Genomic DNA, 70041 nt, shown 5'->3' on the forward strand with positions numbered 1-70041 from the left:
AATATACAACTGACCCCAGCAGTATGTATATATCTGTGTATATATATCTTACTGTACTTAGAGAGCTGCCTTACATACGTCTGTCTCTCTTAGATATCAGAATTATTTCTCTGGGATAAATATCATTGTTACTGATGGGAGCAGCGAGCGCCGCCCATCCCGTGCAGCAGCCCCGGTGCCGCCTGTCTCTCCGACAGTGGGTGGCACTGTGCAATCAAAATAGCTTTGCTTTCCCTTTATTCCACTGCCTTCATCTTCCTGCCCGCTGGAGTTTGAGCCCTGCGGTTCTGGAGGGACAAGGGAGGTCAGTACCGACAGCATCTCTAAGCTGAGGTTCATAGGATGGGAACTGGAGGACGCTTCCTTGTGAAAACAGAAATGGTAGAGCTACTCCGAAAGGGTGAGCTTGGTTTGAGCTATGCTCTTCTTTACTTCTATTATTTAAGCAACAGTAAGTATTTATTAGGATAAATCAAGTAAGATTGCTGCTTTTTCCCATTTGTTTCTTGAAAAATGCAGAGAATCGTTTCTAGTCTACTTTTCCAGGATGATGTTATTTTGTGACACTCCCTCTCTTATGTACAACTTCAAAATATTGAGACTCAGAGTTGTGACTTGCTCCTGGTAAGAAGAGATGTGGAACTTGGTTGGCATCTGTTGAAATAATTTTTATTTGTGTTTCACTTGTGTTAAAGATGAAAGCAAGGTACTTGAGCCTGACTTTCATCTGCCTTAGTATTTTCTCATCAGCAACCTCACCCTAATCAACTCCCATTACAAAAATTCTGCCAAATTGAATGGATCTCAGGTGAACAACAGTAAGACAGTGTGGTCTGTGAGTCCCTGAGCAATGGCACAGTCAGGTTTATCATGAGGGAAAAGGACACAGAAATGTTTGCCCAGATTGCTGGGCTCACCAGCTGGGCTGGCCATGTATGAAAAATATTGTTCTCAAAAATATTAAGAAAATTTCCGCAATATTAGCAAACACTGATCTGTATGGAAAATTGTATTTAAAAGCTGAATGGATTTTTTTTTAAGCTAAACCACAACCTTGGCAGGAAAACCATGAGTTGATAAAGAAACAATGAGAAAACCACCATGTATTCATGACAAAAACACAGAATCTCCTGACACCTCAAAGCAAGACCAGGTTCCAAGGTGGCCCATGCAGCAGGGTAAAACCCAGTGTGTCGTGTTGGGTATACCCCAAAGCAGAGTTCCCCAGGAAATGGCTGGTGAGTCATTTCCCATATATATTATTATATTCTACATTATATAAATATTATAGTGATGCACTATACCCAGAGGTGTCAGTGGCTCCTGCCTCTGCTCTGTGTGCTTGCAGGGGGTTCATGGTAAGAGCTGCTCAGAGTTTGCAATTGGGACTCTGGGATCTGTTCAATGGAAAGCTGCCCTTGCCTTAAGCAGAGGAGCAGGACCAGCTTTCCACAGCAGCATAGTCCACAGAGAAAAGCTGCAGAGTTTATAGGGGTCAGTAGGGGAATTAAAACTTGTGTTTGGTTCTTCAAATAGAACAGGGGGATACCCACCAGAGCGGATGCAAGTCCTGGGCTCACCCTGGTAAAATTATCCCTAAAGAGGAGCAAAACACTTTAGTCAGGCAGCCCAAGTTAATGTGGTACCCTGGTGAAGGAGGGTTTGTAAAACAACAATGCATCACCTCCCTGTGGGTATTTTACCCAAGGGCTCTTCTACTCTGTCAGTCCTGGCCAGTTCAACTTCCCTGAGGCAGATGAGGACCCAGGTGAGGAAACTGCAACACAAACATCTTCTGAGCCAAAAATGTGTGGCACCAGGAGCTGCTGGTTGTGCCTGCAGCACATCAGGCTCAGTTTAGAGGACACACTGTGCCCAGCCTGGCACACTGACTGTGGACACATCCAGCAGCAAGGATATAAGTCATGCCTGAGCAATAAAATGCAAACAAAGTGAGGCTGCTGAACTAGAAATGCTCAGTGCCATGAAATGGGGCTCGTGCTGGTGCTGGCAGACGGAGGGGCTTAGGGTAACCCTGCTTCTGGTGGTGACAGGGGATCAAGATTCTTTTCCCAAAGAGAGTACCCCCAGGACCTCAGAAAGCTATAGCTTTCTTCAGAGCTGTGCAGCAGCTAAAGATTCTCTTTGGAGGAAGCTTTTGGAAGAATAGCAATGCTTCTTTTGAGGGCCCAGACTAGAGAAAAGACTTTCACAGCACTCAGAAACCCAGCCCCTACATGCAGGGAGAGTAGCAGATGGTCATCAAATCCCTCTGAAGTGCAATGAGAGACTGGGCAAGAATAGACAGGATTGGTGCCACATGGTGGACACTCACTGCAGACCCCAAAAGAGCTACACCACCAAAAAGACATGACTGTGCTGCTTTTTCCACTTCCAGAAGATACCTTTTGGCAACTGCAAAGCACCCTCCGCTTTTGCAGGCTAGAGCAGGTGACTGCTGTCTCTAGGTACCACTGTGTCCACCTCAGGGGATGACAGCTGCTATGATGCTGGCCTGTGACCAATCCCAAACCCTTTGTGCACACAGTGTGTCACTCCTTTCACAACCATACCCTGATCTACTTTATTTTAAAGTAGGTGACTCTGTGGGCCTTGTGCCAGCACTTCAGGTTCTACAGTGTCTATGCATCAGTCATGTCTAGATCCTGACGTAGTGTAGCTCCAGCAAGGTTCATCTTATTTGGACTGAAGAGGAAAACAAGAGGCTCTTGCCCCAGGGGAGATGCCTGAGTGTGAGAAAATGCCAGTTTTCCCCAAGGCACCCTGACTTTGTACATTGCAGGGTCTCAACTGGCTAAGACCTCAACACAATGTCAGCCCCACTGCTGCCTCTTGCAGAGGACCTGGGGCTCAGGGGTATGAACCACATGGGCCAGACCTTCACTCTCTCCTTCACAGCATCTTCTGTGCTTGGGTGGGCAGAGCAATAGCAGGGAGCACTGAGTGACATCTGCTGCTGTGGTTACTGTCCATTTTGTATATGCTGCTGGAAAAGCCAAAATCTGCACTGGTAGTGAAATCTGCAAGGTTTTATGGAAAATCAGGCAACTATGGCCCTGTCATCTATGTCAGAGCTGGAGATGTCTTGTAATTTTCTAGAGTTTCTAGAGTTTACCCTGAGATTCCTCCCCACCAGCCTCCCATCTTTCTTACTCCAAAGGGAGCAGAAGCTCATTGCCCAAGATCTGTCCCCACCGTCCCCTTCCCATACAAAGTGTGCCTCAGTTCCTCAGGCCTTGAGTGGCAAAATTGAATTCTGCCTCTGCAGCTGGGAAATGTCAGGCTTTGCCTAGACCTGTGCCTGTCCAGTGCCCACACAGGCTGCAATGCTCGGAAAAGACCAAGGCTCAAGTGCTTGGCTCAGACTTGTTCTCTTGGCTTTGCTCACCATCACTCCTCATCATGCCAAGTGTGGACATTGTGGTTGGTGTGGTGGAGTCACAGCCCTGGCCTGAAGTCCTTGCTATCAACAAGGTACCCTTTATGAAATTATTTCTGCCAGGGTCATTTAATGAGAAGTGTTTTGCCCTGTTTTATCTCAGTCGGATGCCCTGGTGGGACTGGTGAGAGGTTTGCTCCAGCAGGACCAGTGTCTCATCCTGGAGCCAGAGGCTCTCAGAAGTGGCTTTTCTGAAATTAGTCTGCTTGTGACTCACAAACTTGTGTCTTGCTTTCAGATGAGAGTGAGAGATAGAGGAAGGATGGGTAAATAGACAGACTGGTGCAAGTTTCATTCCAGGCTCTGCAAATTGCTTTAGCTACATTAGAGGTGTTGTTGGTGGGCTTTAGACAAGCAACTCCTGCCTGCTCCTTCCCTCTGAGCAGAAAATGAGAGGATTTCACTTCCTCACCAGGACCAAAGAACAGTGCTAGGAAGGGGAAATGGCTCCTCACGCTTGTGTGCTGTGGTGGCCTGAGAAGCAGCACAGCTGTGAGAACTGTACAGGGCTCCATCACCGGGGCTGCTGGGTTTGCCTGGGAAACCTTCACCAAAATCTGTTGCATTTCCCACCAGCCTTCCCACATGCCTGAGATCTGGAGAAGGAAACTCTGCATGATGTAAGCAGCTGCAAGGAGGAGTAAGGAAGGAGCCAGCAACAAGAAGCTGGGTAAAACTTCATGTGTCCCATGTCTCTTCGTGGTGGATACCTGCTTCACACATGGTGGGTGAGAAAGCTCCCAGGAAATGATTTCAGAATATGCACAAGGTTAAAAGAGAATTGTTGTTTTCCTGCTGGCTACAAGAGAACCAAGAGTACAGCTACACACCTGGCTGCAACCGTTTAATTACTGGAAATTTGAATTACTGGAAATTTGAATTACTGGAAATTTGAATTTCACTGGATGCATTTAAAAATAATAGCTGTATTTGCTAGTGAGGCTTCTGATACAGTGACAAGAGGAGCTCCTAAGATATTTGTGGGATTTTCACTTCTGGAATTGGTCTATCTGGTGTTAATGAAAATCTAGGCTATATTTACAAGTTCCTTCCATTGCCAGTCAGAATTGTTTTCCATAGATTACAGGTCCTGGGGAAGGGCCCAGAGTAATGAATATGGCATTTCCTGTCTGGGAGTTGGACTTGTGTACCCTAAGTATGTGTGCATGTACCCTCACACAGACTAACACATCCCTTCTTGTTTATCTAGTTCAGCCTCTTGTGAAATACTTCTACCAGATTCTGTGCATTTTCAGCCCAATTGCTCTGAATTTAATTACCCAATCTTGCTAAAACTGTTTAAATGCAATTAGCCAATACAATTATCCAATAATAAAATAAGTCCAAAAATTAAAAGCAGCAGAAAGAAAAAAGAGGGGAGGACAAAAGAAAACAGAAGCATTTCCATCAGATTTTTTAAAATTAATTTTCCTATTTGGCAGTATGGAGGGAACAACCCTCTGTAGGTAGAAAAAGATTGGTTTCAAAGTGGGGAAAAAAACAACTCTGCCTTATCACTAGAATTCACTCTTTGAAAACAGCTTTCTGTCTGAAAATGCTAATGCAGGGGAGACTTTGTGCCATTTTCCCTGAGGTCCTCTTCAGGCCCCTGGAGACATGAGAGACGGTGTTGTCTTGTTCCACATGAGCAGGAACAACAGTGGTCAATGTCCCATGAAGAAAAATGCATCCAGAACCTGCTGGAGCTGGCTGGTGATGGTCTCCTGTGAAAGATGCTGAGTTTTGCAGGAACCTTTTGGGGATGAAGTGGGAACTTTGCTCCAGATGTGCAGGCACATGCTGTGTCATGCACAGCAGCAGCATCTCAAAAGTTTGCATCCCCCTTCAGCCAAAATGGCCCTTTCCAAGGACATCATATGGTCAGTGACTCAGCCTTCACTGAGAGGCCCTGAGGTTGAGGGCTCCTGATCAGCTCAGTCCCTTTCTTTGCTGATTCCTCACCTTTTTCTGCACCATGTGAAAAACCGCATTAAACATCCAGACGCCAAATGAACACAGCTCTTCCAGCTCAGTAATGGAGGTTATAAGCCAGATTAACAAGTCAAGACTTAATTCTATGTATTCACTTTTCATTCTTTAATTCTTAATTAAGCAAGAAACCTTGGCCATAAATTAGTATGATTAAAGCAAATTAAGCACTGTAGAGTACACCCTTAACTGTACAGCTCACGTAACTGTGCAAATCATAGGTTGCTCCATCTGTACTTGTTTGCTTAGCCCACTCTGGACAAAGTCCTAGTAGATTTTCAGCATTTAATTGTCAACTCTTCTTTTTTTATGGTTCACTGCTTGCAAGCCCACAGATGGGACAGACACCAAGAGACAAAGGGCCAAATCCTGCCCCATCCTGTCCCACTAGGAATGAACTGAATCAACAAGACAACTGTGCTGCCAAGGGTGGGACACGGCAGTGCCTGGCCACTCATGCTGCACTTTGGATTGAGCAGAAGTAGGAGGAAGTAGTGTTTTACCTGGAGGAATTTCCTACCTCCTACCTACCTTGCAAGACCCACCACAGTGACCTCCTGTCCCCATTAGCTTCACCTTCTCAGCTCTGGCTGCATCTCAACATTTTTCCTGAACATTTTCTCTGTTTCCAGCTAGGAGCAAGGGGTGGCCAGTCTCCCATCACAGAACTCACAGTGATAATTCATCCTTGTGCACATCCTGGAGAGCCCTTGCTGCTCCCCTGCCTCTCTGCTCAGTAACAGATCATTCAGGGACCAAGTACTACCTGGCCACCACTTGCATAAATGTGCTGCAGCACTGGGGGGTATCTGAACCTTTCCTGGCAGTGCATACAGTCTCCTGGAGAAGAAATTATAAGAACACCATCATTCAGTTCTGGGGAGGAAAACCAGAGAGATGAAAGTGACTTGTACTTCCATCTCAGCCATTCATCTCCAGGTTGCACTGGGCTGAAAATGCCATGAGGATTTTGCAGGCAGATCTCTGATCCTTCATTAGCTGAGCCTAGCTGAACATCTCCCTTCCTGCCTTGTTAGGAGCTGTGGCCCCTGCAAAGGTAAATCAGGATTCAGGATGGATGCAGGGAAGAAAGGGCAAATCTCCAAACACCAGTATTTTTCTGAGCCCCAAGGGTATAGGTGAAGAAGTGCATCTGCTGGCTTGAAGTGGATATTGTTACTGGAATTTGGGATGCCTTTTGGATTAAGCATCATGCAGCACTCAGAATGCTCCACTTAACTGACATGTCTGAGCTCTGCCTGAAAATCTGATCTCCCTGTCATTACTCCTAAAGCTGTATTTGCCTCTCCTTCTTTCTTTTCTGATTCTTTTCATCCTGGCCAGTTGTAACATGCACCTCCCTGTTATGTTCTTCAGATGCGCTGCTCTGTTTTTACTTGAACTAAATAATACTCTGTTCTCTTTTCTCCCCCTTTCCCAGCATTGGCCCTTCCCCCAAATTCCTGGTGCAGGCAGTTGTTTTCTATGGTTTTGCTTCAGCTGAGTTTGGTTATTAAATGTGCTTTCTTCTTTCCAGGGAGACTCCTGGTCCAGCTTCTGAGCTGCTTTTTCAACACATTAAGTGTTTCCATGTCTTTCCTCCACCCCAAGAAGATTTTGTTGTATCCTTAAAAAGGTAGCAGTAACCTTGGACATCTCTATTTCTGTCCCATTTTCTAAGGACACGAGGTTTAGTTAAGGGTACTATGTGTGAACATAGTTGCTGGTTCCCTCACAACTTGAACCCATCAACCAAATTTAATGAAGGTGGACAGAGGGTCAGAGGGTTCAAAGACTTCAGTTTCTGAAAAGGAAGGTGTCTGCCTAACCAAAAGGCAGAATAAACACTAATTGTTTGGCTAAAAACTCAAAAATATGATCTAAGGGTTACAGTACCAAAGGCAAATTAAGAGAATGCATTTGTTTTTCTTTCAAACCTCATGCTTTGGAAACTATAAAGTCTCATGGAGGGACCTGGCTCTTGACTTTTAAACCCTTGGGTATGGAAGTGGTCATGTTGGAGTCTCCTTGCAGCCAGGAGTAGTTAATAGACCATCTCAACCCCCGGAGGGTAGAGCCTCCTCCTTCCTGCTGGTTCCCTGCCATGCCATTCCCAGAGACAGGAAAATGCTCCCAGCCTGGAGCTGTGCTATTGTGTCCAAATATGTGATACAGGAGCCAGGGGGGACAGCATGGAACAAAGCAGATGAAAGAGCTGGGTGAACCAGGTAATCCTGGCCATGTCTCTTTACCTACCTCTGTCTCCACTTCTTTACTCATTCCGCAGAAATCCTTGATGGGGCGGGGGTTTCCCTGATATGTTTGTACAGCACCTACTACTACAGGCAACAGCCTGAGTGTGCAGGGAGGGAGTGCACCAGACCCTAAAACAAAATAGTTATGGGCACAGCAATCTCACAGGATCAGCTTGGAGAGCAAAGGGGACAGCCTGTCTTGGAGGAGTCATTGCTCCAGGGCTTTGTTCCTTGGATGGGTTCACCTTGGCTAGGGTTTGTCTCATAGGCACTCATCCCGAACAACACCAAGGAGATAAAAAGCTAAGGTGGGGTAAGAGAAAGAAACGTAAGAGCAGGCAGGAAAGGAAGGCAGAAAATGGGACAGAGAAAACAGGAGACAGCTCTCAGGTAGCTGCTGATTCAGGGCAAGATATTCCTACTGGAAGACAAAAAGGCTTCCTAGGCCCAGCTTCCCTGGGCTGTGTGCAGCCAGCCTGGAGAGGGCCAGCACTGCTCTCTGCTGAGGAGCACAGCTGAGAACAGCCACATTTGCTACCTACAGTTCCCACACGAAAAACCCCCTCAGCTGTAACCCAGCTTCTGCCTCCATGCAGACAGCTATTTACAGGATTTCAATGGGTAGGGCCGAAACCACTCCATGTCCAGAATTGCTACTGCCAAAGGAAGGAGACGGGGGTCTGTGCAAAGGGCTTTAATAACCTCTCTGTTGCTCTGGCTGGCAGTTTTCGGCATGCATCCCACATTCTTAAGCAGCCCTTTCCTTAGCAATGAATAGGCTTTTAGCACTCTCATAATGGTTTCTTTTCCTGTGGTACTCCAAAAAAACGTTCAGTCTGCTCCAGCAGCAGCCTCTGCTGCCTCTCCTTATCCACCAGAAAGATGTGGTGGCTCTGCTCAGCATATCCTCTGGTGCCAATAGAACCACTCTGTCACCTCTGAAAAAAGGTGGCGTGTGAACAAGGGGTAGAGGGTGCCTCTCTTCACTTTTCTCAAAGCTCCTTTGCAAGCTGGGGGTGACGAGGCTGAGTTAGGACCTCTTCACCCACCCCCAAGAAGCACACGTGCCACAGATCAGCAGCCCTGGTGCAGGATCAGGGGCTTCACCCTGGGGCTGACTCCCTGCCCTGTGGCTGCACTGTGCCAGAGGTGAATTGCACTCCCTGATGCAGGAGGTCTTGGCTGTGATCTCAGGCAGGTGGAAAGTTCACACTCCTCCTGCCTTGTTTTTCTCATCTTAATTCCCAGCTGGGCTATTACTCCAAAACCTGCAGTAACAGGACTGTTACACAGCCACAGTGGTGTGTAATCTACTCTGCACAGGTATGTTGTTTGTTTGTTTTGTTTCGCCTGGTTTTAATAATGATGCTGCTTCATTAGGGAGCTAAAATTGCTTCAGTTCAGGGGAGTAAAAGGGCCTTTGGAGCTCCCAGCAGGGAGGTATCTCACATACCTACAGTGGCCTAGGCAGCTTTGAAAATTGTACAATAGATAAAGTATGCTGAGATTCTCAAAGGCTTTGAGATCACTGAGAGCTACAAGCCCCAGAAAAACATCAGGTACCTATGTATTTTCCTAGGTCCAGCTAAGAAATGTGTCTGAAACTGTGGACTTCAGCAGCAAAAACCTCATGATGAAAAACGTGTTGGGAGGAAAGGGAAAGAGTAGCAACGCAACACCCTGTTGTGACTTTGAAGACTTTGAGGTTATTTTCATACTAACCTGCAGACTCATCACACACATTTCTGTGTTTCTCCTTTGAGTATGCATTTACCATTTTCCTTAGATATATGTGACTGCCCTGTATTTCCACATATTTTAATGACTCTTTTCAAGATTAAAGAGCAAAGCTGCATCAGCCCTTTCTCCCATATCAGGAGAACTACTTTGTGAATTGCACAGAGAGACGGAACAGTAAACATAAAGGTAAATTTTAGCTGGGTACATTGGCACATGCATTGGGAGATGTGTCTCTACTTGACTCCATCCACCCATCCCTCATTAACAGCACTTGATTCCAACATGCAATTCCACTGAATGCTTTGCTGAAGGGTGGAAATCTCACAGGAAGTGTATTTCTGTGATTTTCACAAAAATAGGCAGGTTGGCTGAAGAGAAACTCCACTGGGGAGCTGCCTGAGATTACCTCTGAGCAGAAATTCAAGGACTGACAGCCTTGGAGACCTACAGCCTATTAGACTTGTGAGCCTAATAACATCTCCTGAGTGAGAATGCCAAATTGCCTTCCTCATGAAGGAGGGAATTGCCCTTGGTGGCTGAATAGCAGCCTTGGAGAATAGAGGCAAAAGGCTGTAACACTTTCTTAAATATGTATCTCAGAGATTGTAGCAAACATGGAGATTTTTAGTGGATGCAGTCCTGGTAGCTACCTTTCTCCACCAGGAGAGGTGCAGAGGGTGACAGAAGCATGCAGTGAGCTCTGCAGAGGACTAACCACTTCTCTGAGAAAGACTTGGGGTTGAAAAACACAGCAGACAAATTTCCAGGTGGAAAATTAATGCAAGGCTTTTAAATCAATGGACCACCTGGAAATATCTGAGTTGCAGATTGTTGGATACTTGGAAAGCGTTCTCTGAAAATATCACATTCTTGCTTTGCTTTCCCTTATGTTCTTTTCCAGTTTCTTCTCAGAGATGTGTTTGGTCCCCACATTGGCTCCCACAGCTCCTTGGTGTGGCCACTGTCACATCCTGCAGCAAGCTGGGGGCATGGGAAGACAGTCTCACAGTGGGCAAAGGGCAGCTGCCGGTTCCCCTGTGTTCCTTGGCTGAAGCTTTGTTATTCCTGTTCACTGTCATCCCAATTTACTGTCACCCATAATCAGGGATACAGTATTCATTGTCATACCGTAATCAGGGATAAAATATGTAAGGATAGAGATTCCCCTTGTTGCTTCTAGCCACTGAATCACAATCAACATTCAGAAATTGCTCACGCATTTTTTTTCCCCCCAATGTAGTTTTTTATAGCCTATTCCATATAACTAAATCAATGCATGCTTTGCTTGTGTATGGATCCTTGAACACCAGGCAAGCCCTCAGATGTCCAACTTACCCACCTCCTGCCAGTGACAAGGCACTTTATCAACCCACTACCATGGGAGAAATCAGCAGGCACTTGGAGCATTTTCAAGCTCTTCATTCAAGCATGCTTCCCATGGCTGAGACACTCCGGTTGCTTCCCTCGCTTCTTCAGTAGCAAAGCTTCACTGCGAGGGGAGATCACACAGCTTGTTTTCAGATCAGCCCAGCTTGTTTTGAAAAGCCTGACCCTGAATTTCACCCACCAGCTAGAGACAATGTCCCCTGCTAGGACAGGTTGTCACATATCCAAGATCTTGAATGTCTGTGTTTGTTCTTGCCCTTTTTTCCTACTTTCCCCTGCTTTTCCTTCTTTAAACTCAAAGAAAAATCTCAGGGATAACTTATGACAGAGAAGATTCTACTATTCTTGGAGGGGGGGCGGGGTGATTGGTTTTTCTTCAGGTTTCTATATTATGTTGGTTTTTAAAAAGAGAACAACACACACAGCTTTAAAATTACTCCTGCCTCAGTATAACTTTGTTTCCAGAGCCATCAAAGGATCCTTAGAGTAAACAAGGTATGTGTGTGGGTATTATTCTATATTTTTCATCTTCTTTCTGGTAAAACTACATGTGTGTTTGAAGGATAAAGTTAAATATTTACCCTAGGTCAACCATCCCTGTCTGCAGAGTTTATATTTTGTTGGAGTTTGGGCAAGCAATTGGTATTTGCAAAATTCCTTGCCTGCCACTGCTATTAGAAAATGCATTTACAGATGAATATTTTTTTTTCCTACTCAGAATAGTTTTGATCAGGTGTGAGCACTTACCCAGCCTGGAGGAACGCTGAATCAACATGTGACACTGTGGTAGGATTGTGTTTGGGACTGTGTTATTTCAGTTGCTGGCCATGAAGCTAAATGAAGCAGGACCAGAGCGATATTCTTTGGCTCTGTCATTACAGGAGGCCAGTTGGTTTTCTTTCTGTGTTTACAAATGTCTTGAAATCTGGCTCATTCTGCTAAATCCAGGTAATTATGCCAGCGTGGCTCATCCTGCATCCAGCTTGCAATGAGGTGAGCAGGCCAGGGGCACTGGGAAGAGCCAAGGAACACATCTCATGTTCCTCCCAGATGCAGGGAGAGGGGATTTCTGCAATGGGCCTGGAGTCTGTCCAAAGTGCTTGGCATCCCAGGCCCAACAAAGTCTTCTTGCCAAACTAAAGTCTGCATACCAAGAAAATGCTCTAGGCCTTCCTGCCTCAGTTTACATGCTGTGGCTCTTCTGAGGACTTCATTTTGCTCACTTGAAAACAGGATCTCTCCCATGTGCTCCTCATGAACCCTCCTCATAAAAAGGCCACACTGTAATAAAGCCCCTTAGGGCACTGCAGGCTGCCCAACACATCTCCATTGGGACGTTTGGGAGCACCTTTATTCAAGCTTCTCTTGAAAAACATGACTATGAAATGCAACCCCTTCCTGCCCTCTTCCCTTTTATCTTGTTCCATCCTCCCCACCATGCCTTTGAGGCATCAGTCTTCAAACTACTTCAAATCAAAGCAGTTGCAGCAGATGACTGATGGATGACATCTCAAAGCCTGCTGATGTTTCTATTGGGTCTCCGAAGAACAGAGAGCAAACAGCAGCCAGACCCAAGGAAAAAAGCAGCAGATGACCTTGCCAGGCTTAGGAAGAGGGAAACAGCAGCAGGAAGAGGGGGAAGCAGAGGTGGGACAATGAGTGCTCTCTGCACTCCTGCTGCTATGCAGGTTTGTAGGAAATGTGGCCTCAGGGTGACTCTAACCTGTGCCAAGTGCTGAGACTTGTATGTATCAGGCATGAGACTCAGGGAGCTGCAAACAGTTCTTTGAAGGCCTTCCTCTCCTCCCCTAGCAAAGAAATTCAAATCTGATTTCTTCCAGTCTTTGTGTTGACCTTCCACAGGTGTGGAAAACAATCACATCTCTTTCCTAGGGGCATTGAAATCCTGCATTTCCAGGAGGCAACAGCTAAGTTACATAGATCCTACTATAAGTGTCCATCTGCACTGATGCAGATGAACAGGTGAAGGTGAAGCATAGAAGGGAAGGACCTGGCTCCCTTACAGCCATTAAGATTTTTTCATCCCTTCCATTGAGGCTGGAATTTCAAATACCTACCATCAAATAGTGTTTTCAAGTTGAATTTGACTGGAAAACAGAATGACATCTTCCTTCCTGGGCCAGTGGTAAAAACTATATTGGCTGTTTTTTCACTGAAAGCAAAAGGATTTTTGAAAAATTTATATAAAAGTGGATTTTTTTTTCTGGTTGTTTTGTTGTTGTCTGTTCGTAATCCCTCTGCTGATTTCTGGAGGAAGCACCCTAGCCGTAAGCAGCTGAAAGCCACTTAAGCCAAAAAAAGCATCTTCAAATTCCGATAGGGCAAGTCAAAATCCCTAATTTAGAAGCATCAGCGGGGTGGACATTGGAAACATGCAGACTCACTCACTGGAAAGCTCCCAAGATCTACAAGCACTGAAATGAAAACATGACACAATGGATCAGTCAACGATTACTACTGAATAAGCCAGCGGGCTTCAGGGTTAATCACTGCAGCCATCCATGAACTCTCACAGGGTAGAAAACCAGTTAGCTTTGCCTAGAAGGTCTTTGGGATGATGCCCATTTGTATGGTGGGAGGTTCATGTGCTCTGTTGTCTTCTTGATGGCAAAAGAGATCATCTTTTGTCATCTGGAGATATGTCAAGAGAGGAAGGATAACTGTTTGGATCAAAAAAATCAAGAGGGGGGGAAAAAGGAAGGGGGAACTGGAGGGGATTCTCAGGGTGTCATTGACCAGGAAGTTTAACACCAGCATCCCTGTCACTGTTGGACATGAAATGATTTACATAGACACTGCTCGATGTATGGTAAAGGAAGAAGAAGCTTTATTCTGTCGTTTCAGTATTTATAGATTCTTGACAACGACCAGGGATTGGACAGTCAGGTTACCACCTTCCCAACCACACTGGTCGTAAGAAACGTCCGTCAAAAGACATATCTTTAATGGAATGTATAAACATCCATGTTTATAGTTACTTTCCTGGGAAAGTGTTTAGAAGCTATGAGAACAATGTCAGAAAGCTTGATTTACAGGGCGACACATCCCTATGTCAAAGTGTTCTTTTTGAAGGGTTGGCTGTCACCAAACAGCCTCAGCATGGGTTAAAGAACTTTGACTGGGATCTAAATTTCTAGAGGTGTGTGTTCCCGCAGGTGAGCCGGCTGTTCTCATGGCACTGCTTCTGAGCAAGGTCAGTCCCACAAGGACATGGGGGGGATACTCCAAAAGAAAAGGAATCTACTGTCATATGGTGGGAAAGGTTCTGTGTTAGTTCTTGCTCTGGTTTCATACATGTGCTGCTGTCAATGACTTTTCTAATTTAATGCATTCTTGTTTTTGACACTTTCCTGAATTTCTCCCCTTGCTTTCAGTTTGCACAAGGGAACAGTATTTATGTTTGTTGTTTGGTTTTAGAATCGTTTCTCAACTGAAACAAGGAATGGATTTCTGTATTTTTATATTTATTTTATAATTTTCTGTTGTAATTTCTGCTTTTGTCTTCCCCTTTTCATGGGTAAATGGAAAGAAAAAGGGGTGAGATCAGGAGAGAATTTCAAGGAAAAATGCAAGGAAAAAATGGAGCATGACACAAGGACACATTTTTACAAGGAATGCTCTGAAAATATTAATAAAAAACTATTTTAGAAATGCTTCTGACGGAGAAAAAAACAATTACATTGGACAATAACTTGTTTATTATACACATCTGCAGAAAAATACTCAAACCTGGTTTTAAAAGATTGACATAATTTTTTATTCCTTTTGAGGTTTGTGGAATTATATGTCTTTAAAAGTGTTTGCAGACTTGTTTTCCTGTTTAGTCTTTGTTTCCTATCTCTGCTGATTTGATGGGACATTGATTCACAAACTTCCACAAACCAAGTGTTACTCAAAAGGAAAGTTATCAGGAAAAAAATACGAAATCAATAAGAACGTGCTGGTATCATGAGTCTAATTTCAGTGTGAGAGTGAATCATGAATTTTCATCAATCTCTAAAGTGGATGGTGGTGGATACAACTGCTTGTTAGTGGTGTTGTTACCTATTTACACACAGACAATTCCCAGGAGCTCCAGCCGTAGTATAACGATCTTCAGGTCTATCCACGAGATTAGAAAACAGAAAAGTCTTATTAAATCAGGATTATTGTCCCATTGCACCCTGTCAGTCTCTTTAATTAGCACAGTCTACTCGAAAAGCAGATGTATGGCTGGTTGTTTTCACAGCATGTTTTCTGCTAGGCTGTGCTTTGCTGATGTCAAGGGAATGAACTGAAACGGAGCCCCTGACTGAGTCCAAACACCAGCTGGAGCTCTTGGAAGTGCCCTTGTGAGCAAACATGACAGTAGCGCACCCACGGAGCTCTTGTGGGTTTGAAAGCCCCAAGTGCCCTTTATCAGCCCCATGTATTGTCACAGACATCATCTGTTCTGCAGAAAACCAGCTTGTGTGGTCAGACACGGGTTTCCTCAAGGAAGGGTGCTCAGAGTCCCTGTGTCCATGTCACCCTGCCCCTGATGAACCCACGGACCTGCTGAATGGCTTCGACCATGCAGACAAGGGACACAGACACAACTTGTCCTGGTGCAGAGGAGGGCTCCTGCCACCGTGAGAGGTTCCTGGCAAGGAGAGTGGGACACTGAGGGCACATGTGTCCCACTGATGGGGACAGCGTGTGAGTTGTGAAGACATTGAGGGGGTCTCTGAACGGACATGTGAGCTGTGGGAACACTGAGGGGGGTGTGTGCAAACCACGGGGACACTGAGAGGGACATGTGTGAGCCTTGGGCACACTGAGGGGACGTGACTGAACAACGAGAACATGGAAGGGGGCATGTGTGAGATGTAGGGACACTGAATGGGCAGGTGCGAACTGTGGGGACACTGCAGGGGTGTGTACGATCCATGGTGATACTGAGGGGGGACAGTGAGGGGACATGTGTGACCCCGGGGACACTGAGAGGACGTGATTGAGGGGACACGTGTTAACTATGGGGACACTACGGCGGTGTGCATGAACAGTGGGGATATTGAGGGGGGACAATAGAGGGACAAGCGTGACCCACAGGAACACGAAGGTGGGCGCTATGGGGACACTTGTGAGCTCTGTGACACCGATGGGGACGTGTGTAAATAGTGGGGAGACACGCGTGATCTGCGGGACACCACGAGGACACGGCGAGGCCTCTCCGGCACTGCAGGGCCTGACGGCGCCCAGGCGCGGGCCGCGGGGGCGGTGCGGGCCCTGAGGGCGGTGATGGCGCGGAGCCAACCCGGGCCCGCCGGCGGGGAATGGAGGCGGGCCGGGGGCACGGTGCTCCCTCCCCCGGGCGGGGCCGGCACCGCTCCCGGGCCGGGGCGGGGCGGGGCGGCCGCTCAGTCCGTGCCTGGAGCGCCGCACGATAGCGGCACACGCGGAGCCGCCGTTCAGCGCAGCATGGAGGAGGCGGCGGCGGGTGAGGGCAAGGCGGGCCACGGCCGGAACGGCCATGCCGAGGGCCCGGCGGCGGAGGAGCGGCAGGGCGGCGGGGCCCGGCTGCGGGGCTGCCGTGGGTTCCTGCGGCGGAACGCGCTGGTGCTGCTGACGGTGTCGGGGGTGGTGGCCGGCGTGGCGCTGGGGGCCGCCGTGCGCGGCGCGGCGCTGAGCCCCGCGCAGATCTCCTACCTGGCCTTCCCCGGGGAGCTGCTGCTGCGGATGCTGCGCATGGTGATCCTGCCGCTCGTCTTCTGCAGCCTGGTGTCGGGCGCCGCCAGCCTGGACACCCGCTCGCTCGGCCGCCTGGGTGGCATCGCGCTCGCCTATTTCCTGGGCACCACGCTGCTCGCCTCCGGCCTCGCCGTAGCCCTCGGCTTCATCATCCGTCCCGGCGCCGGTGCCTCCGCGCTCAACACCCAGCTGGGGCTGTCGGGCGCGCTGCCCCCCAGCAAGGAGACGGTGGACTCCTTCCTCGACCTCATCAGGTGAGGCCGCCCCGCTCCCCTCCTTCCCCCGCCCTCCCGCTGCTGGAGGATGATGACAGACCCGGCAGTGTTGCACGCTGCGGCCGGGAAGCCCTCCTCCCTCTTCTCAGCCTCCTTCATCTTCTTATCCTCCTGCATCTTCTCATCCTCCTGCACCTTCCCCTCATTTTTCTCCTTCTCCTCAATATCCTTCTTTATCTCCTTTATCTTGCTATCCTTCTCATCCTAATCCTGGCTTCTCCAGAAGCACGGCTCTCTGCCCAAGTACCCGCAGCCCGGTCAGGTGTAGGGCTGCATGGTGATCTGCTTCTCCCCGTTTTGTTTTTCAATTGCCTCGGTGGCTGCAAGGATGAGTCGAGGCTTGCTCAGAATTCTGGGTGCCCAGGCCCGTTTTTGGTTCCGCCTGGAGGGAGAGCGGCTCCTGGGCGCTGGCTGCAGGGCAGGCTTTGCCTGGCTCCTTCCCCTGCCCTGCTACCTGTTGTTGCCTGTCTCCTGCAGGCAGGGCAGGGTTGGGCAGCTCTTCTCATCCCTCACACACACCTTTTTCTTTAATTCTCCAACATTTTACCCAGTCTCCTCACCCAAATGCCTTCCTGCCCCTTTGAGTGCCCTCCCATAGATGTGGGAATGGAAACACAGCCCTGTAATTCCATGGAGGAATCGTCCAGTGTGAGGATGCTCTGTAGGTTTGTGAGCTTCCCATCCTACCTCTGCATCTTGCAAAGACAAGACTTGCATTATCGAAATCTATCAAACAAGACTTCCACTTCTAATCAGATGATAGTGTTTTTGTGTGTCTTTACTCCTCCTTGCCAAGTTGCAGACTTCACCTTTTCTGTTTTTCCTCAAAGTCCATGTCTTGTTGAGATCTGTCTGGCTTTTTTAATAAGATAGGAGCACACAGAGAAACGAGGCAGGCATCCAGATGGTGCTATGAGTATTGGGCTTCCAACTGCATTTCCTTGTGCTTTGTACCCAGGTACAAACACAAGAATAAGGGAGGTGACCTGTGTCACAGCAAAGTAGCTGGAAAGTTGAGTTTAGTGGATATCCTGTTAATTACAAAGCTGAGTGGGTTTGTTTGTTTGTTTGTTTTTATTTTGATTGTTTGCTTTGCTTTTATCAGTCCAGTTTTTCAGCTGAGATACTCTTTTGTGTTTTTGTCTGGACAAGTGGATGTGGCAACAAAGATAAAAAGACTTTTTTTTAAAAAAAAAAACCAACCCCAAATCCAGAACTGTATTTACAAATTCAGGTTAATGTCCTTTTCTCCCCCTGAGACAAGTATGTTCCCTTTGGACAGAAAGTAAGTCTGGTTTGTTCTATTGGCAGTCATGTACTTAGTGTCCTCAGCTCACCTCTCCCTCTCTTAAGAACTGACAATTAAGGACCTTTCTTAAGGACCAGAAATTCCTGACAGCATGTTAAGAAGGAATAGCAGGACGATGGGAGTAGGTAGTCTGGCTGTGGTGGTGATATGCTGTTGAATGGAGGGGAGGAAGGTGAAGGAAAATTGCCAAAAAAAAAAGGAGTAGACACACCTGTGAGGGTTGGGAAAATGTCTGTAGTGGTGGCTGTCCCAACGCATTCCGGCGTGGCTGCTGTACCTGGTGTTACATCCCGGTGTCACCTGGCAGCATGGAGTAGGATGGAGTTGAGGAACAGGCCAGGGGTGTTGCAGTGAGCTTCAGGCTCTGGGTGATATCTAAAGTTCAGAGCAGACAGCTGTTTCTTGGTCTGCTTTGTGAATGCAGGCGTAGAGTTTATCTTCAAAGGGGTTATGATGGCAATGGGATTGAGTCCCTAATTCCAAAGTAGGGCTCATAATGATGAGACTTGAGTAAAGCATGGTGGGTTGCAGAGGAATTTCCTTCTAGGAGATGAGGGGACAGGAACTTTCCCCCACTGCACTTACGGGGTGCTGTGAATACAGATTTTTCTTGGAACCCCAGGGGAGTGCTGTTGCAGCCACACTGTTGAGCAGTCAAGTTGTTACAGCAGTGACGGTGAAATCCAGTCCAGGAAAGTTGTGTTTGGACAATCAGCCATCACTAAAACTTTCAGTCTTAGCACAAATCCCTGGCAGACTGAGGGATGGAGAGAGTATGTGATTTTCAGGAAATAAGTGTGCTCTCTTTCTCTCTCTGCCGTGTAATGTTATTTTTTTAACCATTCTTGTAAACGTGGGTGTTTTGGTTTGAGCGCTGAACTTGGTCCCTGCTGTGATGGAACTTAGTGGAGTAACCTCATCTTGAGATAACAAAGCCTTGATTCTATAGGGCCTGGAGGGTTAAAATGATTGATTTTTGCGTGGGTGGGTCTTGCAGCATCCTACTCTGTGCTTCTCCTTTTGTCTCCTTTGGCCATGAAACTTTCTATTAGATGCAAGAAAACTGTTTTAAGCTGTGGCACAAGGCTGACTGTGTCCTTCAAGGATTTGCTGCTGCTTGGTTTCAGAGGAATGGTAAAAATGAGTTGCAAATGGTAAACTGAGTGCTCCTAGAGCACTGAAAACCAATATAAAACATGACCCAAGGAAGAAACAGCATAGAGGAAATCACAGCTGTGTGTCACTGTTTGGTTCTGCAGATCACTTCTGTCTTTAGGAAGTCTATTAGGTAATGACCAAAGATGTTGCTTTTCATTGTCACAGTGATGTCTGGAGGCCAGCTTACTTCTTGGTTTTCCTTTTTGAAGTCTAAAGCTTCCCCACAAACATGTGTCTAGGCATGGAGAAACAACTTCTGGAAAAAAGATTTGTCTTGGGCTTTGGTATCAAATGAATGATGACTCACTGGTGAACCCAGAGGCTGTTTTATTTTGTCCATCAACTGTAACCTCAAGGTCTGATTTGCCTGGCTGGAGGTGCTGGAGCACCCTTCTGGTTTCCCTTCTGGCAAGTGCTAGAGGCAAGTGAGCCTTGAGCATGTCTAGTCAGGGGTTAGGCATGCTGTCTTCTGCTCCAGGACATGGGGTGGGGACAACAGAGATGTCATAAGGTGCTTTTAATCCCTGCAGCAGGGATGCTGATGGCTCATCTCATCTCAAATCTGTCATGTGGGCAGCTCCTTGGAGCTTCCTAAAGAGGAGCGTGGCCAAAGGTAGTGATCATGGGAGGGGATCAAGAGTTCACAGCTACTTCCACAAGTAAAATAACTGTAATAAAAGCACCTAGAAAGTGGGGTGTTCCCTGAATTCAAGGCAGGATCTTAGAATTCCTTAAATCTGTTGGCAGAAGATGAGGGGAGTGAAGGGAAATTTTAGAATTTCTGGGTTTTTCCCTTACTCGTTTATTTGAGGGAGAAGATAAAACAATAGAGAGCTCGTAAGCTTGATTGTGAAGTGGTTGGCAGCTGGAGGAAGGGGCTGGCTGGGATGTGGTGGGCTCTGGAGCTCAGCCACCACCTGAGAAGGTGACAGTTTAGAGAGCCAGCTTGGCTCTGCTTGTGCCCAGCATGTAACCAGGGAGAGGGAGTCCCAAGGATGGGACTCCAACCACCTGCTCACACAGCCCATCTGCAGCTTGTTGGAGAGCTGTTGAAACAGCAGGATGAAGTGTTTTGCAAGAATCTATTGATTTGTTAACACTTTTGATGGGCAATTGTCACAACTGAATGTTTCAGTAAGGTCAGAGTTTTGTTCTAGCTCTGATTTATATTTGCTGATTCAACAAAATGGAACAGTTTTCACAGGAACCTATTGATCCTGCCAAAATTTCTGTCAGTGGGTGATCGTTTCAGTGAGGTCAAAAGTACTTAAGCAGAAAATCTCACTCATCAAAAAAGGAATATTTCAACAGAGTATTTTACAATTTATTTTTAGTGGAAAAAAGGATCTGAAGCAGGCTTTCTTTGCCCAGTTTTGGGATGAAAACATGTTTTGCAACTGTGGAATTTGCTTTGGGGAAGGGAATTCTGTTTTTAATCCAACCCTAGCTATAAGAGTCCGGGAAGGGAAGGAAGTAATCCCCCTTTTTTTTTTGTTGGAAGAGTGCACAGAGGTCCACACGTCTGCCCCAAGCAGTAAGGTCAGGGTTTCCCAGTTTGCCAGGCAAGTCTGCAAAAGCTGTTTAAATTTCATTGCTTCTCAATGCCCTCTCTGTCTCTCTGTCAGATGTTAGCAGCTGAGCTGCCAAAAGGAGCACCCACAGCAAGCTCATGCCTTTGCACCAAATGTCTTCAGAGCTGTAGGGAAGGCAGACATGAGCACAGGGAGAAGCATCAGTTGTGTTTTGCTGGCTGGGCTGCAGAGCAGGTGGCCAGAGTGGGCCACTCAGGCAGTGACCCTCTCCTGGGCACTAGTTGCTCCAGTAGCACTTGTTCCTTATAGCCTTGGCCTTCCCAGCGAGTCATCCCAAAGCAGCAACCATGAAAGCTGTCTCTGAAATCCCAATGTGGAAAAACATTGTAAAAACAGTAAAACGTGACTGTTAGAAGAGGAGGGGGAGACGCTGCCTTTGAATTCATAAATAGAATAAAAAGTATCCAGGCAATGGCTGCAGTTAGGCCAAGAGACAGGCTGACCCCTGGGTTTGAAGCTGATGGCTAGTTCTTAAAGTGAAGTAACTGTCCCACTTTGCTTATGTCACTTTCTCAGTCTGGAATCTCTCTCAAACTACAGGGATTTCTGACTGAGTTTTGTAGGAAGAACTCGGTGTTTTCATTCATGTGCCTGCACTCTCTGGCAGGGTTTTTTTAGTAAGCCTGTGAACATTTCTGCTCCTTCCATTTGTTCCTTATATTTGTTGCCTTTTACTACTGACTCCTTCCAGTTAGGTTTTATTTTCCAAGAATCAAAAATACAGACTCGACCATTAAGGCAAAAAAAGTATCAAATATCTGCTATAAATAAACACATTTTCAAGTTTCTCTGAGTTAAATGCACACACTCACAAATATGAGTATGAGCAGGGCACGTGTTGTGCATCCACATATGAAAAATCAGATGAGGAAAATTGCTGTGTGATACTGAATGAAAATCTTGGGACAGAAAAAAAAATGAAGGTGCTGGAGGAATTCTAACTGGGCTCTGGCATTTTGCCACAGACAGCAATAAATTGCTGCGAGTAGACTTGTACAATTGGAAAAAAACCCTGAGAACTGGAGATAGTCTACAGAAAAATATTCTGTGTTGGTTTTCTCAAAAAAGTGTGTTTTTCAATAGCAAGGTCTTTGGCCTCAGAAGTGGAACCTTTTTGCAAGAGGCAATGCAAGAGGAATGCGTAGTATTTTAGGGTTTCATTCCATTTGCCTGGATTTCCCTTCATGCTTTTGCTGCCAGAGCAAAGTTGTTTGCAGAGCTCTAGCAAACGAATCATTTAAAAACAGTTATTAAAAATAATCCCTTACACATACAATGGAGGAGTTCCTGTGTAATCCTCATCCTGCTGATGGAAAGATACAGGCCTGTAAAGAAGAGAGCAATTTGACCATAATATCAAAATGGACAGGGAAGAGAGTTACAGCCCCCCTTCTCTCCCTTTGCCAGCTCCAGGTTCTCTTAGTTGTCTGGGATTCCAAAGAGTGGATGTTGCAGCTAAACTAAGATTTCTATTGCAGCAGAAATACAGTGGGGTCTTCCTGGGGAGTAATGGTCCATTTTTGACTGGAAGGAGCAGCATTTCACAGGAAGAAAGGTGCATTTATCCAGCTGTGCATGGGGAGATGGTGTGATGAGCGCAGTATTCAAGCAGGAAATACACCCTGTAACACCTGCACTTGGTGCTGCTACTTTCTTGTTCCAATTTTAAGAGGATCTGAGAAGAGTTTTCTCACCCTTTGCGTTGTGCAGTTACATGGAGGTTTCCTGGCTCAGTCCAGCTGTTATTTCAGCCCCAGGACACAGCTGTCCCCCTTGGCAGCTGTCTGATGGATTTCTGATAGGGCTTTTTTTTGGGGCTGTCTGCGCAGCTTGCAACAGCCAGAGAGAGGCTTTCCTGTCTGGTGCTTGGTAAGGGGAATAAAGTCTCTCTCTCTGCCACCTACCTCACTTTAATGGCACAAAGGAACTGGGGTCTGTGCATGTGTGGAGCAAGGTGCTGGCAGCAGTGGAGCACCTGGGGTACAGGCAGCACATCTGTCCCCCTGCTGTGGTGTGTTACTGGCCTGGCTCGTTAGTGCCACGTGCAGCGAGTTTTGTGTCCCTGCATTTGGGGCCAAGGCTGTCTGATCCCACACTGCTGTGCCGGCCCCTTATCACCCAGACCCAGGGGCTGGCCAGCGCCGTGTTCCTGCGATAATCCACATCTGCTTCAGAAAGGCGACCGTGTTCTCTGGCACGGGGCATGGGGCCATCAAAAACAGTCAACAATCCAGCCATACAACCAGGGTGATTTCCTTAAACTCCACGTTCACATTTGATAGAGGCTTTCAAAGCACAAAAACCTTCTAAACCTTTGGTCTTCGCAGAAAAGCCAACTGGCAGACACCCAGATTTCATTTGCATGCCCAATTACCCAGCTCATCAGCTTTCCTGTTTGTTGGTTCACCCTCACAGGAGGGATGTCCACACTTCCCCTGTGAGCTCCTCTGCTCATAGGGACAGAACTGTTCCTGTGGTGGGTGAGCTTCACCTCACCAGGCGTGAGGAGCAAACCCTGCAGGCACAAATCCACGATGGGCCCAGGCAGATCACCAGCCAGCTTTTATCTCTCCCTGAAGCACGCAGCATCTTGCCGCATTTTTTAGGTGCTGCGGTGGTGTTCTTGCACAATTCCATCCAAAGGCAAGAATTTGTGATCTAACCCACCTGTAATTAAAGTTGAATTTAATTCACATGCTGACTGATCTTAGGTGAGCATAAGTGTAGTCTGTGCAGACCTTGTGCCTCTAAGATAAGCCGTTTATTTGTAGATTGCTTTTTATGACCTGACACATTTTGTTCTTAAGCTTTGGGATTTGAAACAGAGAAGCAAAACATTATTTTATGTGGTTTTGGTATTTTGCAATCAGGTGTACTTAGAAGTTGGATTGAACAGAACATACAACTCTTTCTGAGCTGCTTAAGATCCAGATTTTTTACTTGGCAAATTCTCAGGTCGGTGCTGGTGTTTCAAGTCTCAAGACTGCTGTTGGAGGAATAAAGCAAAGTGTCTACTCTAGGTTTTTTTGGCATTATTCACACTTGAAAGTAAGAACCTGTCCCTAGTCCTGCTGTAATAGGGTTGCTGGCATCACTTAGCTATGTGCTTTAAGTATATGCTTGGAGATAAGTTAATGTTTAGTTACTGAGGCCCATGCCTGACATACTGTGCAAATTATGGAGGGTTTGGTTTCCTGGCCACATTTAAACATTGGAGAACCATGTTGTTTAGGTTTTAGGATTGCTTCCTTTGGTTTTGTTTTCATCAGGATGGAAAAGCTGATATAAAGAAAAAAAAAAAGAACTGATTTCTGGTTGGTTTTCAGTCTTTTTTCATCTCTTTACTTCTTCAAAGTCCAGTCGGTTCTTTTTTTAAAAAAGTAATCATCCTGCTATGAAAAGCTATGAAAAGAAATATCCTTCTTTTCCCAACAGCATGAGCCCATTTGTATATGTGATATTTTACTCCTGATAAAAGCAAGTTTGCTTTTACTTGACTCAAGGTTTTTATCCACCAGAGAGTTCCAGCTGTGCAAGAACTGATGCGCGTTAGCTGTTCCATTGATCTTATTTGACCAATTCTTTGGCGTCTTTGCTGAGTGAGAGCTCACTCTCCTGCTTTCAGACAGACAGCTGTATTGTCAGCTTTAGAGGAGAAAAAGTTGCTGTTTCTTTAATGCTTGGTGGAATGTAGACTCCAGAAGTTGAATTATTTTTGCAGCAATCCTCCTAATACACTTGTAGTGCATCAGAGAAAGAGAGAGGGGCTGAGGTATTTCACAGCAGATAGGTGTTTGATGAAGTTCCATGTCCTTTACAGTTGCTGTCAAGGCTATGGGAAAACTCCCTGTATGACAAGAGAACAGAACCATGCAACCAAATAGACCAAAGTCCTTATCTGGGCCATATTTTAATCTCCTTCTTGCTTTCAAAGATTTGACTCTGCTGCTCCTTTTCTTGCTCTGGTTTGGATTTGCACATTCCATGCCATTTGTGGAATGACCACAGCCTGGTTTAATGTTTGTCTGGGTAACTACAGCAAAAATAGGGGCAAATTAGCAGGGCACAGCCTGGAGGGAGCTGCAGCTTCCTAGGAGCAGTGCAAAGAGCAAAGGATGGGGAGCAGCTATCCAAATGTTTTTTTACCACAATTAACTGGCTCTGGGTAAGGTCTTCTGTTTCCGTACCATAAGAGTTCTTGTGCCTCTGTGATGCCTTCTACTGGCAGTATTTTCAGCTCATACCCATCATGTTCCTGCCCTTGCCAACTGGGGTCCTGCCATGACCCCAGAGATGAGCTTTTATTCCTATTTTCCTTTCTGACACAGAAAACCAAGAGTTGTCATTTGGCTGGGGGAACATGTGCCCTTTGCCTATAAGGGAAAAAAGGAATTATAGCATTAAAACCAACTATAAGATACCACAAGAAGCTTGGAAGAATGCCCTTGGTCCCGTTCACTATTTGAATTTCCTGTCTGCATCCTGTATGCAGATACATACTGGATGGTCAGAAAGAGTGTACATCACTTTACATTACGTGCTGTCCTCTCTGCACTAATCTGATGCTAGATTGGCATTTCTGCGTGAAGGCACCACTGGATTCAGATGTTCCATAGGAGTTGCCTGTACTTTCCATCTGTGTTGTGTAAGCCCTTACAGAGAAGTCTGGCCTGTGATACTGTTCTCTGCCTTGGTGATCAGGGAAGCTGGCCTTGCTGTGTTGAAGGGTTAAGCCATTCTCATAAGTGGATTTTGCTGATTGGATTGTCCTTCATGTTGATGCTGTGAGAGAGGTGTAATCACATGAGCAATGTTAAAAACCTGACTGACACTAAGAGGCCATGAGCTGGTGCTGCAGCTGGTGTGGCTGAGCCAGTTTCTGTAGCCACGGGGCTGATGTTTAACCAGCATTGTGTGTGATTGCCTCTGGTGGCCCTGCCCAAAAGGTTAGGTGTGGTAGCAAGCATCTGTCATCTCTTTCATGTGAGCCAAGGAAGATGGCATCCACACCTCTGGGCACCTAGCAAGCTCCATGTAGCTTCCGTGCTGCACACCTGAGCAGTGCCAGTGTGCCTGCCCTTGAAAATGAAATGCTGTTTCTGAGAGTAAGGTAAATTGGTGCATTCATTTAAGAAGTTCTCCATGACATATTTCATTTTCTTGTTTGTCTTTTACAGAAACCTGTTTCCTGCAAATCTTGTTGCTGCAGCTTTCGAAACGGTAAGGTCTGTGTGGATGTTGGACATGAGCTACAATGTATAGGCTCTTTCATTGGAAGAGGACTGGAAAGATGGTGTAGAAAATAACAGAAATTAATTTACTTATAGAAGGTAGGGTTTATAAAAGCACATGATATAGTCAGACATACTGCTTCAATGACAAATTATTTGAAAAATATTCCTCAAAAAAAAGCATATGCAAAGCCCATCTTTTCTACCTTCACCAAAAATATTCTTTAAACTTTGGCTGCCATGTTGGGCAGCAGTAGCAATCCTGCTTTGTGCCAGGCTGCTGACCATTTTGCAGGAGCTAGCTGGGAATCCTTTGGCTATGTAGTTTAGAGCTGGGCTCAGAACAGACAAGGCTGAAGACCTTTAGGTTCCCATGTGTGTAAGCATTACCTGTTGCCTGATGGTTTTATTCAGTAGTTTCCATTGTATCCCTTGCTGGATTAATTGCTCAGCCCAGTTTCTCTTCCAACAGACTATGTGTGGTGGGATGACAGCTGCCACCAGAGCACAGTGTGGTTTAAACTGATGGATAGGAGCTGTTTATATATATATATATATGTATATTTTGATTTAGTTCTAAATGCTAATTTTAAATGTCAGGATAGAGAGTGTTGAGAATAATGTCATGGGGCAGAGTGATTCTTTATGATACAGGAGCAGAATAATAGCTTTTTGTTCTCTGGGTTTGCTTTTGTATCAAAACCAAGGGCAAACTCTTAAAATCAAGTTCCATTTTGCATGAATATATAATACAGTACAAGTCAATATTCCATGGGTAAAAACAGAAGCAGTACAAGAATAATACTGTGAAAAGGATATTTTGTGATGCCTCTAGTGTCAGGGTTGTGTGTGTTCAGGGATGAAATAAAGCAGTCCTCTTTTCCTCTGTGCTGCTGTTGTCACAGGGAATTGACAAAGATGAGAAGCTTTTCCTCCCCTCATTTTATAGTTAAAGAAAACAAGCCCAAAGAGGTGCCCTGCTTTTTTGAGATGTCTAGTTTATTTATCAAAGTAAACTGTTGCCCTAGATTTTAGATGTTTTGCTGACAATTTTAATGCCTGCCTCACCATTTTTGTTTAGTTGTGTTTTTTTTCCTTACTTGCAGTATGCGACAGACTATAAGATGCTGCTCAGGAACACTACCTCTGGAAATGTCACATGGGAAAAGGTAAGGTCACTTCTTAGGTTTTTAAACAAATTGTTGTCAGTAATATTTGACTACTTCACAGCCTTTAATTCTTTCCAGCACTCTTGGGAAAGAAACAAGTACTTTTCTTTGCCAAAACTGAGACATGCACAGGCTGAATGAGAAAGCTGTGGTGGAGAGTTGAGCTCAACTGATGTGACCCATGACACTTTATTTTTTAAGGTCATGCCTTCTTAGACCTGGTCTCACTTGATCTAAAAAGTCTGCCTAATGTTTCCAAATAACTTTCTGTAAACTTGGAACTAAATAGCAATCAGGCTGGCTGAGTATGTCCCTTAAACCTTATTCTTCATTAAGAGTTTGGAGACAATGAGTTTTTTCCCTCTACCCAAGGCTCTTTATAAAAATGAAAAAGAGATTTGCTGGGTTGAGAATTTTTGTCTCACTGCTGAAATTTTGTTTTAAGCAGTAACAAGTGGCCTGAAGGAGTAAAAATTACAGACAGAACATTGCAGATAGGCAATGGTGTCAAAAAGGGAACTGATGTGTAGGTGTAGACAAAGTGGAGTTGTATCTTCCATATGTAGATGGTATGACTTCCAGAGATGCTCTGTATCCCTGTCATTTCTCCTGAAGACAGGGCTATCAAACATGTTTATTATTGGCCAGAGCCAACATGTTGCAGGCCCAGCAATAACTACAGTTGTCTTATAAGCAGCGTGCTGTGAAACAGACCCAGGGTCCCAGCCTGAAAGGTGTCACCTTGCTGCAAGTAAGGTGTCTCGTGTGCTGCCACGGGGTTTTCAGGAGACTGGTCTGAGAAATTACTTTCAAGGTGATTTTCTCTTCCTTAGGCTCAATTGTGGCTGTCTGTATCAGCCAGAATGTATCATTCTGGCTGATACATCAGTATCAGATGCTGGGTTAGTACATTTTTAATATGATTTGAATTCCCCCAGGGCAAGAGACTTGTAATGTTTGCATTTGTCATAGAAGGGCTCAGCTGGGATTTGCCCACCAGTTTGTAAAACCATCAAGGAAAAAACAGTTTATGCTCACCCAGAGGGACTCTGGAGCCTATCCCAGAGCACAGGAAGCATTGGCTTCATTACCTTTCCTCCCCAAGCGTGGTGTGTGAGCAGGTGATGCAGAACAGAGTGTTTGTGAACTCTGCTTCCAGCCCTGGGCTGAACTTTTACCTACCCTGGGGATGGGGTGACAGGTGACTGGGATGACACAGGAACTGAGCAGGGGAAAAGGCTATGCCTGGCTTGAGAGCCTGGCATCACAGGGTGAGCAGCTCCACTGGGGAAGGAGGCAGCTCCCCTGCCCGTGCCTGTTGGATGGCATTAGCCCAGATCCGCAGTCACCCCGTGTGACACGGATGCAGTCGGTGACTGCAGAATCCCAAAAGAGCACTTTCTCTCTCTGTGTCCTCATGTCCTCGGGCAGGGCATGGCCTTGCAGCTTCCTGCTGTGAAACACATTCGGTATGAAAGGCTGTAGCAAAGTGCCCTTAGATTTGTGTGCTTGTTGCAGAGTGCAGAGTTATTTGACGTTTAAGCAAGGGTAAGTGAAAGGAGAGTAAATCTTTTATTTATATTCACTCTCAGGTTTGATGTGGTCTCTGTGGCGACCAAGCACAGATTAAGGCTAACCATATCCATTGGACAGAGTGCTGGCTGTCAAGTACTTTTTTTAATGCTTGTTCAACACCATCACTTTTCCTTAAGAGATAAGAATGCATCCTTTGGCCCTTTAAAATGCAACATAATTTTTTTCATTTTTCCTCTCTTTTTCGTGCTTATCAGTCTCTTGTTTGATGTAACATCAGAAAAAATATTCTGAATTTGCCATTGGTGTCTGTTTTTGCCAAGAGTTGTGATGATGTAAAGGTTATTTCTGCTATTACTTTTCCAAAACCTTTTTTAAGTTGTTGGAGCAAAACCACACTGAGCTTCTTTAATTCCAGAAGACGCCCTACTGTCTCTAGGGAAGAACAGACCAAATAAAAAGAGATCATCATTCTCAGTTTTGTTAGCTCAGTTTCAGTACTGGTCTGACCATAGTATTTATGGATAGATGAAGATTAAGTTTGGAAAGAAAAGCGTGATTTTTGGATATCATAGTGACAGAAGTTTGGTTCCAGGGGAATAAGATCATATTCCTATCTACTTTTTTCTTTCATCAGCAGAATATCTGAATGGAGAAATATTTTCCTTCAACTTTCCGTACAAATAGTGTAGAATAAAATTTTCCATTATTATATTTTTTCCCCCCTTTGGTTAATAGGCCCTGTCTTCTCTCACTGATGAAATGAATAGTGGGACACGTAGTTGTTTGCTCAGCCGTGTCCTTTTTTGTTGTTTCACATGCTCACCTCATGTTTACCCAGCTTTTATGGCTACATCCTCTCTCTCTCTGGCAGCTAGACTTCCTGGGGCACAGACTATCTCACTTTACCATCTGCAGCACAGGGAGCCTGGGGGTGCTCAGTTCCTCTTTGGACAGGAGTAAAAATACACAAACCAGTGGTTGCTCTTCTTCCTCACATCACATGGCTGCATTTTCTTTACAGCCCCCTACTACTGGGTCTGTCCAATGTCAGCAGTTGTTTCCTTGATAAGCGTTTTGTTTCAAGAGCAAAAAAACAATGGGATCTTCAGAGGGATTCAAGGACCAGAAGAGCTCCATGAATCTTCCTAAGAGAATGCATAATTTCAGGCAAACAATAATGTGTCCCATAGTTTGTCCAGGAACAAAGTTCTCATTAAAGCTGTTTTTGTTTGGTGTCCACAATGCTGCTTGGTTTGGCTGCCCCTTTGGGGTGATGCACTCTTCTGTGAGAGTACAAAAAGGCTGTTCAGCATCTGCCAGTTTTAGAGGCCGGGGTTGTGAGGATCTTCCGCTGAAGATTTTCTGCTGGACTCATTCCATATTGTGTCACAACGAGGTGGAATTCCCTGAATGCTGCAGATTGTCCCCTGGATTTGCAGGGAGAAATTTCTTGTAATAGGTTACTACTCTAGGCAAGTGGTGCATCTTCTGCCTACATCTGCAGTGTGGGAAGGTGGTGATGAATGTTGTGTGTTGCAAAGAAATCGGAGGGAGAGAGGCAAGGGGAGAGCAAGATCCGTAAGTGGGGACAGGATGGCAGTGAATATAGTGAGACTGCTTTTGGCAGCAGCACACACAGTCATCTTCTGGTCACCAAGAGCTCAGGGGGTCCCCAGATCATGAAATCCAGGCTTGAAGTGCTGGTGAGTGTGAGCACTTGGAGAACAGCAGCAGCAGTCAACCACAGTGCTGGGAGCAAGGTGGACAGAGACCTCTCTAAATGTGAGAGAAGACCATGTGCTGTCATTCTGGAGAGTACAAAGTTTCTCTCCCAGCAACATCCAGGTCAGAATGCTGGGCTCTTACAGCACTGAAACACTGAATTTCTATTCCATAGCAAAGTTTTATTTTTTTTTCTTTTTAAGAATGGGAACCAAAACAAAAGAATATTCACTGTTTTTAGATTTTTAATTTTTTTTTTTTTTAAGGAATGGTTTGGGCCCATTATGGTAAAATTCTGTTCCAGCTGAACTTTTCATATTACCCTTGTATCAAATTAACACAGTATAAAATTATATATATTATAAAATAGCATCCCATATATACATATGGATATATATATATATATATATATGGATATATATATATATATATATATAGATGGTTTGTTTAATTAATAGGAGGGTGTCATTTGTTTTGTCTTAACTTTTCTAACCACAGAAGAATTTAGAGCTTTCAGTCACAAAAACCAGAATATAGCCAAAACTATCCAGACAGAAAAGTGTTAGTGTGTGAGACAGCATATTTCTTCAGACATCTCTGGAGATACACTGTGCCTCATGCTTAATATCTGTCCATGTTCTCAGTTCTTTCAATCAGGAATCAAATATATTGATGTGGCAGCTTAGCCTTCAACAAGCAACTACCATAAAAAATTGCAGATTCCATATCTAATTATTTTTTACCTAGTGAATGAAAAAAGTGTAAACACTTCTCATAACAGCAGTTTGACCTTCCTGTTTTTGTAATTTACATGTTATCCCCTTCCCTGCAAGACTTTATTTCCACCTGCCATTGAGAGACAGTCCAGTTCAGCAGTGTACTTCCAGCAAAAACATAAATCTTAAGCAGGCAGGTTTTATCAGATTTAGCAGATTGGTATCCAGAGTTCTTTAGACAATATTAATTTCAAACTTTTAGCTCAGAATGTATTTTTCTTTCATAGTGTAGAGCTAGCGTCCACTTAAACTAGCCAAAAGGCCAAAACTTGTACACAAACTTCATCTGTTACAGAAGTTCTTCCAAATAAAACAACAATTTGACGTGTTTGTACTGCCAACTCGGAGAGAAAAAAACTCAGTTTGTCAAAACAATTATATTTTTATGTAGCCACAAGAGCACTCATTCAGTTCATATGGTACTACACTGCCAAAGAGAGCTCCGGCTTTCTCTGAGAAGCAAACCATGAAGGACTAACAGAGCAGACCTGTTATTTGTCAATAGGTGGATCCTGTTTTTATCCTCTTACTTTTCCCAGACAGTGACAAATTTCTGACAAGGGGAACAGGTATCTCTCTTCTGTTCTCCATCTCCCACAGCTGACATGGACAGATGGAGTAGGTTGCCACAGTTTTTTGCCTTTGCCTGCCTTTCTCCTCTCTTTCTGCTTCATAATGGTGGTGATTTTCTTGTGGTTTTCACCTTGGTATCATCGTTGCACTAAAGTCCTGAGTAAACTGGGGAGTTTTCTTGTTCAGATCACTGAGAACACAATTATTGTATTGAAGGGCACAAGGGCAGGTATTACCAGGCCTTTCCTTCTCCAGTGAATCCATGCCAGCTCGTAACTAAGGAGATTTGTATCTGAACTGTCTTCAGACTCCCAATCTCCTTGATTCCCTTCAACAAAATAAGCTCTTCCTTTCCGAAATAGGTTCTGCTTGTTGATTTCAGATCAATCAGACAGCAACAAAATGAGGTGACTCTAGGTTTTGTTTCTCACATGTAACTAGCCTTCTTTTTTTTTGTCTCTGCAGATCCCTGTCGGTACTGAGATCAAAGGGATGAACATCCTGGGACTGGTGCTGTTTGCTCTGGTTTTAGGAGTGGCACTGAAAAAGCTTGGCCAGGAGGGTGAAGATCTGATTCGCTTCTTTAACTCATTCAATGAGGCAACAATGGTCTTGGTTACCTGGATTATGTGGTAAGTGTGTGACTGCAAATGCATCTGCACTGCAGTGTTATGATCAGGTCAGAAAACTCACATTTTATCTCTCTTCCAGCTTTTTCCTGTGAGATCCCTCATCCCAGCAAAAGTGAATGTTGTGGTGTCATACAATGGGGTCTTTTCTCCTTGCTTGTACCCTGTAATGAGACAGTCACAAATAGCTTAAGGTATCAGGCTGGAAAACTTAAAAGGGTTGCCTGTAAGTCCTCTCCAGAACTCCTTTTTGATTATTTAGGGGAAAGAAAACTCAGTATTTCCTAAGGCTGATTTTTTTTTTTTTCTCCTGCCTGTTAATAAGCAAATACATTATTTCACTTAATTCCTTGGAGTCTAGAAAAGTTTATGGGATGAATATTGCTCTTATCAATCCCACAAAGCTTTTGATGCCAAAAAAAGTCTGTTAGGAACTGGAGCACACTGGACTTTATCATTAGGCAAGAAACCAGAGTTGAAGGAGGCAGGCACCTCTAGAGAGTGGTTCAAGTCACCTAAGCTGGGGTAGGAGCAGCCATCTGGCTGGGTTTTCCATCAGGTGGGATGAACCTGGGCCTCAGAGCAGTATCAAGGCTGTCCTTGGGTAGCTGTATTGAATTAGGCTGCCCCTGTGAAACCAGCAGTACTAACATCTCACATACAAAATAAAAAATATTCATAAAGATAGCTAGCAAACAAATTAACAGGACATTCCTCACTCCCTTTCCAAAGCTGGTGAAAAAGCTGTAAGTTTGCCTTAGCAGAGGTATTTGTTTCTTCTTTCATTCTGCATTCTTCATTCCTACTGTTTTCCTTTCTCTAAGAAGTAGAAGGGTTTTAACAAAACACCTGATTTTACACAGACAGAGCTCTGTGTTAGCTGCTATCATAAGGCATTGAAAAATTCAGTCTCCAAGCCGCTTAAGCTTTTTGCTCTTGAGTGTAATTCCTTGGACACTGAATACTGATAAGAGGCAGTTAATGTGTTCAGCTTATTACAGTGCTAGCACTTCAAGCCAATCAGTTGGTATGTAATCCTTTATTTTGTGGATTATAAGGACCACTGCTGACCCTTAACAGTGAAGCCCTTACTTGTTCTCTTTCCTTTCTTAAGGCTCTTGTGTAGTCCAGTATTTATTCAAAATCTGTCAAGCTGTATGTGCTTCCCAAGGGATACTTTGGAATGGTGAAATCATCCTACCTGGAGCAAAGGCAGCTTGAGCTCGTATCTGATCCTGTTCAAGAGCCACTCTCGTGCTTAGCAGCACTTTGGTCTCAACTTTCAGTTCTTTCCTCTCCAGCCTCCCTCTTCAAGGGGAGGAATTCAGTATTCACAGCTTGTGCAGGACAGGGCTCAGCTGGATCTGGTTAATCAGGGTCCTCAGAAACACAGTTCAAAGGCAGAATTGTAGAGGCTAAGTAGGGAATGTTCCACAGGACTCCCTAGAGATTTGGCCAGGGGAGGACAGAAGATGCTCACATGGATCTAGGACATAGGGAAGTGCTCTCTGCATGGAACAGGGGAGCTGCAGAAACACTGAGGGACAGGCAGGCCAGGAAGAAATGAGTGATCCGAGCAGCCTTAAGGCTTTCCCACCTTTCCAGACCTTTGCATGACCTTCTGAAGTTTGTCCTGACTCCACAAATCACCTTCTCTGAGCATGGACATTGGATTCTTTATTCTTGAGACGTACAGGCAAATCTTTTGTAGCCACATGTTTTCCTGGGGCAGAATTTTGGGGAGCTGGGTGATCTTCTAGTATCTCTTAATCTTAGAAGCAGAAAGGGATGGAGTGTGGACAGCATCAGCAGAGGTACTCGGACACAAACATCCCGGTAGAGCTTAGGAAGGAGCTGGCCCTGGGCCTGCAGTGTTTGACACAGTTTGTTTAGAGCTGCTGTGCTGTTGGTTCGAGGGCAGTTGAGTCTTTTCAGGGCTGATCCCAGCTGCACTACTGGGACCAGAGGTGTGGCTGTGGCCTGCAGATGGCCCTTCCCCTGGAGCAGCTCCAGGTACTCTTGACAAAGCAAATCTCAAACAAATGCTGACGTGGCATGTTTCTAGATGGGAGGCATGGATGTGTGTGAGTGCCTGGTTGTTGGCTTGGGGGAAGCTCTGGAAGCCTGATCATTTAACTTATCCCTTTTTAGGCAAATAGCAGAGTTAATTGCTGTCTTTGGCACATGCATCAGCAGCCTTTAGCTGAGCTCTCTGGTATGTGCACAGCTTTTTCTTAACCTCCACTAAGCTGGCACCCGGCGTGTCTGTGATTTTAATGACCTGACTCTGTACTCCTTTGGGAGTTTCTGCATGTGTAAGACACAACTCTTTCACCCCTCTCTACTTCAGTGATGTAATGCTTCCCTCCCCTTCCCTCCCTTCCCCACTGGTGTCTTGTCCTGGTAGCACCAGGCAGCATTTCTGCTTCCCACTCACCTTTCCTTTGGCACTCTTCTAGCTGTGTCTCTGAGAGCATAAGTGAGCAAACCTTTTAAATTTTGACTGCTTATCATCCACCAAACAAGAGTCTTAGAGAAAAGCCTTTCAAATTTGGCTCTCATGAGCTTGTGGTGAATAAGGAACCACCTTTCAGTAGGAGCATCAGATTCTTAAGTGGGGTGTTATCTCCGGGAAGGAAAATGTTGTGTTTTCCAAGGCTTCTTGTTTGTACTTAATGACAACCAATATTTCATTTCCACAGGTATGTACCTATTGGCATTATGTTCCTTGTTGGGAGCAAGATTGTGGAAATGGAAGATATTGTGCTTCTGGTGACCAGTCTGGGAAAATACATCTTCGCCTCTATCCTGGGCCATGTCATCCACGGAGGAATCATTCTGCCGCTTATTTATTTTGCAGCCACGCGGCAAAATCCGTATCGTTTTCTCTTAGGACTTATCACACCACTTGCCACTGCCTTTGCCACTTGCTCCAGGTGGGTTTCTGTGCCACTTCTGGGATTATAGCCTGGTTATGTTTGTCACCCTAAACTGGCTTTATCCAGTTTTAGGTTTAGGTGTGAATATTGTTCTTGAGGTTGCAAAAAGAGTCTTCTGAGCATAGTCTCACTACTGTCATCAGCCTGCCACACAGCACATGCTGTTGAAAAGAATTCCTCAAAATGCTGGGGCCATAGCATGATGCTCAGTTGGAAATATTATTGTCTTTAAATGATCCTGCCAGCTGTCCTTTCAGTTTGAAGTAAAGTAAGGGTCAGTAGTGAGGGACTTGTCCTCAGAAGTTTACTTTTGAAGTTCAGAAGGACCTGGAACAAATTTAGACTAATTTTGTAGGAGCAAAGCAGACTTGCTTTCTAGTGTAAAGGCATTACTATGTATTTCAAAGATCTGGCCTGATCAGGTTTTATTTTTCATAACCAAATGATTGAGCATGTCATTTACACTTTTCTCAAGTACAAAGTACACCTGATCAAATAACATATCTATAACACCTGAACAAAAACATCTCTATATAACATCATTAAATCCATGGAAAATCATTTTTATCATCTCCAAAAGCAGATGCATGTCTGTCAAAGGAGCTGAAATACTATTCATAAACTCTCTCTTTCTGCACAGTAGGAAAGGCTTTATGAATAAAACCATGTGATTTGTAGTGCCAGAAATAAATCCAAGAGTGATGTTTTATTTTTAATTATTTTTCTGTTCATTTGAGGTCCTAATACAGCATTAACAGAGATTGCTGTTGCATCTGTTGTGTTTATATTATCATAGAATAATAGAATGGTTTGGGTTGGAAGGAACTTTAAAGATCATCTAGTTCCAACCTCCCCTGCTATATTTGCATCTGTTATTGTATTTTTGTAGTCTGAGACTTGTTCATTCCACAGCCTTGTAATGCTGCATACTGTGTTTGAGTCATGAGTTGTAGCTCCTGGGAGATTAAAGTCCTTATCAGCTATTTCTGGATGAAAGCAGATTATTAAATACCTCTGCTCAAAACTCAACGTGGAGGGTCCCTCATTGCCATCATATAAAACTATAAAATGGCATTCTTGTCTTGACAGTCCTGTCTGCAGCATGCTAGAAACATGAAAGCCATGAGACAGTGCTGGGGCATTCAGAGCACCCTGGTGCTCTGTGTTTCATTTCTCCCTGTTCTGTTTCCAGCTCAGCCACACTCCCGTCCATGATCAAGTGTATTGAGGAGAACAACGGAGTCGACAAGAGGATCAGCAGGTTTATCCTTCCCATTGGGGCCACTGTAAACATGGATGGTGCTGCTATTTTCCAGTGCATGGCAGCTGTGTTTATTGCTCAGCTGAACAATGTCGACCTCAACCCTGGGCAGATCTTCACAATTCTGTAAGTTGCTTGCAACCACATCCTTCTGGCCCCCAGACACATTCAAGCTGTGGTCTCTCCATTAATAACTAACAGTTAGCATTCCAGATCTCTGATCTAAAGCTTACAAACTGCTATGTAACATAATTATAGGGTGATTAAAGGATGGAGTCTTTAAACCTTTACAAGATTTGCCAGAGTCTTGATTTAATAAAAGATGGAACCTGGGAGGGGTAATTGAATTCTGAAACAGACTTTGAGCTGTTTAAAGCTCTTTTTCACTTGAAATTCCTCTTCTTCCTTAAGCATCTCACTCCTCCATCCTCTAGTCACCATTAGGCTGGGTAATTGAAGCATTCTGTGCTGCCCAGAAAGCATCCCCTGATTCACCCTCTGGATGTCTTAGAAAATTCTCCTGCCAGCTCCTTGGTTCTTTATGCATCTATTTCGTACTAAGTACTCTGTTCCTGCTCGCCTCTGTCCTTCCTACCATCACATTGCTGGCTTTCCTGATCAGATCTCTTGTTGTTCCCCTCCTAACTGCTTTGCTCCATTATCCCTTCCACCACCTCATTCCTACCTCCTTCTCTAAGACTCTCTCCCCTCTATGCTTGGAATATCCTCTTCTGTCCCATACCCCATGAAGTGTTGTTATCTTCATTTCTCTCCTCAAAATCCCTTAAATTAAGATGCTACAAGCAGTTCTCCTCACTGGAGTGGCTCCTCAATGTGCCCAGCAGCCACAGCTGCGTCCACCAGATGCTTCCTAGGGCTGGTTCCTGGCGTTTTTTAACCCTGCCTGGCCAGGTTTTATTTCCTTCTTGATTGTGTTTCCCAGTATGTCTGTTTAAGGCAGGGTTGAGGCATTGAGGTTTTTTTGGTGGGTAGCCAAATTAGCTTTTCAGGTACTCTCAGTGAATCAGGTGTGAAGGTAGGTCTGAGGATGATGCAGTGATAGCCCAAGGAAAGCTCAGTTGCAGACACCTGCACACAAAAAGGTGGGTTGAGGACACGCACTGCAGGTTTCCAGCTCCTGACTTAGGGTCTGTGTTGGGATGCAAACAAGACCCAGAGAAGGTGCTGTGCCCTGCATGGCAGAGTTTGCCTTTATACATGTGGGGTCAGGAGGTGTAAGTCACTCAGCCTACTGGAGCTGGGAATGTTAGTAAGGCAGCAGGATCCAGTTGTGTTGGTTGTTTCTTATCCTGAAAAGGCAGTCCTGGTGTTGAACCCAGAGCCATTGCCATGGTAACTGCTGTGGATCCCTGCTGAGCCCCTGTCCTCTGTACTCTTTGCATCAGCAGGCAGGAAGGGGTTTGCCTGGGAAGCAAATGCTCCGTGTGTCCCATGCTGGAGTGTTTGTTTGCAATTCCCATGGCGGGGAAGCACGTGACAGAGTGCAGCAGGGAGCTGGGAGCTCCTCTAACCAGGCATGGACGTTGATTTGCAGCGTGACAGCCACGGCGTCCAGCGTGGGAGCGGCTGGGGTCCCTGCCGGAGGTGTCCTCACCATCGCCATCATCCTGGAGGCCATCGGGCTGCCCACCAACGACCTGTCCCTCATCCTGGCTGTGGACTGGATTGTGTGAGTACTGCAGGCCTCAAATACCTGCTGTTGCAAGGCACAGAAACATGGAATTACAGAATGCCTAAGGCTGGAAAAAAACATTCAGATTGTCAAGTCCAGTGTGGCACCACCACCATGCTCACCATTAAGCCATGTCATGGGGGCTCTACCACTTCCCTAGGCAGTCTGTTCAAATGCTTTACAAGCCTTTCCATGGAAAATGTTTTTATAATATCCAATCTAAACCTCCCCTGGTGCATCTTGAGGCAGTTTCTTCCACTTGTTATGTGGACATCTACCTAACTGCAGCATCCTTGTAACATGTTTAGCTGGAAACGTGGTGAACAGACAGATATGACCCAGTATAAAATAAAACCCAGTAGAAAATAAGACCCTCTAAGATGTCTGTCTACAGGACAGATAACTCTTGATGGGGAATGGAAAAGGTGGTGTCTTCCCAGTTAAAGCAGTCAGTATGCTAAAATCCTTCTTCAGCTTTTTTAATTCAGCCTTTGTAGAAATGTATTTCTTCTTGGCTTCAATTCCCGTCAGAACAGTTGTTAAAAGTCAGTTTAGAAGATGTTGATATTGCTGGAAATGAATTGGCCAGTAGAGGGGCAGAGGATGACAAAGGAATTTGACTCTTGAATATCAGTTGTGGAAAGTTTTCTTGGTCACATGTGGGAAGCAGTTTCCATCAGAAGCTCTTGTCAGCTATTGTTTGATTTCTTATATAGTTTCAAGACTGATGAAAGCACTAACACAGATGTCATAGAGGGGTGCTGTCCATTGGCAGGGCAGGAGCACGGAGGATTTGTGGCACTTGTCACTGCTGTGAGCAGTGTTGTGGCTGGAACATGCTGCTGAGAGCCACAAGTTTAGTAGGCAGTATTACCACCTTTGCTTTTTGTCCTCTGGGAAAGAAGTAAGAGGTCAGATTGGGTCAAGTGAATCCTGCTTAGGTAATTTGTTTCCAGTTGATGGGTTACTGGGCAGTTCCTGGTTTAAACTGCACCTAATCCATCAGCATTGCTTTTTGGAAACATCAGCCTCTGTATAGATGGTGCATTCCCACAGCAGATGTGGAAATTAGAATGCCTGAGGATACCCTTGAATTTCAGAGACTGGAGAAGGTGGCAGCTGTATTACTTTCCCTTCCCATACAGCATGTGTCTGTGGAACATATTCCTAACATATTCCTAACCCAAGCTTCCTTAGGGTCATCATACTCTTTCTTACTGTAACCTCCTGGGGATCAGCCACCTCCAGAGGACAGCAGGTACAGGCAAAGCAGTGGCTAGACCTTTTTATCCTGTCTTTCTAAGGAAGTACAGTAGTGGCTGGGCATTCCACAGCAGTACTTGCAAGTGCTTTGAGGCAAGAGTGAAACAAGAGTGAAAAACATGCCCTTCCTTTCATCTAGGCTGCTCTCAGCCTGTGTTGTGCTGGTTGCCTTCCTTTTAAAATAGGTAGCATCCCTCTGTGGTCAACAGTTTCTAGTCAAGGAGCTCAGCCTTGTGGTAACAAAAGGGGGAAGGAGTCCCATGTCTTGCTTTAATGACAGCTGTTTAATTACCAGAGAGGACCACAACTACAAGTTGAGCCTCTGTTAAAGTTAGGCTGCAGAATGACTAGCAAGTCTCAAAAGCCACATGAAAACATTGTTCATCTTTATGACCCATAAATCTCTTCCACTACCCCTGGCACACTAGTTTTGTATTGTAGGACCAAAAATTAGGGCAGGTGCTATGGGCAATGAATGCAGACAACACAAGTCATTCTACCTCCTTTTGGAAGGATCCCTTAGGTAGGTGCTTGGATTAAGATACCAGTCACAGTGGTTAAAAAAGAGAGCTGGACGCTCTGAGTCACTTTCTGGATAAGCCTGAAGTAAGTTCCTGCTCTGAACATGCATTTGAAAAATGCTGGCCTGGAGAAAGGGAAGAGGAAGGAGATGACTTGTGAAAAGCAGGATGCCTGAGAAAGAGTTGTACCTTTGCTGCAACCCACAGAGAGACCAGAACCAGCTGATAGTAACAGACCTTAGATAGACCTTAAACCTGCTCTGGCACACATTTTTAGTTCTGAAATAGTGATGAGACTTCTATGGAAAGCACCTGTGATAACTACATCTCCCTTGTCTAGCTCCACTAATGTTAGTGGTTCAGCAGGGGTGAATCAGCCCCCCTTACTGTGTTGTAACTCTCTTAAAACTAAAAGCCTGCTGCTTTGGTTTTTGTTTCTGATCTTCACCAGGGACCGAACCACCACAGTTGTCAATGTGGAAGGGGATGCCCTGGGAGCGGGCATCCTTAATTACCTGAACGAAAAAGACAAGAAAGAGAGAGAGCAGGAGCTAAAGGAAGTCACCGTAGAAGCAGTTGCTAACAGCAAGTCTGAAGCGGAAACGTCACCTTTGGTAACCCACAAAAACCCAGTCTCCAACACAAGCAGCACAGCAGACCCTGAATCCAAGGAATCAGTATTGTGAACTCGAGGCCGCTCATCAAGACCAGTCCTAGAAGTGGCCCAGGGACTTACCAACGCACCCAGACGTTTGCAGTGCGACCAGGGGCTGGATGGCTCTTGGAAGTGCTCAGTTCCAGTCTGTTTTGAAATATGCTGGCCTGGGGAAGGGGAGGGAGGTGGGGTGGACGGAGAAGGGGTGCTGAGAAGGAACACTCGCTTTATAATAGTATTTTGATAGTTTGTGTGTGTACATGTATACGTGTTGCGCGTGCACACTTGTGTACATGTATGTGAGAACTGCCATTGAGGCTTCTGGTGTAACAAGACTTCCATTAGTGAAGGCTCAGATGGGTTGAAGGTAGGAAGGTAGACATACCCAGTATGTGCTTATTGTAGGGAAAAATTAGTAAGCTTATTTTTGCTGCTGTTTGAATGGAGAAGCAGTCTAGAAACTCCAGAGTGGGTAAAAATGTTGCTTAAATTTGTTTTCTAGCCTGGAAACACTGACCATTACAGCCATGATATGAAGCAACATTTTTCTCCCACTCCCCTTCCTCTCATGTTCTCCGATCCATTAAAAACATTGAACATGTCCTTAAAACCAGCTGTTTTCTATTTTTAATGCTTTTTTTTTTTCATACCTAAATTAATAGCTTATAGGGACTTCATTCTCCCATTTCATTGCAGCTCATAGCAGCTTTCCTACCTTTTGGTGAATAACTCCCAAACTGTGGGACCAAACAGAGATGTTCGTGCAGATCAAGGATTGGTTTCCTCCTTTCCTCTAACCAAGCTGTTAAGAAAAAAACTCAGAGGAAGCACAAATTTTGTTCAAGTAAACCCTTTAGGGCTGAAAAAAATGTAGAGTCTGTTCCAGCCTTAGTATGTCTGAAAGAGGTTTGCCTGTGACAACATCCATAGATGCAGACGTCAGTTCCCTTCATGAAAACAAGATCCTCTGTTAGCACACCCTGTCTTGTTCATGTTTATTTAATGGGTCAATCCAAACAGTTTTAGTCATATTCTCTTCCAGCTAAATTGAATAGGGGAGGAAAAATTCTGAGCACACATCATGTGGAAACTAATGATGGGCAAGTCTGAGTCTTGGCTTGAAAAGGGAAGAGAAGAGGTGAGTTTATAATCCCAGTGATCTCTGTGTGGGAGCTGGCTACCTGTTCCTGCTAGGAGTTTAGTCCTGCCATAAATGTTCTTCTGGCAGCAATTTACTTCTAGTAGTTGTGGGTAGTGCTGAGCCAGGGTAATGCTTTAATGGCAGATGGTAACCTTTGCTTAAGGCTCAGCCCTGTGCTTCTGGATTCTTATTCCTCCTTTTTGCCTTTACAGTGTCCTTCCTGAATTTACATCCCAAACCTGAACAGAGTCTGGCAAACTCATTGCAAAGATCTTGTTGATTTATCTTGGCTCTTTGGAAGCTAATAGTTAAAATTATGACTGCACAGGCCAAGATTTGCTTGGACTTGTGATGTTTTCCCTTGGCTACTTCAACAAGAGATTGCATATGGTCCATCTCCACACTGTTAATTCAGCAATATATATTGACTTTTAGCTTTGATATAAAGTAATGCTAAAGTCTCCTTTTTTCTTGCTCCTGTCTTGCTTCAGAGGAATCTATCTTGGAAAGATACCAGCACTAGGAAGAGGCAATTCCAATTGCATAGCAGCAAACCTTCCTTTGCAAAGCATCCCTTCTGGTAAAGGGACACAATGAATTTTGCAGAAAGATGCTCAGAGATATGTCCACCCCTGAAGGAGAGTGCAGTGAGTGCATCATGACTGGCTGTGCACTGGAGCCATGCAGGCAATCCAAGTAGGAAAGGATTAGTCAGCCCACTGGGAAACTGCAGGTGGAGTTTCTTTTTAACCAGTTTATTTTTAATCATGTCCACAAAATGTTGTCATTCCTTGGCTTATCTTCAAAATGGAAGGAGACAAACACAATTCTGTAGGGATGTCTTTTGCCCAACAGATCAACTTTGCATTTCTTCCTGTTAGAATCATCCCGACTCCTTTCAACTCAGGAAACCAAAAGCACATTTTTAAGTCTAAATATCTCTTTGAAATATCTAAGTGCACCAAAACACCAGGTACTTTGATTTTAAAATAGTATATGGATGTCTCAAGGAAACTGAAAATCCTGACTGTCCCCTGTGGGCTGTGTTCTGTAGTTGCATTTTATCCCTCATCAGATGTTTATCTCCTGTGCTTTTGTGAGACCCCCTGGAATACTGTGTACAGTTCTGGTGTTCCCAACATAAGGATGTGGAACTGTTGGAGCAAGTCCAGAGGAGGGCCACAAAGAGGATGGGACCACGTCCACTGCAAATACAGGCTCTCAGAGTGGGGGCTGTTCAGCCCAGAGAAGAGAAGGTTGCACTGCAACCTTGCAGTATCTGAAGGGACCTACAGGGAAGCCAGAGAGGGACTTTGTCAAGAACTGTAGTGATGGGACAAAGAGCAGTGGGTACAAACTAAGAGATGAAATTTAGGCTAGATATTAATTTTTTTTTTTTTACTGTGGGGGTGGTGAGACACTGGAACAGGCTGCCCAGGGAGGTTGTGGATACCCCAACCCTGACAGTGTTCCAAGCCAGGCTGGATAAGGCCTTGAGTAACCTGGTCTGGTGGGAGATGTCCTTGCACATTTCAGGGAGATTGGAACTGAGTGATATTTAAAGTCCTTTCCAACCCCTCAACGTTCTGTGGTTCTGTGATTCTCTCCCTGCATGTGACACATGCAGCTAGGATCAGGACTTGAGAGCAGCACTAAACAATTCATGAGGCATCACAGCACCATTTCAGAGAAGAAGACATCTCAATTTTTTTTTTTTTTTTTTTTTACCCACAGGTAAAAGCACTGCCCTGGGCAAACCCAAAGGCTGGGCTTCCTTGCAAGGCAGCACTTTGGCATTGCCATCTGATCCTTCTTCTCTATGGTGCTGCAGCCAGAGCGTGCCTTTTCTTTGTTAGCAGCATCCTATAAGCTGTGGCACATTGTTCCTGACAGGGGATCCCAGGAAATGGGAAATTAAAGCAAATACCCCAGTATTAGTATTTTCCAATAGCAATGCAAAAGCTCAGAGTCTTCACTGAACACTTCTCCCAGTCCCCACTAGTGGATTGCCATGTTTTGCATCAGTGTGAATGTCTAGTCCCAGGTAAAGCTTGTTAGAGCAGTTGGATTTAAGGAGGTCAGATCATTCTCATAGCAGGAATTTAATCAAGGAAATCTGACATTCCTTCTCTTGGAAACAGATATCATAGGATTTATATGAACCATGAGTATTCAGCTCTTAACCTGCCAGAAATCTGTAGTTTTACAGGAGCTTTACTTTAGACTTAAAAATATGCCAGTTCTTTTGTTGTTTGTGCAGAACAAGAGGGATCTATGGAAGCAGGGTGCTGCTTGTCAGAATATCTTCTTGGCCATTTTTTTATCATTTGTGTCAGAATTTACATTTCTTATTTTTTTTTGTGTTGTTCCCATTCCTCACAATAGCTGTGATGCATTCTAGAACTCTCTACCTGGATTGTTTTCTTAAGGTAGGAATATGAGGGATCCAATATTGCCCTCTTTCTTTCAGTCTGTAAAAAATTACACATTCCAACCACTGCCACTGTAACAGTGTGCATCCTAGTGGAAAGCCTGATGAAATAGAAGACTTGCCATTTGGTTTAAATGGTCAGGGTCTTCAAGAAAGGCCACTGAGAGAAAAATGAGGGGGCAGTTGAGGGATATGCATTTGAGATGCTGTTCTTGACCTGCAGTGTAAATGTGTTACACTGGGAGCTTCCTGTTCCAGGAGGCTGTGAGCTGAGAAGGCTCCAGGAGCCTTGCAGGTGCAGCCAGGGGTACCTGCTCTGCTCTGCTCTTAGCCAGGCACTCCACAAATCTGGTGCCAAGTGTGGTACTTAACTCCAATGTCTCTTGACTGGACATACATTTCTGATTTCTGTTCTCCTGATACAACTGTAAGTTGGAAACCTTTAGTCAATTGTGTTTTTTGGTTTTTTTTAAGAGGAATGAAGTTCCTCTTAAATAGAAGAAATACAAAACACTACTTTTCTATTTGATTTTAGGATGGATTTTTTGTTCTTTTGTTTTTGTTTTTTTTTCTGGAAGGTACAAGTTCTCTCCTCAGCTCACGTCCTACTCTCTTTTGAGAGAAAGATACGGAAATCACATGGAGTGTTTCTTGGGGCGTCCTGTGCAAGGCCAGGAGTTAGACTTGATGATCCTCATGGGTCTCTTCCAACTCAGTGGATTCTATGTTTCTATGAAACATTGAAGAGTTTGCAAGCCTTTTTTCAGTGAAGTTTCTTTGACCATTTTGAACCATCTTTTACTTCTTCTGTAGGAATGACATTTCACTCTGTGCTTCATCACTGCTTGATGTCATCCTGTTTCCTGGAATACTCTATGTTCTTTTTATGTTTCAGTGCCTCAGGAATAAATGGAAGAGTGCAGAGAGTTTTGAGAGCTCCATTTTGTATTCTGCCTTGCTCCTGTTCTGAACTCAGCAGAGGTTCGTGAGCCTTGGTAATTCAGAGTTGCTCTGAGAGTGCAGAGCAGTATCTGTCACTCACATTGAGAAAGGTGCATGTTCTGTGCTTTGAGATATGGCTGTAGTCTGAAAAACTGTAGTGGGCAGTGGAAGGTGCCAGGACTTGACTCTTCTTGGGTATTTTCAGTGAAGATCTTGTATTCCTACAAGCTTTAGCTGAGTCTTGGTGTTGGTAATTGCACTACAGGACTTGGTAATTGCAAAGAACTTCAAACTCTTCTGGGGACGTCCCTTGCAGTCAGGATGGCTTTTGTGTTGAGAATGGACTAGAGCCAATCCCAGGGCTTCCCCTGCTGGGATGTGACAAACAGGACTGTGTCCTTTGGATATCAGAGATGTGGAGCCAGCCAAAGTACCACATCAATTGGTGAAACAGTCTCTGCTTTGTCCTTTTCTGGTTAGTCCTGGGGAGGCAGTGGCCCTGAGCTAGAGATGGTGAGAGATTGGAGGGGAGGGTGTGAGGGGTAGGAAGGTTTTCCTGGTGCTTGCTCTGTTCCCATACTCTTCCCTGGGCATTTGCTGTGGCTGGTGCCGGATGTGGACATGACCCGGTGTCACCATTCCTATTCTCCTGTGGTTCCTCTTTATTTTGCAGCAAGAACAATGAAATCTGAGGTATTTAGGCAATTCTTCTTTCAGTCAAGTCAGAGTCTCTGTAGTCTCTGTGACTGACCACCCAGCCATATGTTGTAGGTTGTGTCCTCAACAGCTTACAAAAGGGACAAAACCACCACCTCTTCTGCAACGATTTGCAGCATTGGTCAACAGTCCGGGCTAAATCTGCACTCTGGTCCTCTGCTAACACAATACATTTCTGCAGCCAATGTAAAGGATCATCCTGTTGGAAATGATAATTTTTAATCCTGACCCTCCCACAGGCAGTGAGCCATGGGCCTCAGGTACCAAGTCAAAAGACCAACATACAAACTTTCACCAAAGAAAAATTGTCACATCTAGATTGATTTAAGAGAGCCTTGGCAGTTCATGATCACAGAGCTGCCTGTAATGACTGATCTGGTGACAGATGAACAGCACAGAATTAGGCAGATTGCATTAGTCCTATACCTGTGCTTCCTTTTCTGTAAATCAGGTTTACAGATATTAACGTGTCTCTCACAGGCCATAGTGTGGAAGATAGTTGCAATGTTTGGAAAGCACTCTTAAGACACAGAACAGTAAAGCTTGAAGAGTAATGAACTTCTCAAAAATCTGAAAGGAATCAAATAATGAAAGTATGCAGAGTTGCATTGTGCTAGAGGAGGAATGACTGATGGAAAAGAGATCAGGTGGATGCATTTTCTGGGCTAATTCAGGGGGAGCAGGGGAGCTAGTGTCAGTGTGAGGTGCAGTTCAGAAAATGGATGTGACTTAGTCAAGGACAACACAGTGCCCTATTCTATCTTCTGCTTCCTTCCATCTCCACCTGACAAGCCATGAAAGCTTAGGCTCAGGTAAATTACCAGACATCACCATGGATTCAACATCTAAACTGGGAGTCTTGACAGCTTAGTTCCTGACTAGTTTCAGTGGGAGAAAGAGCTTTTCAACTCAAAGAACAAGTTGTCTTGTTGTCAGTATGAGTGACAAAGGTGGAGAAAAAGAAGGAAGGGCTGGAAGGCTGCAGGGGCGCCATCACAGAAGACAGGGTAAGCAAGAGGATAAAGAAGCATCTTTCCTTGGCATTTTGATATGGATAGGATCAAAGAGGCTGCAGGCATTTGTCTGGCATGTAGCAGAGACAACGCAAATCCCTGCCTGCTGCTTGGGCGGGATTTGCAGGGAGAGGCAGGAGTGCTGAAGTTTCTGAAGTGCAGCAAGGCAGCATGCAGAGGGCCAGCGTGGAGCTCTGATAAGCTGCTGCTGGCTGCTGGCCATGACCAGAGGAACAGCAGTACAGTTCTGGATCAGGGATTGACCCACATTCCTCCTTGCAGGATAGCTAGGACAAATGCTCCTCAGATAAATGCGTGGAGACCATTATTCTCCGAGGACAAAGACCAACTTGTTATCTGTGGGAGCATATTGATGAAAGCCATGCTCACTTGCTGCTTCAGTTTCTGGCAGGAGGGAAAAGGGTTTGACAAATGATCTAAAACTTTTTCCAGGCATTGGGCAACACATTGAGACAGTTGCCCCTGAATATTTTAACTCTGACAATAAGTGATCAAGAGCCTTATTTGGCTCCCGTAGATCTTCACATCTGAGCACTGTCTTGGGAAGTTAATGTTAACACAGAATTTATTCTCTGCATGGGGTCTTTACAGACATTTGTGACCAGCAGGCATCAGTTCACAGCTGCACAAGTGAATGAATACAGAAAAAGGTGAAAGAACTCTCTCTTGAGTCACATGAAAAGTTGCCAAGCCAGCTAGGAGCAGATTCTGAGTCCCAAAGCCAGGTTCATTGTTAGCTAACAATTATCACCTCCTTAAAAAAATCCACATCTGAGGGTTTATAAATATATTTGATTCTGTACGGATTTTAAGAGGAAAAGAAAAAATATCTTTTATTCAAGAGTTCACAGTGTGGTTACTTATCAGATTATATCTCAGTGTCAGCAGATGCATCATCCTTAACAGTTATGAAATCTCATTTGTACTTAACCTCAGATCTTGGTGCCAGCAGGAGGTGAGGACTGTGGACATTTCAACAGGCCAACAGCTCTTATGTAAAATCCTGCTCAAGAAATATTTATACTTGTCTCCCAAGGCCACAAATGTTGCTTGCAAGGCAACAGGACCCAGCATGGAGAAATGGATTTTGAGCCAACTCTGTTGTAATGCAAAGTTAACGGTGTGGTTTTAAGCCACAGAGACCAAGAAATTTGGTATTAGATGTTCCTTAGGATAGCTTTCACTTGCTCCTTCTGGTAAAACAACACTGAGAAAGTAATGCTCTTCCTTGCCAAGCATGTATTTAGTAACTGAAACTAAACTGCATATGGCATGTGCCTGCAACTTAATTGTAGTTACATGTTGCAGAAAGAAATTACTAAGGGAACTCTACTCTCAAGGAATTGTTTATACATCTGAATCCCACAGAAAGAGTTGTGCTTAACCATAAAAAAATACTCCAGATATTAACTGGTTTGGATTGTAGCTTTATAAGAACCAGAAGGAATGCCACTAAAAGGACAGGCACAGCCTTCACTGATGTGCATTGATGTAATTTCCTGAGCTTTCCATGGTTTCTGGATTTCTGATGGAGATACCTCCATAGCAGCATAGAGGAATGGTCTGGGCCTTTAAAGATGATCATTATCAGCAAAGCAGCAGTAAAGCAATGTTTTTAAAACTTCTTTGCTGTAACTAAAGGTATTTTACTTATTCTTATGATGTGGTGCCTCTAATAAAAAAGTGTTTTCCTAGTGGTTGGTGTTGATGCAGAAGGCAACTTCCTCATGTTTTGTTCAGTTTACCTTCTGCATATCCCTCCTGCAGAGACTGTTGTGTTCCTTGGAGTCTGCCCAGATCCCAGCAGGATCAGGCTCCTATAGTACATAGATCAAACTTAAAGATATTCTGACCCCATGTGAGGACAGGGAGTGTTTCCTGTCCTTTAGGAGGGGACAAAGATGTGGTTTCAGCTTTGGAGAGTGTCTGGACTGAACAGACCCTGCTTCATTAAAGCAATACTTTAATGACATTTTACACTTAATTAGTCAAATAATTATGACCAAGGTGGCCCAGCCATCACTGCCTCCTTGCTCTGCTCCACAGCAGATGTTCTGTTGACTTGTCTTCCCTGAAGGCCACTGTGGAGGTGATGTATTTGCCATCCATGAGAATTCCATTCTTTTAAGAACGCATTCTTATTTAGACATCCTCAGTTACTATCCTGGCTGCACTCTCGTAAGGCGGTGCTGTATGGGATGGAGGCCATGTGTAGCACTGCAAGTACCTGAGCAAACCTCTGCTCCTGAACTGCTTCTTGGTTACAGCAAACTGAGACTGACTCACGCTCCGTGAGGGTGAAGACTTTGATTAGACTTTGATTAATCCCTCAGATTCAGGGATAGCAGGACCACCCCTGCACATGAGGAGTCCCCTTCTGCCTTATTATCCTTAAAGGTGCCTTGTCCTGATTCTCTTCAGGACAAATTCCAAGTTGCTGTTTGGCTTTCAATATTACTATGCACCAAAGCTGAAAGACTCCATTATCCCTGGAGACAGGAGGGAGAATGTGATGTCCTAGTGTGAGACAAGGAAAATGGTTTTCTTTTCTTTATCCTGTGAGCTCTCTGGCAGCAATCCTGCAGTGTGTATGTGTGTGTGTGCTTTTCTTTCTACCTGAACACAAATTGCTCTAATTAGGAGGGAGGATTATTGTATTTTTATATGCTAAACCATTTGATTAATTACTTTAATAAAAAGAAAGATGAACTTTGAAATTCACTGTCATCCACTCCAGTACAATCCAGTATCACTGATACAAAGGTATCTGCCTTCAGGTTAGAACCTTGTGCTTAGAGTAACCACTCCATTGAGGAAGTGTCTGTGCCATGTGGGTGTGTTGATCCTTTTGTGCATCCTTTTGTGCTGTTCCTCTTTTAAAGCTGTGGGTTTCACCCATGTGACTCTGCATCAGCCTTTCTGCTGTCTCCCAAAAACAAAGGTACATGCACATATGCAAAAAAAAAGACCATACTGCTGTGTCTGGGGGTGTGTGACCCTAGGGCAGATGTTACAGATGTTTGTTGTGTGCTGTACCCTTTGGAGTAAGAGCTCCCTGCCTACCTGGGGAGCAGCCAGTCCTGTGGCTCGGGTTGGGATGGTTGGTCGTATTAAGAGGGTGACACAATGGGATACTCTTTTTTTTTTCCCTTCTCTCATGGAAATGTATATTTGTTCTCTCTTTGTGTAGCTTCTCAAACTAAAATAAACACCACCCCAAACAGAATCCATGTTTCCATCTTTGTTTGGAGAACATCTGGGCTTTTATTTGGATCAGCCTTGCACAGGCAGTGGGACATCCTGCTGGACCAGGCTGTGCCACCTGAGCAAAGACTCCTTTGGAAATGCCCCTGGATGGGAATTGTGCAGTTTGGTGTTTGGTTCCACTTTCCCAGACCCTGCCCTTTGCTGGCATGCTGGTGTCACTGATTGTCAGTGTTTAAACCTTTCCCTGCTGGCATTTCTCCAAGCCCTCTGCACAGGTACTGGGCTCTAAAGGGCCTTTGGGAGAGCCTGGATTGGAGGTTATGCAGTGGTGGGGTGGAAGGGCTGACAGACACTCCTGCTGCCCTTCTGCCAAGCCAGCTGACTTTGTTCCATGGAGAAGGATTGAGAGTAATCATTAGGAAATGCTTTCCAATAGGCAGCCAGGCTGGTAAGTTCAGGGTAATTTTAGATTTGCCACACAGCCCATCCAAGCAGTGTGCTGCTCTCAGAATTGGGGCCTGGGTGTGCCATCTAAGTGGGTTTGGTACAGCTTTTCCATTAAAAGCTTATATATCCCCAAAGGGTGGAGTCTGTCCTGAGGTGCATACACAAAACTTCACAAATCCAGGGAAAAACATCTACTGTGTAAGTGTAGGTTGGTTAGCTTCAAGCATTAAACTCTCAGAACAAATAAACAAGGGGGCAAAATTCACAAGAATTGCAAGCACCGAAAGAAAAGCATAATTTGAAGGATCTGCCTGTTTATGACTTACAAATTGTGACTGGTGTTATGCCCTGGAATGTGAATCTTACAAAACCATCAATGTGGTGGTTTCCAAAAAGCCTGTCTGACTCCATGGTTGTGTTTTTGGCTTCTCACTTTCTAACTAAACCCCTGAGGAGAAATCTGGAGGAATACTAGAGCAGGGAGATGTCCTCTGGGACCAGAACCCAGAGCTGTTCACATGTCAGCTTTGCACACAGGTTTTCTGAAGTCTTCTGAGGTGGTTGTCAGAGCCATAGTGATTTGCCATTTGAAACCCATGAAGCTTTGTGAGATCCATGGAAAACGTGGAATGATTGCTTGTCTTTAATGAGAGCTGAGCTAAGCCTTAGATTGAGTCCCAGCTGCCTCTAGCCAGACATTATTAGCACTTGTTAGGCATTACTATGGATAAAGAGATCCCTATAATATTTCAACAAAGAGATAAAAGTTGGATAAATTCTAATTAAAGTTTAATTATTTTATTCAGATTTTCTACCACCACCTACAAATCTGGCCACCTACTTTACAACTTCTTTGTTTTGTTGGGGTTTTCTGAGGTTTTTATTCTAGATTTTTTTTTAAGAGGAAAAAAGAGCATTTTTGGGGAAATGCTCCTCACTTCTTTCTTCTAAGCTCTAGGCAGGCAACACACATTTCTCTCATTCACATGAAAAACATTTAAAAGTAAATTTATTACAAAGGCCACTGCTATTGTTCTAACTTAATATTTGCAGAGGAAATGCAATTATGGCCAACAAGCAGATTAGTCCTTTTTTTTAATCCCCAGTTTGTCTGATTAAGGTAGATAGAATTGTAGGGAAGTGCTTTGTGACTTGAACAGAAGACAATACCATTTGTTCTGCCCTGAAATGAATGGTTTGATTCACACAAGTTGTGTGGTACAGCTGCACTAAGTGGTCACCTTTAAAATGTGTAGGTTTGTTGAAAGTCAGATCTCTGCTGTGTCCCCATTATGAGCACTGAAGTACCTTTGAATCATTGTAGGAGATCTTACAGAGGGGGAATGTGGTATTTATTTACATTTTAAGCTCATTGTAGCCACCTGCACTGGTTCTCTTACAGATTTCATTCATTCTCATGCAACAAGTTCAGTCCAGCCCCAATCACTTGTGTGCAACCATACACCACAAGGGATGATGCCTGTGAATTCTTCACTAAACCTCCCAGTTTTGGGGAAGTTGTTTAATAATCTTTAACAATAGTTAAAGTCAGTTAAAGTCAGTTGTTTTGTGATGATCCTTTGCTGCAGTCTCTCTTTCTGCCTGGCTGCAAGGGAGGGAAATGGGAGATGTCTGTCCTTCTGCTGTCAGAGATGAGGCTCTCCCTCAAGTGAGTTGTGTGTCCTGTGGTCTTAGCAATAGCTCAAATTATCAGTCCCAAATTTTTTTTTCTGCTGTCATTTGTTATAAATTCAAGCTGTTCTTAGCCCCCCAGCTCTGCTATTTCTTCTGGCACTTTCATAAACAGATTTTTGTTTGTACTAATCCAAATATTTCTTTTACAAATCTTTGTGCTGCTGACTGGTTCCTGCAGATGCCAGCTCTGGTTTTAAAGAGCCTCTTGGTTCTGCTCAGAAGAACATACAAATGACAGAGGGCCAAGACATCCCAGCAATTGGAATGAAAAAGAAGTTGCTCACATTTCCCTACTGAAAGCAGAAGTAAAATCTCATATTTAGTAAATAAATTTAATTCCAATTATTCATTGCCCATTATAATTCACATTGACGAAAAGTTGCCACTGCCTCTTGACCACTTGGCTCCTATTTCTTTCACAGCAACATGTCATCTTCCTCAAAGGCAAAGCATCTGGACCACAACAACTCCATCCCATTCGCTGCCTTCTGCTCCCCGGCACCTGGCTCTGATCTGCAGCTGTGTGAGTGTTTTAGGGGGCCTGGCTAGAGGTAAGGAGGTGCTGTGAGGGAATACAAACCTGCCTTTGTGGCTAGGTCTGCTACTGCTGGCGGGCTGGCCGGGCTGTGTTTGTGGTGTGATGGGCACATCGTGCGGCCAGAAAGGAGAAGTGCAGTTTGTGTTTGACCTTTTCCCTGAGCTAAGTCCTGCCGCTCCGTCCAGCTGTGCAAACAAGCGGTAAAAGGACTCAAATTGCCCAGCTGCTAGCACTGGACAACACACCCAACTCCATAATTCTATGCTGACGCTAAAATACTTGTCACTCCAGTTTTCCCTCTTCTCTTCCTTAATCCTGCCTTTCATATTTCATTTGTCAGCTGCCATGGGTGTGCTTAAGTCGTATTTTCAGGTGGTTCTCCAAAGTCAGGAAGAAACAGCAGCAGCTACCTCTTTTAGGGAATATTCAGTAATAGTGCAATGATGATCTAGAGGAGCGATGGGAAGTGTGTAGGCTTCAGGCAAGTCTTCTCATGGCTTTATAAAGAAGCTAAAGCAACTTCTGGCTGAGCTTGAACCTGCTCATGTAGGCATTACCAGAGCAGCTGTCCAGCTGAATGACTGGATTCCTTGGGAACCTGCTGCAGTTCCAGGACCATAATGAGCTGATTGGTGGCTTCAAATGTCAGAACAGAGAAAATCTGCAGGCCCTACCTGGAGAAGAAGGTCTGGGAAAACGGAAAACTGCAGTGCTGAAACTCACAGCAATATCAGAAGAATTGAGAGAGAGCCTGGGAAACAGAGGCTGGAAAGAATTAATCTAGATAAGAGTAATTACCTGCACTTAGACCGCTGGGAAACGGTAGGTGAAGAAGAAGGATCAGGAAGTTATGGGCAGTCAGAAGCAGGAGTCCTGAGCTGTGAATAAGCCAGATCCTGTTCCAGGGTGTGTAACAGGATCACAGCCCAGACTACCATACTGGTTCTGCCTAAGTACAGCCAAGCCCATGCCAGAGCTTTGGATCAGTGTTGAGTTTCAAAGAAATGTGGCCTGAAGAATGAGAATGAAGTTGAGAACAAAGAGAATGGTGCAAGATGTGGAAATCCTGACCTCTGGGGAAAAAAAAAGGGTTGTTAGCCATGAGAAGGACAAACACCTGCGAACACCTCTCAGAAGGCATAGGCAGACAAAATAGACTCCTGAGCAGTTTGTATGAAAACTAATTAATATTGTTATCAGTTGGGGAACAGATAGGTTTGGTCCAAGCCCTGCATTTGCTGACGTCTCATCCATCCCAAACATTTGCATTGCGAGACTGAAATTTGATGCTGGAGATGGTGCAGATGCTATGCAAGAACATATGGTGAACCTCCAGGCTTCAGGTTTCATCCCAGAGAGCTGACTGGCTTGTAGTGTGAAACCCTTCAGGGCAGAAAGAAGTAACAAACTGATGTACCAAAGAAACTGGATAAACTGCAGGTCACTGCAGTTAGGGGCATATTAAAACTCTGAATACATGCAGCTGGTGTTGATGATGGATCCAGTTCTGTGTGAAAAACATGCATATTCTCACCGTAAAGGTAACTTCTCATATATCACAAGTACCCTGCTTTCAAATCTGGTCATTGTAAGGAAGCTCTAGTTCATGTCATAGATATGGAGATTACTGCTGAATCGTTGAATCCACAGGTGCAGAGAATTCCATTGTCTAGGCTGGAAAAACCCAAGTGTGAATGAATCCTGAGATCTCAAATCAGCAAGAAAATATCCTTGTTATTCTTTGCCAGCCTTGAGTGACTTTGGGTGGGAGTTTGGCTGGGTTGACCCTGTATTATAGATCAAATAAGCCAGTTTCTCTTCAGCAACGTTCCTAACAAAAACAGACAGATGCCAGCAGAAAATCGGTATTGTCCTCCTGAATTTCTTAAATAACCTCTCCTTGAGATCACCAGCTGATTCCCCCCTTGTTACACCCACTCAGCCCAAGCCCAAGGGGAGGGGAACAATTTCTCGGTGCTTTGGCTGTTCCTGCAGACATCCTGGCACTTGTTTGATCGGGGGCGGAACAGGACGCAGACCTTTCCTGCCGGGGCCGAGGCCGCAGCCGGGTGCTATTCAGCTCCCAGAACAATGCCTGGCAGCTCCCGAGTAATTTAAACTGGCTAAAAACAGCCCAGCCTGGGGATGAATCATGACCCATCCGTGTTTGCTTCCGCCTTTCCACTCAGAGGCCTGAAATCAGCACGGCCTCTACTGGCAGGCAAGCGGCTCCCTGGAGAATGAGCAATAAACAACATTTTAAAGGGATTTTCTTTCACAAGGGCTTTGCTTGTGTGAATTCCAATAAAAAGCCAAACTCTAGAAAGTGTGCATCCGGGGCAGAGGGATGTGCAGCCTGCCCAAAGCCTTGCTGTAACATTCATCAAAGAAACTCCAAATACAGAAATATTACACAGAAACAGAGATGATCCTGGATTTTTCCTGGCTGTGAGTTCTTCTGAGAGCGCCCATCGTGTTCTACTACAGCATTACAGCTCCGCTTCTTGAAGCAGCCCTGGAAAATATATTCCCACTGTGCTTCTCTAGGAGAGAAAAAGCAAGATGCTCCCGGATGTAAATGGGGCTGGCTCCACTGGGTGCAGCAGAATAAACCCAGTTCATAGCCACTGGGAATCTGGACCATAACACTGGGAAAGCAGAGCTGGAAGAGGCTGCAGGACCAAGGAGTATGGTCAGGACCTAAGCACTAATTGGGTGATTAGCCTTAAGTTTCAACTTCCATATTTTCCAGATTCTGTACTGCATTGGTGTATAACTCTGAACTTCATATGAAGTGTTAGCAAGTTCTTCTCACAGTTTAATTAGACAAAACAATCCTTTTCCAGCCCAAGAACCAAGGACACAGCTTCAGGCCCAAAAATTATAAACAACAGCAAATTGAGGAGAGAGATCTGGGGGGATGTGACTTCATAACCTGAAGCTGTAATTGAAAAATTAACCCAATATGTAAATGGACCAAAACTTATAAAAGTGTGAAACTCATGACTGGCTGTCTGTCTGGGGTGGAGCCACAGCCAGGCTCTTGTACTGCCCAAGGTGCAGCTTTGGAAGGCCTTTTTAATAAATACCTACTTTATTCCTTTAACACTGTCCAGCCTCTGCTCCAAGTAGCCTCACAAGGCATCACAGGGACTTGGGATACCTGTGCTGTTGCCCTCACCCTGCTTCCAAATGGGTAAGCAAACCCAGGATGGCTCTTTGGTCCATTCTGGCCTAAAGCTGAGAACAATATTGTCCATAAAGCACTTTATCAGACATTTGACCACTAGAAAATCTCAGCATTAGCTAAGAAACAATCTCCAGGAGTAGGTGACACAGACAAAAACCAGAGTCAGCCAATGGACAGCAACAAGGAGAAAGGTTTGTATTTCTGCACGATATGGGAACTCATCAGGATATGTCCACTCCAGCCACCAAGGAAGGGTCTGGCCGGGTACAAACCCCAGAGCAGCCTGCTTTAAAGCCTGGCTTGGGGATCTTCCCAGAAAGCTGTCCCGAGGGCAGGGCACGGCCGGCATCCCACAGGGATCACCCCTAGGGCAGGGCTTGCACCGCATCCTGCAGCCGTGCCGGGAGGATCCCGGGATCCCTCGCCCGCCCCGCGGGCACTCGCGGCTCGCGCAGGGCCAGTTTCAGTCGGTAACGCTGCCAGGGCACAGCTCGGCCTCGGGAAGGTCACTACAGGGGTACAAGGAAACACCCTGCTGCTGACACCAGCTCCTCGAGGGGCTCCCGGGACGCTCCCCAGCCTCCGGTGCCCAGCGGGTCCCGGGCCGAGCCCTGAGGCGCCGGGGCGGGGCCGGGGCGGGTCAGGGGGCGGGGCCGGCGCGTGTCGCCTCCGCCCTTCCCGTGCCGGGGTCAGCGCCGGCCGGGGGGCGGGGCCGCCCTCGAGCTCCGCTCCCATTGGCTGCCGGGCGGCGGGGGCGCGCGTGCTGACTCACCCGGCGCTGCCATTGGCTGCCGGAGCGGAGGGGGAGGGGCGGGGTCGGCGCTCGGTGAGTGAGGGCCGGGGCGCGGCGTGAGGGGGTCCCGGGGGGGATCCCGGGGGTCCCGGGCCGCGTTCCCTTTGGAATCCCGGTGCCCTCGGGTGCGGCGCCTCTTCGCTTTTTTTTCCTTGTGTTTTTGCTTAATCGCCCCTTTTTTCCAGCGGCGCACCGGTGGGCAGAAAGCGGGCAAGGAGAGGATCAGAAAATAGCAGCCCTCAGATCCCGTAGGCCTGAGGGGCGAGAGCGGTGTGGGTTTTTCCCCAAAACAACCCCAGAAACGCTCCCCAGCCAAAGCGGAGCTGGCGGGAGACGGAAATTCCATCAGCATCCGCTGCGCTCACTGCATTCCATCAGCCAAGCGATATCCACGGGCGGTGGGAGCCGCTCCTGGGATAGAGCCCTCCTTGTCCGCCGCCTTTTGTGCAGCGCCCTGGCCGGCAGGGCCCTTCTGACGGCGTAAAAAAGCTCAGGCATCGCTTTTCAGGAGAGATCCCTGCGGACCTTCCCTTTGAAATGAATGAAGCAGCCCCACTGTCTTCCTCTGTTATCTCAAAACACGGCCACGGGTATAATTTCTGTGAGACAATTGAGGGCTTGGGTGTAGCTGGGAGTTTGGGCTGTTTTCCCGTGCTTTTCAGGCCAGTGGAAAGTTTCCACCGTGCCTAAAGCTGTGGTCGTACAGCTCTCCTCGGTCCTGCCCGAGGATTTGGGATTGCTTCTTCCCGTCGCCAGGGTTAATCTGGATGCGTCGCTGCCACTGGCAACCTGACCTCTGGATTTTTTTGGGCTTGTTGGAAAATGGTGAGAAAGCTTGTTTTCTAGACGCTCGTGTAGCTGGGAGTTGCACTTAGTGGCAGTAGTGTTGTCACTTTGTTGTTAAATATGACTTTTTGCCCGATTGTTCTGTGTGTGGGGGATGTGTGTGACATCCCCGTCTCGTTTGTGTCCGGGTGTGGTTTGGATATCCAGCTCCCTCTGAAGTTAATTGAAATCAGCTGCCTGAATTAGAGACTTCGGAAAATGCGGTGAGATCCCTGGTGTCCCTTTAAATACCCCTACAAATCCTGCAGTAAGCAGATTTACTCTCACTCCTGTGTATTGGCAGGTTTCCTGGTTTCTCTTTAGCATCCAATTAGCTTCTGGAGATTTAATGAACCTGTGAACCAGCACTCGCTCTTTTTTTAAAGACCAATGGCATTGTAGAAATGTAAATCACTGCATGCTGCCTCCGTAAGATAACAAATGATCTGAAGTTCGGAGTGTTTGCCCTCCTCCACATAGTTAGGAAAATAACAGAAGGGCCGTGGCCTGTAAATTTTATTTCATGTTGCTTAACACATGCTTTTCAGATTTAAGGTCGAACTGAGATGTTATTTACAGTTGTTTTTACTGGGCTGACACCTGACTCAAGCTACTAAATCTGGTGGAGGTAACGATGTTCAAATCCCCTTGAATTTAACGTGGCATCTTAAAAATAAAGCTGTCCTGAGGTCGACTTTTGGTTACAGCACATTTACTTTAAACTTTAGAGGCTGCTTTGATGCCTTGTTAAGCTTTTCTTTCTTTTATATATATTTTGAAGTCACGTAACAAGGGCAGGTTTATCGATTACATTTTTTACAACAACCCCGCCTCTTTGTGTGGAAATACAACCTTTCCGAGGGCAGGAGAGAGCAGTGCAGGCCGTTTCTGATAGCGTGATGTGCGTAGGGTTGGCTTTGGTGGCGATTGAGGGGGCTCCAGCTGTGGGCTGGGGGCTGGCGGGGGCCGGGCTGTGCTCGCCCCCTCGGCAGCCGCCGCCGTGCGGGATCAGCTGCCGGCTCTGGGGAGGGGACGGGCGGCTGCGGGGGCTGCCGCAGATTGTGCCTGCGCTGGGGCTTTGGTCTCCCCTGGAGACCCGGCGCGTCCTCCCGCCGCTCTTTGTTCCCGTGCCCGTGGGAAAAGCCCGCTTGTCGGAGGGAGGGGTGGATCATAAAACGAGGCTGTGACAAAAGAGCTGGCGGAGGGAGTGAGTATTACCTTGTTACCCACTTCCAAGTATTGTCTGGGAATTCTTTATCGCCTCTTTTTTTTTTTTTTTTTATTTAAATTCCCTTTTAGTTGAATTTGCTGTTGGTGCTCCCTTGGCTGGTCCCAACCACTCTGCTAGTGTTTCCCTGCTGCCAGCACCTTGGTTTGGGCTGGGTGTCCTTCATTTGGCTCACAGGTTATCCTGCAGCAGCTCCTCACTCAAGCCCAGTTAGTGCATGTATTTCCATTAATTAATTTCCCAAAGAGTTAATTTCATGAACTGAGGTAGAAGATGCAGAGCTGAGCGCCGGGTTTGTGGTTTACAGACTCCTACCTCCCCCTCTAACTTTTTATAGCTGCTTCTTGCTTCTGGGTGGCTTCTGCTTCAAGGTTTTGGGTTCGTACCTTTAAAAAGTGCTTGGCTTTCCACCCCAGCAGCCTTCAGGGCTCAGCCATGCCAGGAGGTGCTTCATGTCCCAGTTAATGATGTCTCATTTGGACCCAGTGAGTTTATGGTGCACAAACTGCTGGTGGCATTGGCCATCGGTGGAGGATTCCAGTGCCTGGTATAAAGCCCAGTTTGTTCTTGGCATGGCCATCCTTGAAAGCAGAAATGCTGCTGAGATGTGAGGGTTTGCTCCTTCCACTGTCCCACCTGGCATATCAAGATGCTTCTTTATGAATTTTGGGGTCTCACCCAGATTATGTTTAAGCTCTTTATTACTGGGCAAACCCAGTTTCTTGGCATGGAGACAAGGGGATGCTGAGATGTCATTGCTGTGTGCTGTGTATTCCAGAGAGCCCGAGGCTCAGTATCAACCTGCAGAAGAAGCTCTGTCCTGATGGCCGTGGATGTGGGAAAATCACCTTCTGAAGAGTCATTGAGCGGGAAGGCCGAGGGCAATGGCAGGTGGGACGGCGCAGACACGGAGATGGACTTCCTGGAGCTGGCAGGGAGCCTGCACCAGCTTCTAGGGACAGAGGAAGCCAAGCCCAGCCTGCAAGGCACAGAGAGCGTGGCAGTGAGCAGGCACAGTCACATGGCCACTGGTGTTACCCAGGAAGGCTCAAGCTGCCACCCAAAAGTGTCTTCAGCATTTGTGCCCAGATTTTCCAGAGCAAGCGCAAACTCCTCAGGGAAAGGGGTGTTAGTGGACAGAGCTGCTGATGGTGGCCCTGTGCCTCGTCGAGTTGGCCACTGGTTCCTCTCTTCAGAAGAAGAGCAGGTGAGAGGGTTTGGACCTGCAGGTGTTGCTGCACCACGGGGAGGTCCCAGGAGAGGTGGGGACTTGTTTGTCAGGGCTGTCCCAGGGCTTTCCATCTCTCCCAGCCAGATCTGCTGGGATCTGGCTAGATCTGCCCATCCTTGCGTAGACTAAGATGTGTGATGGGGAAGGACTTGGGCTCCAACACCCAAGCTGTTGCTTCCATTCCCATGTTGCCAGTGCAGAGCTGGGAACTTGCTCAGGACAGTGCCCTTTAAATAAGCCTCTTGCTGCCAAACAACTCGTGCAGCTTCCCAAAACCTTGAGATGCCTTTCTTTAAAAACAAGCCCTGCTCTCAGCAGCTGCGGGCCATCCCACAGATGGAACAGAATTCAGCTTCCAGCCTCAGCTCATGGCAGGTCCAGGGTTGGGCTTTTATCTCCATATCCTGTCACAAAGGAACCTTTTGTCTGGATGTTGTGCTCCATTTCATGCATGGCTCTCTCTCCCTTTCCTTTTCTATCCCATCCTTGAGCAGGTGAAGGCATCGGGCTCTTGGGACCCGGTGTCCAGCCCTCCCAGCCGGCGCAGCTCTGCCGAGGAGAACATCCTTGCTGGCAGCCGCCACGATGCCCATGTTGGCCGTCGGAGACAAAGTCTGGGAGCTCAATCCCCGAGTCCTTCCACCCCGGAGCTCCTGCGGCCCCAAACCCCGCCCAGCCCCGAGAGCGCCCTGCGGAGCCGCTCCGCGCTGAGCCTCTCGGCTCTGTCCTCGGAAGGAAACGGCCCCCCCGAGGAGCCGTCGGGAAGCTTGCCAGCCAGCACGGATGTCCCTTCTCCTGCGGCCACCACGGCTGCCCGGGACCTGTGCTGCCGATGGGGAGCGGAAGGCAGGGCCCTGCAGAGGCGGGAGCCCTCGGGCCCTCTGCTCGATTACCGCAGCACCGTGGGGCACATCCGGGAGATCTCCTACCAAGCCGATTATTGGGCCTGTGCCATTCCGGATTCACTGCCCCCATCTCCGGACCGCAGCTCACCCCACTGGAACCCTAACAAAGAGTACGAGGACTTGCTGGACTACGCTTACCCGCTGAAGCCGAGGTACAAGCTGGGAAGGATGCCGGAGCCTTTCCTCCATGACTCAGGAATAGGTCTGGACAGCTTTTCTACTTCTCCTGAGGGCGTGTCCAGGTCCACCAGCATCTACGGCCGAGCTGGGCAGGCTCGGGGAAGCAGAGAAAACGGACTTTGGGAGTTTGTGGCCTCTGCAGAGAGATTGAGATTCTCCACCCCAAGGCCTGGAAAAAGAGGCTGCTCAGGAACTGGCTCGTACTATGAACCTTTACCTGTTGCCAAAGCATCATTTGCAAGAAGTGCTTCCTCTCATCCTTCCCGAGGTTTTGCTCAGGATGTAAGGGTGGAATCATCTGGGCCAAGCTCACCTGGGGGCCCTGCTGCCAATGGGAGAAGCTGGGATACCGGAGGAAGCCCCTGCCCAAACTACACAGGGCAGGTGAAAAGCACCAGTAGGTTTTTACCCATCACAGGAGTGCTGCCCCTGAGGAAGGAGTGGGAGGGTGATGAAGAATTTCTTTCCCTGCCTCCGAGACTGCAGGAGCTGGAAAGGCTCGCTCAGTTTTTGTCCAATCTTTCCTTAACTATAAGGACGCCCGGGCACGACCACCATAACCTTCCACATCACAGCACCAGCAAGCAGCCCCTTTCATCCAGGCTGGCTCCTTTTGGAGAAGTGAGAGGTGGGGGTGACAGAGGGAATACTGAGGGTTATGCTGGGCTGTGGCAACACCACAGCTCCCGAAAGCCCAGCTGTGAAAACACAGAATCTGATGGCTGGATCCATAGGGATCCTCCCCGGGGGCTTCATCTACCAACTGGTCTCAGGGACACATTGGATGGGATGTGCCTAAATGAACCACGGGTCAAAGGGCATCCAAAGAAGAGCCAGCAGAGCGAGTCCCTTATCCAGTGTGTTAAGGTAGGCTGAGACCAGAAATAAAGTTTATTATGGGAAGATCTCGTATAAAATGTGCCTGTCTTTATGGCATGATTAATTAAATCTTCTCATTCTGCATGATGTGTCCTGCCTGGCAGCTGGTGGTAATTTATGCAGGGGGGCTCACCAGAGCAGATAATTCCTTCTGATGGAGCAGGAGCCTGCTTTCCCTGGGGCTCAGTGTCACAGGCCAGGATGGGTGGAGGTGTGTTACTCAGCTGGGTCCCCCATCCCACCTGTCCTGCAGCACTGCTGCACCAGGCAGGAGCTGCAGCAACTCTGAAGGGTTTCCTGATTATTTTGTGGATTATTAAATTTGTCCCAACACTGTGCTCCCACCCTCCTCTCCATCTTCTTCCCACCCCAGTGCTGGGACAAATTTGGAAATGATGCTTGGCTGTTTGCACAAGAGTGTTATCATGCTCATAGCTGCAAACTCATCCCCTCCTCTGGTATGGAAATAACTCTGCTGTTTTAAAAGGGTGTTCTCTGTATTTGTCATGCCAAATTGCAGTGCCAGGGAAAAGCACTGCTTTATGGCAAACTCCTGAGTAGCAGGAGCAGGTCTTAAGCCTGATTTTGGTGCCAGCAGAAGCCCCTGGGTTTCATACAGCATCTTAGAAAAATAATCCCTTACCGAGACGCTTTATAAATAAATGAAAGCACTTAATTGAACGAGACAATCCCTTGGGGAAAAGCAACTGCAAATTAACTGTATGGCTCTGGTGAGGAGGCAGATGAGGATATCTCTTGGGCTGGGAGGTGGTAGAGGCCAACCTCTTCCTTCAGCCTGGGTTTTACCAGCCTACAGCACCTCTCCAAGCAGACATTTCATGGTGGCCCTCGATTCTTGCCACACAATGAGTGCTGGAGCTGTTCAGGAGTTTAAGTTAATTTTTGCCTTTTTCCCGTTGACCCTTGGTTTCCCAGCCTTAGGTGTGTGTGCCAGGGCTGGTGAGGAAAAGGGAATAGGTGCTTTCCAAAACACCACTGGCTCACATTTTCGTGTCCCTGCGCCATCTCTGTTGCAGAAATAGATCCATGACCCCTTTTTTATGCTTTGTTGAGCAGATGTTTTGCTTCCAGCTGGAAGAGCTGATCCATTGGCTGTACAGTGTGGTGGATGTCACAGGCAGCTGGGTGCCACCCTCACCGGATGCCGAGAGCGTGTTGGCATCGCTGCACCGCTACCTGGTGGGTGTCACCCTTGCTCTGCTTCCTCCCCTCTCCTGTGCTGCAGGCAGCAAGCAGTGGGAAGCCAGGCATCACTGGAATGGTCCAGGGTGCACTGGGTTTGCAAAGCCAAATTTGGGAGCACCAGGAACCTGCTTGGAGGAAACTGCTGCCTGGGCAAGCTGCCACAGGTGTGCGTTTCAAAAACCCTTCTAAGAAACGCTGCTCTTCTCCTTGCCTTGCCAGGAGTTCAGGAAAGATGTGGCTGACCACCGGAGCCTGACTGAGAGCGTGCTGGAGAGGGGAGAAGCTCTGCTGGACTGCATGGCATCGAATTCACCAGGTGAGGAGGAGCACTTGTGTCCATGAGCAGCCCCATACAGGTGGTGCTGGCCAAGGCATCTGACCCCCAACATCCCTGTCCCAGCCTGGCCAGCACCACAGCACACGTGGAGTGGTTACTCTGGTGATTTGGAAGGGATTTCTAAAGGGTGAGCTGTAGCTGCAGTCACCAAAGGGGCTTTAGAGGTTGAATGCTGCATTATGGATGGGTTTTCTTGCACAGTTCCAAAGGTTTTCTTTAAGACCCCCCATTTTTGCATCTTCATGATGAACCTGGAGCCTCCTGGGTCAGTCCCCTCCCCCTGCAAATGCTGCATCACAATGGGAATGGGATGAACAGCACATTATTGATTTTTAACACTTGGTTTCTTTCCAAAGTCTGCCTGGACAAGCAGAACTCTCAGCTCTGAGACTGAATTACTGCATTCCTGTCAGCTCCATTCAGACATTTTTGCTTTCCAGCTCTGAAAGACACGCTGGGTTTGATTGCCAGACAGTCGGAAGAGCTCGAAAGCCACGCGGAGCACCTGTACAAGTCCATCCTGGCAGCTGTGGGCAAGGACACGGGGCAGGACAAGGGGGCTGCAGCACACGGCTGCTCCCTGGGTAAGCAGGGGCAAACCAGCCTTGCTGCAGTGGGCAAAGAGGAAGAGAAACACTCGAATTAGCAAACTCCAAACATCAGGCTCCATTGTTATTTCTTTGATTCTGTTTGGAAAGCCTGAGAAGGCAGCAGGGAGGCTCAAAATAGATGCCCCGTCGTGTTTAACCATGTCAGGGAGGGAGCAGTGTGGGTGAACCAGCTGATGAAACCCAAGAGCACGAGGGGAGCGATGGCAGCTCTGCTCTGCAGGGACCCAGCAGGCAGGTCCCTGTCACTCAGGGCTGGGGGACGGCAGCAGTCCAGCACAGACACCTGCTCTCCCCAGATCCCTTGCACAGCACAGGGGAGGTGAGGAAGGGATATTTTTTGGTTTTGTATTTTCTCAGAAACGTTCTGGTTGCTGTATAATGGTGGGAAAGGGAAGCAAGTGATTTCAGGTATAATATAGGGGCAAGAAAACTTGTTTGCTTATTTCCTGACCGTCTCCCTTCAAAGAAAACTGGAGGCAAGTGTTTCAGGGGTGTCAGCCTCTTAGAAGAGAAAAACAGTGTCTTAAGTAGTGTTTGGTTTGTTGTGGTTTTTGAATTGCTGTCTCTACCCAGCTTGTACTCTCTGCACTGGTGAGATGGGGAGCAGAGCATGGGAGTTTCTCTTTGCCAGACTGCAGGCAAAGCACTGCACCAAACACCTCATTTTATTGCAGGTGCTGCCTCTGTCAGACCTAGGCTGCGTTAACCCACCTCATGAGGGCTGAGAAGAATTGCAGCAAGTCCCAAACCACCTCCATCACCTCTCCAGAGATGCCAAAATCTGTGTCCAGTTTCCCAAGGGGCTGATTTCAGCGTGGGTTTGTGCCATGGCTTGAGAAAGGTGCGCTGTACAGCAAGTGTGCTGTGATGTCCAGAGCTGTGTAAGGAATGTACAGCTGGCCTTTTCTGGTTTGTTTTTTTAACATAGCTTCCCTTTTTTTATTGAAGTGGGCTGTTCTGTGTTAGCAAAACGTCAGGAACAGTTTTTTAACTGAGCAATCCGTAGTGTGCTGTGAGCTCGCTAAGTAAAGCCGTGTGATTTTAATAGCCCTGTTCTCATGGTTTGTTTATGCTCGTCAAAAATAGGTGTGAGAAGCCAAGAAATAGCAACCCCTTCTGGTTCTTGGGAGCAAACTGAAGGCCTGTTTATAATACCACTCCCTGCTGAAGCAGAGCCTACTTAACTTTCCATTTTGTTATTCATAAACACAAAAAGCCATAATACTGAATCCAAATAAAATAATAAACAGGAGAGTTCAGGCAGGGAGGAGCCAGGTTCTGTGTGACCTGCTGGTACCTGCTGCTGGCAGGAGCTGTGTCAGTGCTGTGCTGGTTTCCCAGGGTGAAGAGTTGTGCCTTCCCCCTTTCCAGCTACTGCAGTTAAATCACTGCTCAGAACATTCATCAAGGGTTTCCAAACCCCTTCTCCAGCAGGAAAAGGGCAGCTCTGAAGCAGCATAAGGTAAGTGGCCAAAAGAAGTTAGAGTGTTGGTACTTGGCTTTAATTAACCTTTAACCTGAGTGGTGATCATCATTCTTGTGCAGAATACATCATTTCCTCCCATTCCTGTGAACAGAACACAGAGAAGTTTCTGTTCTGCACAAGTAGAAGGTTCTGCACAAGTGAAAGCAAAGTTAAACTGAAGCAGTTATGGCAAATAATTCATTGTGGTTTGGGGGGGTGGATATTCTCCCATGTTCCACATCCTCAGCTCGAAGGGCAAGTTTCTTTGGCCCAGTGTCAAAAGTATTCAGTATTTGAGCTCACAGGTAAGAAACTGCAGTGCCTTTTTCCATGAGTTTTAGGCTTGCTCTACTCTCCTCACACAGCTCAGCCTGACAACCCCAGGCTTCAGCATGGAACAGCACCAGCCCAGTGACCCATTTGTGTCTGAGGGGGAAACAAAGAACCACCAAACACCTGGTGTAGCCCAACTGGTTTTGCAATGCTTTTATTACTGTATATATTAACATTGGTTTGGATAGTATGTAGCAGGCATCTCGACATTGAAGTTCATTTGTGCACTCTCTGCAGGGAAGATGTTTTACCCTCAACACACCTCCTTCTGCTTCACTTCCTGATCTCAGCAGTGCTCACTGCTCCTTCTGCTCCTGAGGAGCAGCAGGTCACATTTATAATGAATTATACCAACAAGCACATCTCTACTAGAAAGCACATCACTTTATTGTGAAGGTCTCAAGTGGAAGAGTTCAACTTAACCATGACAATACTTTATGTATTACAATTGCCTGTTGATTTATGCAACTATGTTGAAGAAAGCTGTTAGCCAAAGTCACCCCCCCCCCCAAAAAAAAATCAGAGGATATTTGCACCAGTTTTAGTTTATACCTCACAACATACCTAGGCTATATTTTTACTATCACAGGGTGTATTTACTACTAGGGGAATGTTACATGGTCTTTCAAACATGAGACTATTTACAGAATAGGCTGAACATTTGAGTTTAGATAAAGCTGAACAATTTTACATGTATAGGAAGTGTTATAGGCTAGCTTTCCTGTGGCTTTTAGCTAGACATCAGGCACTAATGATTTGATTAGCTCTGTACAAAGAATCACACACCATCCAAAACCTCTTGGCTGCTGGTTAGTTCCAAATTGTTTGAGAAAGCGCCTACTTTGAGCAACAGTTTGGTGGGGGCCTTGCTATCCCCATGTCACCCTCCTGGTGCCTCGCTGCAGAAGGGAATAGAAGCTAAGCTGTTGCACTAAATCAGAAGATATTGATTAAAAGAGGATGGAATTAACAGTATATAGAAAAGACATAATATACTGGTAGAAAGTTATACCTCCTCAAGGTTACACTGAAATCATTCACGTTAGGGAAATACTGTTCTCTCCCCTGCTATGCAAAACCGACGGGAATTCCCTACCTCGAGTCCTTGAGAAATAAATTAAGTTCCAAGACTAAGTTAGGGAACTGTTGTACATTCAGAGTGCGTTATGCCTCATGAACCTTGGCTGGGTGTTTCTGGTACAGCACTCGTGCCTTAAGCACCAAGACAGCTCAGGCTTTGGGGCCACAGTCACTGGGTGAGTTGCAGGGAAGGTCTGAGAGCCATGGCTGCACACATAGATATGTTGTTTTGTGCACAATGCAAGCCTGATTTCCCCCTTAGCCATACAAATTAAGACAATATTTATCACCATACAGTTTGATATTACTTCCAATAAGTACAATATTTATTAAACATTTCTTCAGTTTTGTTACATATTGTGCAACAAATTACAATATTCTGCAGCCACAAATTATATGCAGAGTATGAAGAAACTATTAATCAGATAGTGTGATCTCTCCATTTATAATTCTACAAGAAGGAACTAGCAAATCAGATCTTACATATATCTTACTAAATTTTATGCATGGAAAGTGACAGACACTGTTGTGCTGTTTGATACAAAATGGCTAAACTTCATCTTCAGAAGACTAAACCTGACATCTAAACATGCCAATAGAAACATCAAAACAAAAATACATCCTAACCAACCACAGGAAACAGTCTGGTATCAGGAAAAGCAACAAGGATTACACGTTTATAAACCAGCACACAAAGGTTTAAAACAGTTCTGAAAATGAAGTTAGCTGTCTTGAGTCAAGGGAATAAAAAAAGTCAGTATTGACCATTTACAATCTCTGACCTTTGTGGAGACGGTAAGAATCTGTTGTAGTGCAGCTACATACAGTACAATTCAGGCAATTTTTTTTTTTTCACTTGGGTTCAGATTGCAAATTCATTGTTGTGAGACAAAAGGGGGGAGGCAAGTTTTAGCAGCAACCTCCACTAGACTGCTTGACTGGAGTGCTCTGAATTTTAACATTGGACTTCTCTGCACCACCAGCTGTCGCTCCCGGACCCATTCGTTTTTTAATCTCGGCAGCCATGGTCATGAAAGACTGTTCTACATTTGTGGCATTCTTTGCACTGGTTTCCAAAAACGGAATTCCAAGAGAATCTGCAAATTCCTGCAAATCGAGAAATAGTGAACAGTAAGCTCATACTGCAGGTTCCTGGATCCCTCCCCACACCCCATCTCCAGTCTGAGGATGATTTGCAGGGCAGGGGGTCATTAAACTGCCCCCATTTCTGGCACCAGGACACCTCTCTGCACTGGAACATCGGTGCATGACAAACCCAAGCAGGGGCTCAGCCAAGCAAACACATGAGCCCCAACATACCTTTGCTGTTGTATAGTCTACTACTTTCTTTGTGGTCAGATCACACTTGTTCCCCACCAACAACTTGTTGACGTTTTCACTGGCATAACGGTCTATCTCCTGCAGCCACTGCTTGACATTATTGAAAGACTCCTAGGAGATAAGAAATCTGTAAGCAAGGCCCTTGATAAAGAGCAAAGTTCAGCACTATTCCTGTGGTCATGACCAGGAAAGAGCATGAAGAACTGCACTTATCCATGTGATTCACAACCGTGGGAGAGGACCCTCTAATGCTGCCCAACTCTCCTGATGGCCCCAGGACAGGTCAGTCACCACAGGGCCCGTAGAGCTCCCGTTCCCAGCCCTACACAATCAGCCCTTCCTGTACTCTTCCCCCTGTCACTTTTCCCTGCTCCACATATTGAATAGTCAACATCTTCTACCACCTGGGACTCTTCCTCCTCCTGTAGCAGAGGTAAGAGACACGGCACACAGCTGAAAATAGATGCATCCCACATATTTACAAAGCATCAGGTATTAGGTGCAAGCTACCTTGTTGCAGATATGCTGGAACAACCTCTGACTCCAGAAATGCTGGACTGATATTCCAGTTGTTGACTGAACACAAGCGTTCTTTTTCTATTAATTCAGGAAACCCTATACTTTCCAAGTGCCCTTCAAACAACTGCACCAGTTTTTCAGAGATCCTTTCAGAGAAAACACTGGCTCAGTTGTATCCTGCACACAGGCTGATAATTTTCTGTTCCAAATGCCGGTCTTCACTGCAGACCACAGTTCAAGTACATTCAGAAATCTTTCATCATCTTCCATCAGTAACTCAGACTTCCTGCTACCAAAGGCAGGGTGAGACGTATTCACACAGAACAATCAGTTACCTGCTCACCAAATTTTAGGTCAAGCCTAAGATACAATTGCTTAGGAGCCACAAATTCTTTATTTCTGTGTTCTATTGTATTTGCCAAACCAGAGGCAAACACACATACATTTAGCTTGGTAAGTCTTAACACAGCCTGTAAAACTGTGTCACTGTCTCCTTAGGATGTGCCCAGCTCTTATAATTCCCAATTTACTCATCAGCCTGGAGAAACTCTGCAGGCACAGGTTTAACACGTACCTGATCTGTAACATCATACACAACTATGATGCCATGAGCTCCTCTATAGTAACTGGAAGTGATAGTCCGAAACCGCTCCTGTCCCGCCGTGTCCCACTGCAAGACAAGTGACAGGGTCAGCTCCTGCAGTGTGGCTGAGCCAGTGCTCTACATCAGCTTCCAGAAACACAGCTCAGCAGAGCAGCCATCCAACTACAACCACATCCATGCCACAGCTACAGCAGTGGCTCTGAAGCTGTATGCATCAAACAGGATTTGAGATCATGTATTTTAACTGAGAATTACACTCTGTACGTCCTTTTCAAAAGTGCTCATTTGTTTGGTTTCAAC

At 45.9% G+C, this 70041-nt stretch overlaps 3 protein-coding genes across 5 annotated transcripts in view; 2 read left to right on the top strand and 1 right to left on the bottom strand.

The window, feature by feature from the left end:
- The first annotated feature begins 16161 nt into the window (after positions 1-16161).
- SLC1A4 (solute carrier family 1 member 4) lies at positions 16162-50350 on the top strand. Its single transcript, XM_058835314.1, has 8 exons — positions 16162-16814; positions 26072-26114; positions 27232-27294; positions 32367-32533; positions 35233-35466; positions 36662-36856; positions 38286-38420; positions 40659-50350. Exons 1-8 carry the CDS (start codon positions 16291-16293, stop codon positions 40891-40893), a joined length of 1596 nt encoding a protein of 531 aa, XP_058691297.1. The 5' UTR covers positions 16162-16290; the 3' UTR covers positions 40894-50350.
- A 6652-nt stretch (positions 50351-57002) lies between these two features.
- On the top strand, positions 57003-65446 carry CEP68 (centrosomal protein 68). 3 transcript variants are annotated; one of them, XM_058833885.1, is made up of 7 exons: positions 57003-57030; positions 59829-60257; positions 60776-62233; positions 63323-63445; positions 63671-63767; positions 64229-64372; positions 65074-65446. In XM_058833885.1, exons 2-7 carry the CDS (start codon positions 59874-59876, stop codon positions 65103-65105), a joined length of 2238 nt encoding a protein of 745 aa, XP_058689868.1. In that variant the 5' UTR covers positions 57003-57030; positions 59829-59873; the 3' UTR covers positions 65106-65446. The 3 variants fall into 3 exon arrangements, with proteins under 3 accessions (XP_058689868.1, XP_058689867.1, XP_058689870.1); XM_058833884.1 differs by lacking the exon at positions 57003-57030 and adding an exon at positions 57037-57822; XM_058833887.1 differs by lacking the exon at positions 57003-57030 and adding an exon at positions 57037-57822 and having other exon boundaries at positions 60776-61750.
- An 889-nt stretch (positions 65447-66335) lies between these two features.
- RAB1A (RAB1A, member RAS oncogene family) overlaps positions 66336-70041 on the bottom strand; it is a 13631-nt gene continuing 9925 nt past the window's right edge. The window contains exons 4-6 of the mRNA XM_058833888.1: positions 69712-69807; positions 68598-68729; positions 66336-68384 (exon numbers count right to left, since the gene is read on the bottom strand). Coding sequence (XP_058689871.1) covers positions 68187-68384; positions 68598-68729; positions 69712-69807 — 426 coding nt within the window. The 3' untranslated portion in view covers positions 66336-68186. The remainder of the gene's footprint in view (positions 68385-68597; positions 68730-69711; positions 69808-70041) is intronic.

Source organism: Poecile atricapillus, chromosome 3 (assembly GCF_030490865.1).
Source record: "Poecile atricapillus isolate bPoeAtr1 chromosome 3, bPoeAtr1.hap1, whole genome shotgun sequence".
In the NCBI taxonomy this organism is placed as follows: Eukaryota; Metazoa; Chordata; class Aves; order Passeriformes; family Paridae; genus Poecile; species Poecile atricapillus.

Bases quoted from the DNA above. Each gene is read 5' to 3' on its own strand.
- SLC1A4 (XM_058835314.1), top strand. From the start codon at position 16,291: ATGGAGGAGGCGGCGGCGGGTGAGGGCAAGGCGGGCCACGGCCGGAAC. The intron at 26,115-27,231 runs GTAAGGTCTGTG...CCTTACTTGCAG, and splicing joins TTGCTGCAGCTTTCGAAACG to TATGCGACAGACTATAAGAT. The intron at 38,421-40,658 runs GTGAGTACTGCA...GATCTTCACCAG, and splicing joins CTGGCTGTGGACTGGATTGT to GGACCGAACCACCACAGTTG.
- CEP68 (XM_058833884.1), top strand. The intron at 63,768-64,228 runs GTGAGGAGGAGC...TTTGCTTTCCAG, and splicing joins CATGGCATCGAATTCACCAG to CTCTGAAAGACACGCTGGGT. The intron at 64,373-65,073 runs GTAAGCAGGGGC...ATTTTATTGCAG, and splicing joins AGCACACGGCTGCTCCCTGG to GTGCTGCCTCTGTCAGACCT.